Raw genomic sequence first — 60,963 nt, 5'->3', positions numbered from 1 at the left:
TGGCCTGTAAAAAAGGAATCCTCATTCTTTCCCCCGAAGCAAAGGACAGCGGAATCTCCTCAAGGGAGAGCGAATAGAATGCTAAAACCCAATTTCCCAAAGAAAGGGATGGGGAAGGAGAAAAAAAAAAGAAAAAAAGAAGAAGGAAGAAATGGAAAAAAAGAAAAAGATGAAAATCAAGAAAAGAACAGAAGAAAGGAAAGAAGGATTCCCGATCAAAGGTCGAAAAGAAGTGAAAAGGGAAAAGAAGCAATTCTCGATCAATGAAAGAAAGAAGACAAAAATTCTTCAAAGCCAGATTGCCACTCAGAATCATTCTTGACTGGCAATATCCCACCCCACATGAACAAAGAGGAAAAGACCGAAACACCCAGCTTTCTCTCCAAAAACGCTAACCTCGAGAAAATCCTATTGGTCCGTGATCGTACGTTTGATCTATGATTCGATAGGAAGTCGCGTGCAAAATAGAGTCATGGTGCAGTTATGGTTTGGGAATAGGATAAGACACTTGCCTTGTGAGTTTTATACACTATGAGTGATTTATTTTCAGCTTAGCCCCATGTTTCCCCTGCGTGTTCATTTGAAAGCTAGAAGTTGGCATCCTACCCTTCGTTCTCGGTTACAAGGAAGATTACCCTTGGCACAAGTATATTGTTTCTCTAAGATATGGTGCTCTCACGAATCATTTATTTTTCTTTGCAAAAAGCATGTTATCCTTTTAGGTGGAAAAACCCGGTGGACCGTTCAGTCTCACCAACACCCTTTTTCGGAGCCACATGAATGTTATTGCTTAGGGCTGTTCATGTGTCCTCCACTTTCGAGTTTGGAGCTGTGTTTCATGATTGCCTAAGTGAGGACCCTCAAGGCAATCCTCCATTCTCACCCTTTTTCAGAGCCACATGAATGTTATTGCTTAGGGCTGTTCATGTGTCCTCCACTTTCGAGTTTGGAGCTGTGTTTCATGATTGCCTAAGTGAGGACCCTCAAGGAAATCCTCCATTCTCACCCTTTTCCGGAGCCAAATGAATGTTATTGCTTAGGGCTGTTCATGTGTCCTCCACTTTCGAGTTTGGAGCTGTGTTTCATGATTGCCTAAGTGAGGACCCGCAAGGCAATCCTCCATTCTCACCCTTTTTCGGAGCCACATGAATGTTATTGCTTAGGGCTGTTCATGTGTCCTCCACTTTCGAGTTTGGAGTTGTGTTTCATGATTGCCTAAGTGAGGACCCTCAAGGCAATCCTCCATTCTCACCCTTTTTTCGGGGCCCCATGAATGTTATTGCTTAGGGCTGTTCATGTGTCCTCCACTTTCGAGTTTGGAGCTGTGTTTCATTATTGCCTAAGTGAGGACCCTCAAGGCAATCCTCCATTCTCACCCCTTTCCGGAGCCCCATGAATGTTATTGCCTAGCGCTGTTCATGTGTCCTCCACTTTCGAGTTTGGAGCTGTGTTTCATGATTGCCTAAGTGCGGACCCTCAAGGCAATCCTCCATTCTCACCCTTTTTCGGAGCCCCATGATGTCATTGCCTAGCGTTGTTCATGTGTCCTCCATTATCAAGCGCGAAGCCTCTGGTGACTGGGAAGCACGTTATTCTGTTGTTTTCCGGATCGGTTCCTTCGCCAAATATGTGTATATGTATATTATATTTGTTGTTCTTGTTGTTGTTTATATTTTGTTTTGTGCAGAAGAAAAAAGAAGGAGTAGAGACGAGAGTCGTCATCATGGAAAGGGTAGGGCGGACGAAATCAGTGTCCTATCTTTGCTTTCCTCTTATCTCCGATGAGAGGTAAGTAAAGAGGGGCAACTGTCATACCCTAATTTCCTCTTATCTTTTAGTAAAGTAAAGCGAAAAATCAATCGGACGTTTTCTCTTTGGGATTTCTCATTCTTAATTGAATTGACTAATAACTAAAGTAAAACTAAGGCTAAAATCAAACTCGCCTAGTCAAGCTCGTCCACAAAAATAGGTTTTTGGAAGTTTATCATTTCAGTTTCTTACTAAGTAAAAAGGATCATTTTTAAGGTCCAACGCCTTAAAATGATCACCTTTCAAGTAAAGAGAATCACTTTATCCATGCATAAGAAAGAACTACGTAGGTCTGATTTCCTCTCCAAAGGAGGGTACGTAGGAGCAAAAGCCCCGCTTTTGTCGACCTCAAAAAATAAAAAGAAATAAAAGTTAAGGTAACACAATTTCCACAATTCTAAAAAATAGGTTGTTGTCCTTTGAGACAAACGTGAGAGGTGCTAATACCTTCCTCAAGCGTAAATACAACTCCCGAACTTAGAATTTTCATCTTGACCGGTTTCCTTCGGTTTTTCCGACGTTTTCTACAAATAAACGTTGGTGGCGACTCCGCGCATCTTTCCTCCTTTGGAAAGCGCACCCGTGAGCCTCGCCCTCGCTCGCCCGCGAAGGGCATGTTGCGACACACTCCACCCAAATCTTACTTTCAAATTCACCAAAGCTAACACCCTTGATAACCGTGTGTATTTAGTGTATCCGGTATACAATGGTTTCTTTGAATCAGTATCTAACTTCTCATAATAAGGTGCTTGTGCTTGCCTAAAACCTTCTTGTCCAGGATCACGTAGCATGCTTTCTATACAATCACCAACTTGCTCATCAACTGGACCAGTTGGAGGGGTTGATGAAGTTTTTGGTAACTCACCATGCCATATCCATTTTGTATAAGTAGGACAGATACCATGACATATAAGATGTGTTATAATATCATCCAACGATTGTCGTCACCCATTCAAACATTTAACACATGGATAGAAGTATAGTCCACCAATGCCTGCTGCATTTTTTTTAGAAAATTGCAAAAAAGCTTCAACCCCATTCTTGTAGTCTTCAGTTATGCGTGGCCTATTCATCCAACTTCGATCCATTTTTGGTGTACTGTCATGAGAGGTACATTATACTATATGCATGTGAACCTTTTTCTTTTCATAGAAAGGTGTGACCCTACCTCATTCAGGAAGACAATTTTCCACTTCATTCAAACAAACAAGTTAAGACGGTTATGTTAAATTTGAGTAAATTTCAGCAGCATTTCGCTTTGGTCTCCAAGTACACGACATGAAAGCGGTGACATTAATTCACCACGATCATGTATGGCTCGCTCAATGAAGTTGAATAAATACTACACAATAGTTACATGTGAACCAACAATATATTAATTAACAACATAACGATGAGAATGACATACATACCTCAAAATATGCCACTGACGAACTGTTTGTTATCACTAACGATCAAAGAAGAAAAGATGATTGTATCTTAAGTCAACGAATAAGTACTTTTGGGGTAGCCTTCAAAGATGCCACACGTTTGAGCAGCACTACCTACAAATGGCACAAAATATTAAACAACATAGTACCAATAAAATTGTGTAACGAAAAATAATTTAAACTCTTATAGAACATGTGTATTTGTCATGCAGAAATAGACCTATGGCTATCTATAATAGTATTTGCTATCTCTAACATAATTTGTATGTATTAAAGTGCAATGTCTTAATGGGTTGACTTACTACAACTTGTTGTTAAATGATGACATGCTCAATTCCTAATGTATTCATACTAGAAGAAACAAATATCAGACTTGCAATCACCTAGTCATTCAAGGTATGAATCAAACTGCAATTCATCAATGTGTCTTCTAATATGCTGCAGCCAGTAGCCTATGTAATGACAGAGAAACTGTCTCAGCACCTCCATGAGAAACCACATAAGAATAAGCAACTCCAAGCATAATAGGCACTACATAATTCATCAAGATACAGTTATGATTGGAAGTGGTCCCAACAAAGACAACACTTTAGTGTTCCTCCACCACCATATTCAAATCCAGGGTAGCAGGGTCAACATTCGAACATGAAGTTCGTTGTTTCTGTTTTTCGCAAACAAAACATGCTCAGTTCACTTTGATTTGTATATGTCCTAAAGGAAGTGCCATTTTCTAGAATTTATGAACAAGCGGTTAGTCCTTGCTGACCAAAGTATGCATTTGTGTAGGTCAATGCCTGTGGCAGCACTATGTCACATATTCTAGAAATGATTCTGCAATGGCAGTACCAAATTGTAATAATGTAATTAAGATGCCAAAAATTCTACAAACATAGTAGCATTATTGTTTCATTTCTCCTTTGATCTACTCCCCACCACTGTCCCTGGTTACACCACTATCATTATTTTTAAGTACTTTGCGGCTTTTTCACAGGTTGACACATGAGGGTCACTTGGGTGCTCTTTGACAAATCCCGGTTCAGCAGCTAATCATGAAGTCAGACAAATAAGGGACACTTGGGTAAGGAAACATGTTTGTTATCTGTAGGATTACAAGATTTCTAAGATGGGTAAAAAAATGGTTGACAAAGCGATTAAGGTTCCTAGACCTAACCAAAACTCGTTTGTTGTGTCTAACAAAAAAACCGAAATTATGTGCAGGTCGTGGCCTGGAACAATGGTGGCCAACTGAATCAGAACTTGTGCAACTAATCCATAATAATCCAACTCTTCAATACCAGAGCCATTGAAAAGAAGAACATGCTTTACTACCAGAGCCATTCTGTCATCCACTAGAGAAGATGTCTTCAAGCATTTCAGCGAATGAAGAGCTCTCAAGGTAAGTGTAACTAAAGTAAAAATCCATTTACTACTTTGTCTTCCATTTTGTCATTTTGATGCTTTTCTTCACCTAGGTGTAGTTATTTTTTCCCTCCATGTGTTTGGTATCTTTGGGCTGGTTTGTTTAATGTTCATTAAGGTGTACTTATTATCTCAGGCCTGCAAAATTTCAATAAAGACAATGTTGCCTCGGTTGTCACTACTGCAGACAAGGTTTTGTTCACTTCTCTCTTGTTACTTTTTTTTGTTTGTAGGTCATGCACGATTCATCCACGGAAAAATAAAATCTAGAATCCATGCATTGGTTTTGTATGTAATAGTTAACATATGGATAGGATAACCCAAAATCTATTCATATGAATTATTCTCCTCGAGGTTGACACTTGAATTTTAGAATGATCTTGTGTTTGGAGTTAGAACAACTGGACCACAACTGCCTCTGCATAACTCTTCAATAAAAAACCAGTGACCATATTGTAGATAGTAACTTTTCATGATTTCCTCTGTAAAATATTTCACATTTCAATATAAACTACCATACTAATGTCAAGTATGTTTTGTAATCCTTTAATTTTTCGTTCCCCCCTCCCCCCTTTCTTATTTCTTTTCTGAAACCATTACTGTCATAGATATATATGTATCCAACATATATTGAGCAAATACAAATCCCAATCTGAGGTACCAAGAGTGGTGAAATACATTATGATAAGCCAGTTGAGTCACTATTATTGGCTAATCACTTGTTTTCCTATCTTTTGTTATGCAAAGTAAAAACAATTTTTACTCTTTCAATAAATAGGAGGGAAAGGGAAACAAGGGAAAGAAAGAAATTTTTTCCAAGAGAAGGGTGTTTCCAATATAGAAGATAAAACTTATGGCTCAGACAGAAGAGGGTAAGAGAGCCTAGAATGGGAATCATGACATGAAGTCTTTTGTCAGAGGGTCAAGAAGTGAAAAATCATGTATGACATGACCAAAGATTCTTTCAACCAAAATAGAAATCCTAGACTAGTCCTTTAAACCCTAACCAGATTCACCAAACCTCATTTTCTAGAAGGAGGGGAAAATCAACTAAGCAAATTTAAACTTTCAGACCATTTTATTATCTTGGGTGCTCACAGATTCTGAGCTTGTTTGGGACAGAAAGCAGAAACTTGATGCATGATAAACTTTTTTGTTTCTCATGCTACAGATAGTATAGATGCCTTTTTCCTTAACTGTTTTACCAGACATGAGTGTCAGAAACTGTTTTACCAGACATGACTCTCAAAAATACTAGAGAGAAGGCAGAGTTTGTTTGTGAAAGTGAAGACTACAATGACATAACTTCAGGTAGTGGTTTGAAGAGTTGGAAACTTTAGTTACCTGCCTTGAAGGATGTTGGTTTTGACGCGAGTAAATGGATTTCAGCAGTTAATGCTCACAAGAAAAATGGCACAACACAGAAGACATGGACAATATAGGTCCTTCTTCTGTGGAAAACAACGATGCCTAAGGGGTGGAAACATTGTTCAAAGGGAATAGCATTGAGTTCATATTATTGTTCATAATCTGGTACACTCAACTTCAAATTAAACATGCGCATAGACAGGGAGTACAAGGTTGTGATGACCTACTAGAATTTTATGTTCTATAATTGTACTTGTACATGCTTATCAAGCTAGGAATAAGTTGAATTGTGTTTTTTAAGTCATGGTTTTTAAATTTACAATGTTGATAAGCAAAAGCTGAAGTAATTTTTGTAAAAAGATATGCTCCTGTCTCCATGGTTTTTGTGCTTTGTTTCATATGTAAGGTTCGTATTATTATTCAGTTTATATGTATTGGTTACTGGTTTTACCATATTGTGTTTTGTGTAGGTTAACAAATTGTAGCGGGAGAAAAGACTAGAGACTAGTGTTGACTTCAACCTTAATGAATGATACAACATAGAGGTTGTAAGAATGTTAGAGGGAGAAGGGCTACCTAAAAGATGGGAGGAATGGCAGTATGTGGAGGTCAATACAAGCCAACATTATGCAGGACTACAAAGAAGAATGAAATTGGAAAGGAAGGGAGGGAAACAACTCACAAGTGATGAAAGCAAAGCTATATGGATGAATTTGGGGTACCCTACTCAACTGTCTGCCTGCTACCTTTGGTTACCTTTGTTTACAAAAGGTAAAATTCACAAGTTTCTTAAAAGTAAGGGAAACTCGATAACAAAATAGTTAATGAACAGGCCACGGGAGATGGTACTGCTCTCATATTATGTTCAAAGATGGAAAGGAGAGCCATAAAGTTGCTGAAACCGTGTGTCTGAACTACACAATGGAGTTTAGATAGACTGATTGCAATAAATACAAATAATTGTAGCAGATCTCATTTCTATGTACATGGTATGATATGCCTGTAAATTAGATCCTAATAAATACAAATAACTACTTTGTTCATATACTAAATTTATATGCTACCACCAAGCAAGGTATAACAACGACACAAAAACAAAAAAAAATCAAACATAGCCTGAAGTATTCTAAAAGGGTTAATTTAGTATGAAATTTACTCTTTATGCTAACCTTGTCTAATGCAAGACTGAGGCACTTCTTTGCTGCAGTTAGATCTTCTTTTTTCCAAATGCAGTTTCCTAAACGTAGCCAAGCATCTGCAAGATATGGGTTTAACAACACACATTCAATGGAGTCATCCCTCATATAGAAAAAAAAACATTCTAGTTGGAACTACTGATTAATATACTAAGCTGCTAGTTGACATCACAAACACGGACACTGAGACAATATACATTTATGTATAATGAATGTATTTTTTTTATAAAAAAATTGTTATAGGGTAATACAAACTCATAATTATTGATAAATTTTTAATTTTGTAGAAAGGGCCATCTTCCAACAACTTTGGTGTGTTTTTTTTTCCTTTTGGAATTTTTGGTCAATAGTGATTTAGGGGATAATTGGTTTATTTCTGGAGAAGTTCTAGTAGGCAGCCAAAATAATAAACAACAGAAGGTTAATTTCATAAGGAGACAAAAAAGGGGTAGCAAAACAATATATACCAATAATGGAAACTCACACTCAGAACTCAGAAACTTAGCTATATTATCTTCTGCAAAATCTACACAAATCCTAATGTGTGCATGCATGAAAACCAATTTCAATTTTCAAGTAGCAAAATCTCCAAAATGGAAATGATTATTCTCAACTTTAATATGTAATGATGGAAGTAGTGATATTACTTGATGTAAGCTCCATTGGAGCTTATAGGCCTAGGATCTTCTTCATCAATGGATTCCTTTGCTTCTTGGAAGATAAATGACAGCAAAATGGAAAAGGAAGAGATAGAGGAGACGCCACTTCAAGGAAAAGATGAGTCTAGAAGAAGCTCACCACCATAGGAGGCCATGGATAAGAGCTTGGAGGAAGAAGGAGATGAATGAAGGGAGAGGGAGAGAAGAGCACGAAATTTTGTGCTCTAAAAGAGCTCTAAAATCTGAAGTTAATATTCAAATGATCAAAGTTTTCCAAAAAATGCACACACATGACCTCTATTTATAGCCTAAGTGTCACACAAAATTGGAGGGAAATTCAAATTTCACTTGAATTTGAAATTGAATTTGTGGAGCCAAACTTTGGAGCCAAAATTTCACTAATTATGATTAGTGAATTTTAGTTATGGTTCAGCCCACTAATCCAAGATCAATTCCAAGATTCTCCACTAAGTGTGCTTAGGTGTCATGAGGCATGAAAAGCATGAAGGACATGCACAAATCGTGACTATATGATATGGCAATGGGGTGTAGTAAGCAAATGCTCACCTTCCCCTCTAAAATTTAATTGGATTGGGCTTCTACCAATTCAATTAAATTTATTTCCAACCACACACATCAAATATTCACTTAGTGCATGTGAAATTACAAAATTACCCCTAATACAAAAACTAGTCTAGGTGCCCTAAAATACAAAGGCTGAAAAATCCTATATTTCTAGGGTACCCTACCTACAATATGGAGCCCTAAATACAAGGATCAAATATAATGACATCCTAGTCTAATATGTACAAAGAGAATTGGACCCAAACTTGGCCCATGGGCTCAGAAATCTACCCTGAGGTTCATGAGAACCCTAGGGCCTTCTTCAGCAGCTCTAGCCCAATCCTCTTGGAGCCTCTTGCTCATGGCTCTAGTGACTGGTCCCTTCCTAGGGAGGATTGCATCATTACTACTAAGAAAGTTCAAACTGGAAGTAGTCATAAAATACCTAAGTACCTAACATACATTAGGAAGCTTTTGGCTACAAGGTATCACATTGCTAAGCAAACAAGACCAGGCTACTAAATAGTGATATCTTTTACTAACACAAAATGGTGAGTCAATTTGTAACCTTGAAGTTCAATTGAATTCAATGACAAATTTATTGGATATTTATTGTTCTGTTAGGCTAAAATACCTGATTCACTATTGTTGCAACTAGCTACTGTAATGATGGTCATCACTTTAGTATGTCATGTGTGTAGTTTCGCACAAGTTCAAAGATATGTGTTGTACCTTTATACATTTGAAGCTGATAATTTGTTGTTTCTTTCTTCAATTTCAGGGATGGATTTGTACAAATTATAGTTCCTAAAGTTTGACTATGACTGAGCAATATTAATTTGTCAAGAAATGGAGAAGACCTTTTCTGACTCACTCATATACATATTGTCAAGAGCAAAGCTAGCATCTAACCAGCACCAGTTAGTGAGGTTCCAGGAATCAAACTCAAAAAGCATATTGTTTTTGCAAGAACCTAACATCCAGGCATTGTAATACTTAAAAATTGGATGAGTGCAATCAGTGTTTAGTTCCAATCTCTAAATGGTTGCAAAAGTCGATCAAAATAAAATAGCAAATTATCAAACAATGCAATCACTTGCAACATGCAGCCAACAAAAACTAAAGAGAAAAAAAGTAAGCTGGCTTTATTCAAGTTTCATCTTTAGTCTAGCTGAAAAAAAGTAACCTAATCGAGTATAATCTTCAAACTCTGGCCTTATGAAGTTCGTCAAACTTCCCACTTCATTGCCAAGTAGCTAAAAATAAATCTTGGATATGCCTAAACATGACATTTTAGAATGAACATCACCAAATAAGCATCAACACTAATAACCCCAGACTAAGTTTGTAGTGCATTTAAAGAAATTATGCATATGCCTAAACCCCATGCCTAACATTGAAGGTATACACTAAAAATAGTTTGTGTGCGAACAGGGTTTACCAGAACAAGGGGTTACCTATGTGAATACGGAGTCAAGGGACGACTGCTGGTATAGCGTGCGAACTCAGGCCACCAAAAACCTAGGCCGCACCATGTCGACGGTGACACGCACGTCAGTAGCTATGGCAAGAGGGAGGTGAACACCACACACGCACAACAGACGGCAGGAGACACAGACCAAATATGCGAGAAGACCAACAAAGAAGATTGAAGCTTTTTTGGCACGCGCATTTCATTCAGTGGCTAGGGCTTTATAAATTCAGTCAACGAAGACGGTCTTCAACAAGACCATCGTTGTCTTCGTTCGATATTATTACAAAATTGTCACTATGTGGCATTCTAAGATGGTTATTTAGGACCGTCTTAGATTCTGCGACGTAAAAAACAATAATAATTGCGTTAATTACAAAAATGTCACCGCGTGACATTCTAAGGCGGTTCAAAAGAACCGTCTTAGAATGTTTCATAGAAACAAGCTTTTCTAGTAGTGCTCAGTAAATTCTGTTCCAAGCATTCCTATGAAGACCAATGACATTCCACGAGAATATCCAAAAAACCAATCTGGGAGGAATACTATTCTAGGTATATGTATTTTTTGAATGAAACAATCTTACACAATATAATAGATGTCAATCTAATGGTAAGTTGTGACTATATATTTTTTGAGCTTGTTCTTGATTGGAGCCATGCAAAATAGTGCTTAAATATATTCTTACCACTAAAGCAGAGTCAATCCTAAGAATTTGCATGCACCGGACGAATCAAGAAAATGATATCGTATTCTCATAATTATTTGAATATGTTCTTGATTTTTTTTTCTGCAAAATTATTAATAATCTGTTTATAATCAAGATTCTTTAAAAATTTATTTTTTAATAGAAACCAAAGCAATATTATTTAATTGACTTTGTGACAGAGAAGCTTGCAATGATTCATGTGTAGAGGTTTGCAGTTTGATTTCGAGATTCCAGCAAAGTTGAAGAGGTCATAATTCGTAGCACAATGATTTACGATAAAAGCACCCAATTGCTACTCTCCACCACTAGTTTGCATCTTAGTTCTTAGTTCTCATGAGCATGAAATGGCGAAGCTCACACCGTGACAACAACGAGACACAGAGATTAATAGCAAGATGACACAACTAGCAATGGCGCAACACGATTGTTAACGGCTCATTCTTCTGAGAGGTCAAAATCTCAACCCGTTAAATTAAAATAAAAGGCTAAGATATTCATTCATAAAATATCCTCATTCTCAAACTTTAATGAACTATGGTGGTGTGTGATGTATGATTTTACATTGAATTTGTTATGTAGTTGCTTTGCTTTTAATTTTTGAGAGCAAGAAATATACATTAAAAAATGAGTTTGTTATGAAACTGATTTGCATTGAGTTTTACGGTTGTTTTTCTCCTTTTTATTTTTTCAATATTCAATGCCGCGCCATACTTTCTTTTATTTTGTTACAAAGACAATTTGTACATTTTATTAGGAAACATTCTGAAGAATTAGAAAAGGTTACCCCATAATTTGCCACACTTAAAAAATTGAAGTTTTTTTCTTCTTGTAATTTAGTTTCAAAGATGCATATTCTAAAAACATTATAATAAATGTTAAAAAAATACACTATGCATATAATAATACCATATTTAAATGAAATAGAAGAACAAAAGTGTGTAAATATATGAAAGCAATATTCTAATGACATTATAACAAATAAACAAAGGTGTATGTGTAATGATCTATCTCGTTGTTATGATATCATTATTCTAAATCGCGTAAATTTTAATTTTTAAATGAAAACTTTGTTAATTTGCTTATGAAAAATGAGAGTAAATTTTTTGCGACATACATTCACCAAATAAAACACAATTACTTCAATGAATATATATATATATATATATATACACACACACACACACACACACACAACTTAGTACACATCATTCACATAACAAAAAGTAAATAAGTTCATACATATAATTAAATATGTGATTTACATCCTCAATTCAAAAAGAATTATAGAACCTGCTACGAAGGAGTTGATTAACAAAACACAACTCTCTCCCAAAATAATCCCAACTTCAACACATCAGCTTGACCATTTCATAAAAGAATCTCACTCCACATACACTATTGTTGTTCATCTGCTCCCACAAACGAAGGTTCGTGATTATTACATGTATCAACCACATGGTACAAAAATTGCAAAGGTGAGTTTATTATAAAAGAAATCAATACAAAAATCAAATGACTGTGCTTAGTAAGAAAACATTAACAAATACCATAATCATACACAAACATCCATTAGTCCAACATACACTCAACAAGTAGTCATCAGTATTCCATAATTCCAATCAATCATGCTCAGTATGATGCATGCACCTTATCTCAACTCTCAAATGCAATGTGGTACCATTCGTCAAGGAATTAGCCTGAGCATGTCAACGTGACACTCTCACTTAGGAAAACTAGGCAGCAAATGTCGAGGTCACCCTGTCGTGCACAGACAATTTCCCTCCCTTCCCCCATGGTGATCAACTTGAGTCTCAAGGGAGTTCCAAACCAAGTGACATGCCCTCAAGTACAAGTATTCCCCCTCACGAGAAACTACAAGTACTTATTGACAAAGTTTATACTATTTCCATGCAATATGAAGTATGAAACATGAGCACCATCAATGCGCTAACTATGGATAATCAAAGATTTTAAGTCTTCCCCTCCTGAGATGCTTAAAACTCTTTAACCACTCTATTTCCCCCACCAGGGATATCCATCATGGTCACTGCACCCCCAATGTACATACACAACATACATCATCACAATGACATTTTCAACATCAACAACATCTCATCTCAATGTCATTATCAACAACAACATCATCTCATCTCAATGATATTATCAATAACAACAACATCATCTCATATCAATATTGTCATCAATAATAGTATCATCTCATATCAATATTATCATAAATACCAACATTGTCTCATCAATTATTATCATCAATAACAACATCATCTCATATCAATATTATCATCAACACCAACGTCATCTCATATCAATTAATATCATAAAAAACAATGTCATTAGTAAATCAAACTCTGCACATACATATATATAGTCCATGCCTGAGATTCACACTCCCAAGGTATTCAAAAAATACAAGTCTAATAAAAACAATAATTTCATTTATCAATAACAAACGTATCATATCCCATTTGTTAAAAATATTATTTTTCTTGAAAACCAACATACACAGGGATAAACATACATTCCGATAATTGGGTTCCCCAACCCCAATTATGGTATCAAAGCCATAACATTATAATGAACTCCCATCACCTATCGTGAGCTCTCCATCAACTCAAAGACCTCTCTTGTTCATGTTCGTTAGTCCAAACGCAATGTTCTATATACCAAATCGAAGGAAATTTAGTATAGATTTCAAAAATAAGGTTAATAATAACATTCGGGGTCAATTACCCTTGTCAAAACAAAATGGGCTAAAGGATGTTTTGAATTTTATTACAAGGAGATGTCATTTTGAAATTCCAACCACGCCAATGTGATCGGGGTTCAACAAAGATCACGAAAACAACATCAATTTTCTAAAAAGATAGCTTCTACAACATCTAATTTTCAAGGGTTTTTCAAATGAAGTGTAAAAAAATCCTATTACGGTACCCAAAACACAAGAGAAGCTCAAACTAACTAGGAGAAGGACATAGAAGTCAAGATTACCTTAGAAACTACGAAAGAAAGGATTGAAAGCTCTTTCTCCATTGAATCCTTGAGGTTGATTATGAGGATTCTGCTCTGATTAAAACGTTCCTCTCCGTATGGTGGTTTGGCGGCAAACAAAGGTGACTCATGGTGGCCACCGGTGGTCGTGGGTGGTGGAGGAGCAATTTCAAGGGTGTTTTGGAGGAGGTTTAAGAGAGGGAGGCGTGAAAGTTGTGTTTTTCATACTGAAGAATGTGTTTATAATCTGCAGATCTTGCTTAGCAAGCTCGTCTCGTTGAACGGGAATCCACTTTTGGCATTAAGCGCAACTTTTCACGTTGAGTGCAAATCCCTCTCGGGTTGGGATTTGCACTAAATGCGAGAATTCGTGCTAAGCACAATTCCTATTGTACTGAGCTCAACATTTTGCACTAAGCATAATTCTCTCTCGGGTTGGAATTGTGCTAAGCGAGCTTCTCATGCTAAGAGATATGTCAAAAAAAAATATTTTTCAAATCCCAATGGTCAAAATGTGAAGACATGAGTTATGAAGCTACAGTCCGAATTGGAAGGTGATCCAATGGTTAACAAGTCTGGGATTGTGATTTTACCGGAACAGATTTAGGTAAATCTCGAAATCTCATAATTTAGACTTAAGTCAATAAAGCTCTACATAACTCAACATTCACATCATGTAAATCACACATGGTTAATTCACACAATACCTCAACTCATCCAAATCAATCGCATAATCAAATAACACGAGAAATACATTTAAACATTGATTTACAATCAACGAAATTTCAGGGTGTTACAGTATATATAATATTTAGGTTCAATATTTAAACAGAATATAATATTTATGGATATTATAGAAAATGGATTTGATGTGGTTAATATTTTAAGGTTAAGATTAACCAATAAAGATTTTACTGGTTCAAATACTACTCTAATCTACTACATAAGATTTGCACTCATTGTTTAAGCTTTAGAAGATAATGAAGAGAGTCTCGCCAGAAATCTTCATCTCTCTTTGTCTGCTTGATTCAACTCTCATCATCGGCATGGTATGGATTCCATGGAGGAGAACTTGGAGATGATTGTTGACGGGTTGGGATTTCGTGGAGGAAGGTTAGCCAAAAAAATGCAATGGATGAGCGATGGGGAAGGTTAAGGGATCAGATATGTTCTACTCCCTCGCCCCATTAAAATTGTTGTATAAGAAAAAAATTGTTTCAAAATAATTATCATTTTAACTTTTCAATGTAACATTAATTACTTTTTTCACTTATATCTTTTACAGTATTAATTGTGTACAGCAAAATCTTTTTTGAAAGATAATAGATGAATTAATGACAATATAAGATTATTTTGTAAATTTACTATTCTCTTTCATTTATTAATTATTTTTTCTTGGTCTATGTAAAACAACTCAAAATGACAATTATTTTAGAATGAAAGGAGTATATTTTAATGAAAAATGAGAAATTTTAAAAATACCATCTCTTTTAGTGAAATTCTAATCTCGTAATTTTAACAAAGGATTGAAATTCAAGAGAATTCTTTAAATTCTGGCTTTGAACATCCAAATGGGACATTTCATCAACTTCTAATTAAAATACCATAAAAACATACTTTACTCTCTTGAAATGTTGTATCCAAACATAGGATTAACGATTTGTCTTCCTCCCTTCTTGGTCATCCCAAAGCCAATCTTTGTTAGACCACGCATTTATAGGAGATATCAGTTATGACCCAGACAATCCATGTGTGATACCCTCTACCCCGACATACATATAAATAAATAAAACATATAAAAATATTGATCAACAAATTCACGTGAGTAAAAGGTTCACATTCACTTCACTATTACCAAATAAGACTTATTAAAAACATATTCGGCTCAAAACAAGACTGTCAAAGTTTGCAAAAAAATGTTTTGTTAAATCAGTGAAGTAAAATAAAATAAAATAACATTATGCAATTAAAATAAAAAACTCATCCCCAATGTCACATCCTATCAGAGCATTGTGTCCTAACATCCCCTAACACGAGGTTCTTTAAAGTCATCCACCTAGTCATCTGCTCCCACGAACACAAGGTTTGAGATCATCACAGGATCCAAACACAAATAGCACACAGAGAGTAAGTTATCACACAAAAAAAATTAACAAAACAAATAAACAAGATGTAATCAAAATAGATTATGAAAATATTTATAACATAATTCAACTTAATACAACCCATGTCACTTCATCACTTTATCTTTAAAATTCGTTTTTCAATCACTAATCACATTACACATGAATCACACACTTGGGTCAAGACACAATAACACTCATCAATTTCATAATAAACAACCAGCAAGCACTAAGACTCAAGCCTACGTGCAATATGGTACCATGTCAGTGAAAAACCACCCTAGGGCGCTTAGGAGTACATAACAAGACACATCACACAATGGGTTTGTCAAGTCACTCTCACTAAGTAAAATCATAAGGTGACCAGTCAGGGTCACTCCATTTTGTGAGAATGCTCCAACCATATGGGATTAACATAGGCTTAAAGGATCACTCAAACTGAGTGTCTTTACCCCCAAGGCCTAGACTTTGAAGAATCCGTTAGGGCCTCACCTTCTTGATTTAGGTCCAACCCCTAAAATAATTTTTGCAAGCAGACACTGCTCATGAATTATACAATACCCATGACCTCACACTAGTGTTTCAAACACGTTTAACACATTGCACTATAATTTAACACTGGTTCCTAACTAGGAAACCCGCATTTTCCCTTTAACACTGCGCATCAATGTTTTTCTCAAGATAAACACTGGTCAGGTTATTGTATAATTCATAGTTCACAACACAGGTAATGTGACATCAAGTGTTAATCACATACTTATTCACAACTAAAACTCATGTTCACAACTTCACATCTCATTATGTCACAATCAATCATCTCATGTTTACATGTATCTCGCAATTTAACACATTCAACTTTGCACTTATACTCAATCTCCATAACAATATTATAATCTCAAAGTAATATATTATTCTACAATTCATCATATATTCAATTTATTACTTATATACAATTTCAATCACAATTTCATAATCCCAATATAACTATTTATTACGCTAATCTTATTCAAAACACAAACAAATTATACAAAAAAATTTCTCAATCCACAAGGAGTAAAACCCCTCAAACAATTTAACATAATCATACAAGAAGAATTTCAATACAATAAACATCCCAAAATAAATCCCAATTTGATCCTTTAAGAACCCCTAAACATGTTCATTCTAACTCCAATTGCGATAAACTCATATCTTACCTCTAAGCGGGCTCACGTGTGTATTGTGACAGCAATAGCGGCATCTCTAGCGATTTCTTGATATTCTTCAAGTTTTTCCTCTGACTACTTTGATAAGGTTCCCAAACGTTAGAGAAAAGGAGAAGGGATTGAAGCCTTCATTCCATGGTCTACGTGTGATGAGTATTTCTCCATCCACAGATGTTATTTTTCAAATCCCAACGGTGAATATGTGCGTAAATGAATAGTGAACCACATATCAAAATTTTACAACAATCCAACGATTAACAATTCTTGGATCGTAGTTTTACTAAGATAGTTTTGGGTTTCTACAAGAAAAAGAAAATCTACAATGCGAAGGGTATTTCTCTCAGCTCCTACATGTTTTCCAAATTCCCAATGGTGAAAATGTTAGGAAATAAGTTCCGAACCTGGTTATCAAATTTCACGATGATCCAACGATAAATGAGTCTGAGACCATCATTTTTATGAGATAGGTTTGGTGGTATGCGAGAAAAAGAGAGGGTTTTGGAGGGAAAAAAAGAAAACGAAATTGAGAGAAAGATGAGACATAGAAACTATGGTCAATCTGAAAACTAACCTAACATGTCTCTATTTATAACTAAGTTACTCACAATCTATCATTTACTTTATTTATTTATTTTTATTATTTTATAAAAATAAACTTTATTTTATTCCCTATCAAATGAATAAATAAAATACCCTTTTTATTTTCTCTCAAACCATTATTTTAATTAATAAAAAATTTTCTCCTTATTTATTTAATTATAAAAATCTCATTATTTTTTTTCTAAAACTCTATTTATTTATAAATAACAATTCTTTTTTAATTAGTTTTAAAAAAAATGGAATGTTACACCATGATCTCCCGAATGGCTCCCTTTTGGTTCACTACCCACTATCAACATATAGAGACACCAAGAGATATAAAATTAATTTAGTGGTTAGAAAAAAAAAGTTATCAATTTGATTCCTCTTACTCATCAAAATTAACAAACTAACAATTAATATCTATGTATTAGAAAAAAAGAAGATATAGAAGCACCCTTCCTCGTGCATCCCAACTAATTTTTGCAGTGTATAAATTCTTTGCTTTAAAGAAAGCACATCCATCTCTCATAGTCACCACCCATGGTTGGGAAGTTAGAATGAGGAGCAAATGCAAGGCAGTGCTTTGAAACATCATCAAGTAGCTCAATTTCACACCAAGCCTTTTATTTTATTATATCTATCACCTATGATGCTTATTTCCAAATTATCAAATTCGTAAAATGTTTGGCTTTCAGTGATTTTATTAGTAGCTTTCAGATCACATGATTCGCAACCACCTGTAGCTTCGACGTATTGTGGAACACTTAATCCATAGTACATTTTTTATTTCCAGAAACCAATTCTAGAACAATCACTCCGGAACATAATAAAATCAATTCCAGAATCAGTATTCTGGAATATAATGCATATTCTATAATAACTACAAATTAAATGTATCAGAAAGGAGTGGTGCACTAATCAAGTGAAACATAACGTATGGATGGCATATAAAAAAAATATTGTGCAATTGAATGAAATTTAAACATCACATAATAAAGTTTGAATAACATCTACAGAATATACATTGTTGAGTATTACAATTACATACTTTTTTTTTTTTAATAGATGACATCAATAGCAAAACACTCTACAACACCATCTTCCTTTAAACCATTAGAAAAGGTAACATAACCACTCACAGTTTATTTAGGACTAAAAAAATTGACACAATTTTTTGACAACATATCAATTATGTACTCTAACAGGAACGTGGCTTCAAGAGAAGAGCAAACTCCAAACTGATATTCACATAAATAACCATAACCATACACAATCAAATCGTCAACTTGAAACTTTCAAGATAGATAAATAACCATCAAACTCTGAATTAGTGCCTTTAAGTTCAAGTCCCTTTTACTTAACTTTCTAATGGGCCTAGTATATAAAAGAACATATGCTAATAACTTGCTGCCATTTCTTCTTCACTCCTGCAAAAGAAAACATTAAAGGCTTACATTTGCATCACAAGCAAAAATCACCAGAGAAGAAATAGAGAACAAATTATTGACCAGTTTAGTTAGTTTTATTTTATTTTTTTAAAATAGTACATCAAACTACTCTAAACAAGTTAAAGGAAACTGTTTCAAAAGCAGACTATATTATTTTAAATTATTTTCAGGCAACAAATTCTTCACACCATATCTGTTCTTGGCTTTCCAATAAGCAGAAAAAATTATTTGACTAGTTTCTGACCAATTACTAAGTCTATTTTTAAAATCTACCAGACAAGAATTAATTGTATAACTGAATTCAAAACAGGTCCCCTAATGTAATGAATATTGTAATGTTCAAATCTCAATGAATTACAGGATAGCAAGTGGTGCTATCAAGTTCTTCACTTCATGATGATGAAGACCGAGATAGAATGAGGTATTATTGCCAACAGAGTAAAAACTATACTTTGAGGAAAAGAGTGCAAGATAATAGTAAGTGAATTAAAATGTGAAATGTTGATAACTGCTACAGTTATTATTGTCAGGATTGCACACGACATCCTAGACTGATTTGCATGCTGATGCCATCAAAGTTTGGTCATTTAAATCTATTTCAAAAGACAAATTTTCAATGGCAACAAACCACTTATATATATATATGTGCTGTTATGAGCTGAGATCAACTCAGTGAATTTCCCTAGTGTTCAAGGCCTAGGAACCTCCTAAGAGAAAGGTGAGGGAAGGAAATCTTGAATGATCTTCATTGTATTATCTTTCTCTTAAAAGAGAGAATTCTTCTTCTACCTTTTCTTATTCAAGAGAACTGATTAAGGGACCGAGGGACTCTTGTTGTAAGGTTATCTGAACACAAAGGAAGGGTTGTCCTTATGTGGTTCAGACATTGTAAAAGGGATTTTACAAGATAGTGAAACTCTCAAGCGGGTTGTTTGGGGATTACACGTAGGCACAAGAGTGTGACCGAACCAGTATAAAACTGAGTTTGCATTCTCTCTTCCCTTAAACTTCTTTTATTTATTGTCATTTATCTTTTGCGTTAAAGAAGTTTTATTTTGAATTGTGGTTTTAGTAATTCATATTTAGGGTGCATTAATAATTCAGAAAGAGAGTTAAAATTTTAATTGGGGAATAGTCTTTGATATCTTAATTCAACCCCCTTCTTAAGATATCTGAGACCACTTGTCTAACAGGAAAGACTTGTATTATTTTCTGCTTCCATTCTATTACATGATTCATTCATATATATAAGTGCCAAATACTAAAGGTTGTTATCCCATTCTAGCAAATTCTAACAAACAACACTAACAAAATTTGGCAAATAACAGAAAAGCATAAATGGCAAACAACATATGCTCCTTTGGCCAATTAAGTTCTGCCAGCTCAGCACTCCTTGTCGAATTAGTTATAGAAATCCCTCAAATGTTGAGGTTTGATGATTTTCCTTATGACCTCTGGTTTGTGTTTGTCTCCCTTGTATCTGCCTTTAGCATTTCTGTTTCAGCATTATTCCATTGCTGAGTCCATTGTTGTTGCTTTATTCCTTTCATAACATTCCCTGGCTCATCACAAACACCTTGTCCTCAAGGTGTTGGGACCTCAAATCCAGACCTCGAAACAACTTGATGGCACAGTTCAAAAACAAAATAGCTAAAACACGAGGTGGGTTTAGAAAAAAAGAAAAATAACACGTGAGTGAAATTTGGGCCATGGTGATTTGGGCTTGTTATGGGAAAGATGGAGGTGTAGAAAAAGAAAAGTGGGCAATAAAAAAAAAGCTGAAACAAGGGGGTGAGTATAGAAAGAAGAAAAGTACATGAGTGAAGTTGCTGGGCTGGTTAGGGCCATGAGAATGATAATCCTCGAGGGTTACCAACATCGTGAAGGTGAGTGGGCTGGGTGGTGACCTGCGCCGCAGAGCATTAATCCTATCCCTATGCCTTTTCTCTGTTTGGTTGTGGCTCGTAGAAACACCAGCAGCTCTAACTACTGCTCCAATGGGTGCAAGCCACGAAGGGAACTCACCAAATTGAAGAGATATTGTTGTTGCATGGTCTAAAGAAGAAGCCACAAGAGGGAGCGAGAGTTGTGAACAGCAGTTTGCACGGCGAAGACCTTGATGGCCAAACATCACTACCCATGAAGTGCAAACCCGCATTGACCGTGGTGGTGGTGGAGGCGATGGCTTCGGTGGTGGTGGTGGAGGTGACAGCGGCCGATACGGTGGTCATGGGAGGGATGCAGGGGAGGAGCCAAGGGGCACAAGGTGGTGTTGTGCGACAACATGCAGAACATTACGAAACTCGGGATTCGTTGTTTGGCTCGTAGAGTCTTTAAGAACTTTCTCAGGGATGGTCTGCGGTACTTTGTTACCTACACTGAGCATGTTAAATGGAAGACAGGTACCACGATGGATGTTGTTGCCGCTCTCAAAAGGCAAGGTAGGGTGAAGTGGTGCTACAAGCTTCCCCGTAGTGTCTCCTCTGCTGGTAAGCGGAGCCGGCAAGGATGCGGGATGTTGCTGCATGAGTTTGGGCCGTGGAATTGGAGTTGGCATGGGAGGCATGATCGGTATGGGGGCAGTTGGTGGCGGTGACTACAGAGGGGAGGAAGATGGAAAGTGAGGAGTGGGATGGCGAAGGCTCAGTCGCTGAAGAAGGTCGTCAATTGTGGAGGCCATGGTGTCGACGGCAGTGGCAAGTTTGAGTTGATTGGGGGTGAGTTTTGCGATGGTTGCTTCGATGCGTGTAGAAGCAAGCTTCATGATGATGAACCAAGCAATTTTGATGATGCCAAAAGCCCAAGTGATTGATTCAAGACTTCAAGATCAAGCATCAAAAATCCAATCCAAGATTCAAGATTCAAGAGAAGAAATCAAGAAGCAACAAGTCAAGACTTCATATAGGATAAGTATTAAAAGATTTTTCAAAAACCAAATAGCACAGTTTTGTTTTACAAAAGAATTTTCTCAAATTTTCTAAAGTTACCAGAGTAATTACTCTCTGATAATCAATTACCAGTTGGCAGTAATCGATTACCAGTGACCAGTTTGGTTTTCAAAATATTTTCAAATGGTTTGCAACGTTCCAAAATGATTTTCAAATAGTGTAATTGATTACACTATATTAGTAATCGATTACAAGTGAATTTGAACGTTGGAATTCAAATCCAATTGTGAAGAGTCACAACTTTTCATAAAATACATTGTGTAATTGATTACACCTTTGTGGTAATCGATTACCAGTGAATAGTTTTAAAGAAAAAGTTAAGAGTTATAACTCTTAACATGATTTTCTCAAAAGTCATAACTCTTCCAATGATTTCTTTGACTAGACATGAAGAGTCTATAAAAGCATGACTTTGACACACGTTCAAGATATATGATATTCTTCCAAACAATCCTTTTTCACAATCTTTCTCTAACCATTGCCCATTGCTTTTTCTTTGCCAAAAAGTTTTCTAAACTTTGTTTCAAAACTTTGTTTTTTCTGCAAGTGGAAATTCTGCAAAAAACAAAAGTGTGCTATCTTTTCTTCCTTCTCCCTCTTGCCAAAAGATTTAAAGGACTAACTACCTGAGAATTCTTTTGATTCTTCCTTTTCCCTTTAAACAAAAGATTTCAAAGGACTAACCGCCTGAGATATCTTTTGTTTCCCCTTACAAAGATTCAAGGGACTAACCGCCTAAAAATTCTTTGTCTTACCACATTGGAAGGTACATCCTTTGTGGTGCAAGTAGAGCATACATCTACTTGGGTTGTAATACTGAGAACAAGAGATGATATATCTCTTGTGGATCAGTTCAAGTGGAGCGTGCATCCATTTGGTTGTTCAAAGAGAACAAGGGACACTTGATAATTAATTCAACTCCCTCTATTTAATTATTCCGAGGTCACTTGATCCAACAATGCGATCCATAATGGAGTCCGCAACATCTACGTGGAAATTCCTTTCCATTTTCGGGTGTAAGATGGGAGATAATGGTGGAAGAGTTCGCTCGATACCAAACAAGCCTAGCAAATGTGTGCGGGTGCTCTCAAAATCAATCCCAAGGGATTGAGCTGAATGTACAAAAGTATAAGGGGTGTGCGGAAATGAAGGGGATAGGTCCTGCAGAAATAGGTGCTGGTGGGTGGCTATGTGGAACGGATGTCGTGGGAAGAGGTGGTTTGGGTTGGCATAGCAGCCATGGAAGGCAACCATTGAAGCTCAATGAAAGCACCAAATTGTTATGAGCTGAGATCAACTCAATGAATTTCCATAGTGTTCGAGGCCTAGGAACCTCCTAAGAGAAAGATGAGGGAAGGAAAGACTTGTATTATTTTCTACTTCCATTCTATTACATGATTCATTCATATATATAAGTGCCAAATACTAGAGGTTGTTATCCCATTCTAGCAAATTCTAACAAACAACACTAACAGAAGTTGGCAAATAACAGAAAAGTATAAATGGCAGACAACATATGCTCCTTTGGCCAATTAAGTTCTGCCAGCTCAGCACTCCTTGTCGAATTAGTTATAGAAATCCCTCAAATGTTGAGGTTTGATGATTTTCCTTATGACCTCTGGTTTGTGTTTGTCTCCCTTGTATCTGCCTTTAGCATTTCTGTTTCAATATTATTCCATTGCTGAGTCCATTGTTGCTGCTTTATTCCTTTCATAACATATGCTTACACAAAAACATTTAGTAGGTATTACTCATTGTTATTTATGATTGAAGGACATTATACATACAAATATATAATCCACTAAAATACATGCAATCTTGTGGAGAACATGCAAAAAGAAGTAGAGAAAACAAGAAACAGAGATAATGGAAGTTAACATACCTCGTCATCTCCACTGTCTTCATTCTTCTTGAGACGGGTAGTACCACCTTCTTTCGTGATGGGCAGTTTCATTGCTCCAAAGGGAGTGTCAACATCAATATGTCCTTTAAAAGTGTAGCCTGTCCCCCTTCCTCTAATCATGTCCCAAAGAGCAGAGCCAAAATCCTTAGGCCTGAAGGTAATTGGAACATCAATGTCACTAATCCCACTTTTCACGAGCTTTGCAGATTTGGCAAGTTCTGCTCCTCCAATGCTAACATCACCAAGCCAGACCTCATAATCAAGAGCATTGAGGCCAAGGTCAAAGTCATTCTTGTTGTCCAACTTCAAATGAAGAATAGCAACTGTCTCTTCAAAAGAAAACCTCTCAAACTGAATTTTATCGAGATCAATATCAGGCTTGTATGGAATGGGGATTTCTCCAGTTTTCTCCAAAGGTAGAGTGAGCCTTCCAAAGACAGGAACATCCACAATGAGATCAACCTTCACCCTATAAGGAATGATGCTTCCTGGTTTAATATCATCATAGGTATTCCTTATGTCATCAAAAATCAAAGTAAGAGGAATCTTGACTGTCTCCTCTCCATGTGCATGGATTGTGCCCGAATCTGGTATCAATCCCGAAACTAGTTTCCTCCCATCACTCTCGACCAAGTAGTTTATGTCAATTAGGGGAATTGGCACCGGATTCGGGTTCTTTATAAGAACATCAACAACTAGCTCTGCCTTCTCAAGATTAATTGATGGAATGTGTATCCCAGTGACATCTGCAGTTGGCTTCCCAAACCCAACTGCTCCCTCAATCTTCTCACCAATGTCTTGAATGAAATCCTTCACTGTATCAAGAAATCCACCCTTCTCATGTTCTTCCTTTGGCTTTTCATCATCCTTAGCACCCCTTTCCACCACTTCTGACTTATCAGATGTAGACATATCTAAATAATAATTGATAAAGCAAATTAGTTGGGCAAGATCCAACCACAACCACAACAAATCAAAGAAAAAAAATGTTACAAGTTAACTTTGTCAGCAACAATCAGGATCATTATTCATAGTACAAAATTAAAAACTTTTTACAAAAAACATTTTCTATTTTCATAGTTTCAAACATTTACTTTGTATCCTGTTTACAAATATATACAAAAATGATAAAAGAAACATCAAAATGCTTTTTTTTTTTGCTGGTATTTGAAAAATGGAACAAAGTAAAAGCAAGTAATGTTTTTGTAATTATTTATGACAATACAAATAGAAATAAAAGGCATGTTCTATTTCTTGATCACCAGTTTCCAAAAATGCATCAAAACCCATGTCGGGATTATACTAAAGTTAACAATTTTCCCCTGTTCTTTCTTATTCCTCAATGGATTCTCCACTGATCAAAATGAAGGGTAACCAGAATCAAAATACCACAACTTAATCAATGATCACATTCTAAGACACCAACCAACAAAAATCCAAAACATAAAGTGCAAAATTTTTCCAAAGCAACCATGGTAGAATTGGTCTAAAGGGAGATCCTAACACAGAAAAATAACAGTGAAACAAATGAAAATATCAGAGGGAATGAAGAAGTACCTTAGATCAGTGATGATTGAATGAAAACTTAGGAAAACGGAGAAAGAGAGAGAGAGGTGATTATGACAGTAAATAAAATGAGATCAAGCTTTTGAGAGCCATTAGTCTATCAACGGTCAAGATTTTGCCACACTATGTCTGACGAATAATAGCCGTTGATGAAAATTGTAGGTTTTTTTTATTTTAAATTAAGTTATATTAGTTAGTTATATTACCCGATACCGCAGGAGGCGTGATACGTGTATGGACCATAGTGTTGCTATCGCTCAAATCAATGATTGAGTTCGCTGAAAACGATGTCGTTAAGGGAGAGGAATTGTGCCTAGTATTATGCAACTGTTTTATTTTTTCATTCTTTTTTTCTTCTTTTATTATATGAAAAAAATAATGTTGTCATGATAAGACCATACAGACAAATGCTTTTCTTTTTCTTTCCAGAGATAAAAAATAAAGAACAACTAACATTAGAAAATGTTTTCTTATCGACAGGGAGAGTCTGGTCCAAGATTATTTTTAGTTTATCTGAATTTTAAATGTTAGTTTTAGATGTTTAATTTAAGTTAAATTATAATTTTAATCCTCTTAGTTTTTAAAATTATTATTTTGATATTCTGAATTTTAATTATAACATTTTGATTTTCCTAATTTTATAAATCGATAATTTTGAACTTCCCCTATTAACAAATAATTATGATTAATTGAGATATTAAGTATATTATAAATCAATCAAAACTATTAATTATTAAAAAAATTGAATAAAAAATTATTAATCATAATTTCGTACACCATTACGTTTGTCCTCTTTTCTATAAACATCTCTTCTATCTTCATGTATTTTATTAAAGTTTTTTAATGATTAATTATTTTTTATTTAATTTATAATTAATTTAATATTTTTAATAATCATAATTATTAGTTAATAATCTATATGAGACCAAAATCACAAATTTATAAAACTAGGGAATCAAAATTAATTTAGCCTTTAATTTGTTATTTAAGTCCAAGGTAAAGGAATGAAGCTCAAAGCATATAGGGAATTTGGAGGAAGTTATGTAACACCCACTTTTGTAAAATAAATAAAAATAATTTTATTTAAAAATTAATAAAGTTTTTAGAAATTAAATAAATGAGAAAAAATGGTTTTTGTTAATTAAAATAGGAGTTTCATAGTATTAGAAAATAAATAGAGTAAAATGATGTTTTAGAAAATAATTTTTTTAATTGATTATTTATTTAATGAAATAGAAAATTGGAGTTCATTTTTATAAAATAAAAATAGAGTAAATATTATGCTTAAAGACATATTAGGTCAATTTTACATGTACATGTTTATACGCTCTCTTTTCTTTCCAAATCCATTCTCTCTTCTTCCTCCCCCAAACCCTATTTTTCCCCGCATACACTTAAATTTATTCCAATAAAACTAGAATCTCAGTCTCATTAATCGTTAGATCGTCCTAAAATTTGGGCACCACCTTCAAAACTCATGTTTGCACATTCCCACCATTGGGATTTGTGAAATAATGCATGTAGAGAGAGAAATATTCCTCGCATGGAGACAATGAAATTTAGGCTTCAATCTCTTCCCCTTCTCTCTAACGCTTGAAAATTCTAGCAGAACAACTAAAAGAAAAGCTTGAGGAATCTTAAGGAACAACTAGAGATGTCACTATCTCTATCAGACTACACATGTGAGTCTGCTTAAAAGGTAAAGGATGAGTTTATTACAATTGAGATTAGAGTGAACATGTGTGATGATCCTTAGAAGATCAAATTGTGATTAATTTTGGGGTGTTTTATGTGTTTTAATTTTTCATGTACAATGATAACTATGAATTGCTCATGTTTGATGGGTCAATTGATGTCCTGATGCGAATTAGATGGTTTAATTGAGTGTTTGGCTTTGAATGTTAGAAACCTAGAAATTTAGGAATTCTTGATTCTTATATGTTTTCTTGAAATTGAATGAGGAGTTTTGTTCCTCATGATGTGATCACATGTTCTATGCTATTAACCAAATGAATAAGTGAATGATTATGTGTCTTAAATGTTGGAAGATTGTTATTGTATGATATATATATATATATATATATATATATATATATATATATATATATATATATATATATAATGTATGAGAAGTGATAATGTGTTAGTGAGAAGATGTGCTGCGATATCAGACATCGTGGGAGCCCGATGAGTTGAATCACTTTATGGTGCAACAAGTTAAAATCATTTTGAAAACAATTGAGTAGTTGCGTGTATTGCATAGTTCATAGGTAAAGTTTGTGTTTGTGTCATGTATATATTAATACTGTGTGATGTGTATATGATTCATGAGATGTGATAACATATTGCTTTGGGATTATACCATTGTGGTTAAGATTAGGTGTATGTGATGAGTCGAGTATGTGTTAAATTGTGAGATTACACAAGTATTGAGATATTGTGTGCATTGAGTTATGAGCTATGAACCGTACAATCACACGACTGTAAGACCCTTTAAGGGCAACGAGTATTGTGATGGGGTCCACTATGGGAACCTGATGAGTTGAATCACTTCGAGGTGCAACGAGTTAAAATTATTTTGAGAACAGTTGATGAGTCATGTGTTTTGTATAGTTCATAGATAGAGTTTATGTGTTAAAATATTTCCTGGGTTGGACTTGAACCAGGAGGGAGAGGCCCTGATGGACTCTTAGGAGTCTAGGCCTTGGGGGTAAATACACCCGGTTTAAGTGCTCTTTTAAGCGTGTGTTCCAATTCACGTGGTTAGAGCATTCTCGCAAAATAGTGTGACCTTGACTGGTCTCCTTATAATTTTACCTAGTGAGAGTGACCTGACTTACCAGTGTGTGGTTTGTCTTGTCATGTAGTCCTAAGCGCCTGACAAGGTTTTTCACTGACATGGTGCCACATTGCATATAGGATTGAGTTTTAGTGTATCTGTTACATAATGCCTATGTAATGATCATTGTGACTTGCTACGTAATGGTGGATAATGAAAGTGAGTGTGAGATGTTGTGTTGTACGTGAGATTTGTTATTCTGAACATGTGATTAATGTAAAGGTGTGAAATATGATTTTGTGATTAAATCCTTGGGACAAGTGATGTTACACAATGAGTGGTAAAACGATACAAATTATGCTAAGTTGAGCTTGTTATACATATACTATATATAGGTGTCTTCGTTTAACTCTACCTGTTTATGAATGTGATAACTCACTCCCCGTGTGATGTTTGTGTTTGGATCCTGTGATGATCTTGAACCTTGTGTTCATGGGAGCAGATGACTAAGTGGATTGCTTTAAGAAACCTCGTGCTAGAAGACATTAGGACACAATGCTCTGATAGGATGTCACATTGGGGCATGAGTTTCTATTTTAATTGCATGATGTTCTAAACATGTCATTTTACTTTATATTATTCTGCTACTTAACTTGAGTTCTTTTGTAAACTTGAACGACCTTTTTTTGAGCGGTGTTGCAACTTACCCTACGATGGGAGGGCAAGGCGAAAACGTCTTCCAAAAAAGGAAAATGCGCGAGAGTCATCACCAACTTTTATTCGAGGAAAACGTTAGAAAAACACAAAAGGGGTTTGCAAATTTTGAAAAGAAAGGTTCGGGAGTTGTTTACGCATAGGGAAGGTATTAGCACCCCACGCGCCCGTCATATGGGCGATAGCCTTTAATCGAGTGTGCAAAAAATGTGACTTCAATATTATTTAGTTTCCCTTTCTATATTTTTTTTTTTTGGGTTGACAAGGGTGTTGCCCTTGCTCCTACGTATTCTCAAGTGCGATGAGGAATTCAGACCTACGTAGTTCTTTAAAATGAGAAAGTTGTGTGTTGAATTGGTTTTAGGCTTTTGAAAGATTCATTTTTGTTACTGAAAACAAAAAGAGGTCGTTAAGGTGTTGGACCTTGAACGATCTCAAGTGACATTGATGGAGAGAAAATCAGTTATGCATTGGTTTTATCAACTTTCAATGACTTTAAAAGACAACTCGACGTCGCTAATAATCGGTTAAGATTAAACTTTACAAAAGAAAAGAGATTATCGATGATAGAAGGAGGAGATGAATATGCTCAAAACAGCAAAGAGGACCCCTAAGGGTGCATAGATCACATTCAAATCTTAAAGACAAAAACTAACCAAATGATGAATGAAGAACACTGAACCAAGAATGATGTAGAAATTGATTGCAGTCGCAATTTGGCAGCGCCTTGGCTTCGTTTTCTCTTCTTTCTTCTTTTTCTCCCTTATTTCTCTCAATTTCTCTCAATGCTGAATGCTGGAACCCTTTCCTCAGCCTCCCTTGACGCCTATTTATAGGGAAAAAATGGCATTTGGGACCATGGTAGCTGGCCTTCCTTCAGGCTGAAGTAACTTGGGGGCCCAGACGAGCCAAAGTCCCGGAAACTCAGTAAAAAAGACCCTTTTGCCCCTCTTTTTGGTATCTTTCGCATTCTTGATCAAAACATTGAACGATCTTTCGTCTTGTGAGGTAGCTGGTGTCGAACAACGTAGTTCGGCTAGCAAGAATCAAAACATCAGTGAATGATAGTCTCCAGACGAAATTAGGGTCTAACAACTGCCCCTATTTACTTATCTTTTATTGAAAATGAAAAGGTAAGTAAAGATAAGGACACTAATTTCATTCGAGTGATCATGCTATCCGACTGACAACTAGAGAAAGCCAAGGAAGTGAAACCTGTAAAAGAACAAACGAACATCGATATGGAAGTATCAAAAGTATTAAGCAAAGGACGTTGTAGTCTTGCATAACAAAAAATAAGAGACATTGAAGTCTTGAAATGTAAAGACAAAAGACATTGAAGTCTTTAAAATGCAAAGACAAAAGACATTGAAGTCTTTAAATGTAATGACAAAAGACATTGAAGTCTTTGAAATGTAAAAACAAAAGACATTAATGTCTTGTAAATATAAAGACATAAGACATTGAAGTCTTCAAATGTAAAGACAAAAGACATCGAAGTCTTTAAGTGTAAAGACAAAAGAGATTGAAGTCTTGAAATGTAAAGATTGAAGATATTAAAGTCTTGAAATGTAAAGACTAAAGACATTGAGGTATTGAAATGTAAAGGCTGAAGACATTGAAGTCTTTGAAATGTAAAGACAAAAGACATTGATGTCTTGTAAATGTAAAGACAAAAAACATCGAAGTCTTTAAATGTAAAGACAAAAGACATTGAAGTCTTTGAAATCTAAAGACAAAAGACATTGAAGTCTTGAAATCTAAAGACAAAAGGCAGTGAAGTCTTGAAATATAAAGACTGAAGACATTGAAGTCTTGAAAATGTAAAGACTAAAGACATTGAAGTCTTGAAATGTAAAGACTGAAGATATTAAAGTCTTGAAATGTAATGACTAGAGACATTGAGGTCTTGAAATGTAAAGACTGAAGACATTGAAGTCTTTGAAATGTAAAGACAAAAGACATTGATGTCTTGTAAATGTAAAGACTAAAGACATCAAAGTCTTTAAATGTAAAGACAAAAGACATTGAAGTCTTTGAAATCTAAAGACAAAAGACATTGAAGTCTTGAAATGTAAAGACAAAAGACATTGAAGTCTTGAAATGTAAAGACTGAAGACATTGAAGTCTTGAAATGTAAAGACAAAAGACATTGAAGTCTTGAAATGTGAAGACTGAAGACATTGAAGTCTTGAAATGTGAAGACTGAAGACATTGAAGTCTTGAAAATGTAAAGACTGAAGACATTGAATTCTTGAAATGTAAAGACTGAAGACATTGAAGTCTTGAAAAGTAAAGACTGCAGACATTTGAAGTCTTGAAAATGTAAATATTGAAGACATTTAAGTCTTGAAAATATAAAGACTCAAGACATTGAAGTCTTGAAAACTTTCACTAAAATGTGAACATGCTTGGTAAGGAAACAAACCCCCAAATCGATTAGAACAACACACATTTTTTGGTGTGAATAGGAGAACAGACATAAAGATTTGGTTAGTAACTTGAGTGGGCGATCACTTCCTATCCCTTCACATCTTGACCAAGTTACTATCGTTTCCCTTCCTTTTTACTTTTTACAAACTCTGCACACAATTCATACATTGTTTATTCCAAAGAACTTGTTTTTTTTTTCTATTTTCCTTTTTACTCTTCTCCATTTTGATTGATTTTTCCTTTCTTCTTTTTTTTTTCTCTTTTTTTTCCTTTCTTTTTCTTCCTTTGATGAACATTTAACTTCCTTAAAAAATCCATGACTAACCAAAAGATGATAGAAACCTCCCTTGGAAGATACCCCTGCTCTCTCATCCTAGGGTAAGGTAGGAAACTCTTATCCTAGGTCGGGGTTATGGTAAAAATCAAATGTCTGGCTCAAAAGGTTCGCAAATGGCAAAAAATAATGCATATTGGGGCAGCTATTTGGCCAATGGCTTAGAAAGAAGGAATGCCCATATCACTTCCATGAATCATATGTTATGACAATTATAAATTCATGAAAAATCAATCATAGAACATATCCATGCAGACACTCAATATAAAATTTGTGGTCATGCAATCACTAAGGCTTAGGGTTTGTTTCCACATTCAGATCAAACTAGTGTTTCAACAATTATTCTTTTATCGGATCCATGCAAAACATCTGAGCCCATTTGGTATTCGGGAAAGTCCTTCATTATTTTCACCCTTAAGATACACATTTTTTTTTTCAAAAAAACCTTTTTGTTGTGTTTTGATCCGCAAAATTTTTTGAAGAATGCTGGTGATTGTTTCTTTAAAAAAAACATGTTAGTTTTATTAGAAAACATTTGAAACTTAGACAAAGTTGTAATCCGAGACTACGCTATCAAGAGAACAAAAGGCACGTGAAAAAAATAGAAATGAAACCACGCGTAAGTTTTTTTTGTTTCAAATAATCATCACAATGAAATAACATAACAAAGTACTGAAAGTGATAAATAAGATAAAGACGAGTTCACAAATTTAGAAGGTCCTGGTCAAGAGGCTTAGTCTTCTCAAAGGAAGAAATCCATCACATCTATCATGTCTCTGTCTTCTTCAGCTCCATCTTCATCTCCTCGTGCCCCTGTGGGACCTGTACCTCCATGAAAATTAGGCCTATCTCCAGGCCATTCGACAGTGACTCTGAACAGCTTGGGAGTAGGCCACGGGTAAAGGTTAGGGTCCTGGCCCCTATAGTTGGCCGCCTGCTGGTCAGCCAAATGCTGCATGTAGAGCTCCATCCTCTACATGTGAGCTGAGATGGACTTTAGATATGGTGGCTGATGTGGAGGTGGCAGTTGTGCATCTGCGGTCGGCTGCTGCTGCTAGTCATGCCCCGGTTGTTGTGCCTGCCTTGGCATGTAGTACTTCTCAATGAAGGACCTATTAATGGGAGACTGAATGAGCTTTATGGGCGTAACTGGTACCCCATAGAACTGGCAGAGACCTATGATCAATGCTGGGAATCTCAGTGCCATGTTGGACTTTTCTGGGTCCACTGGGTGTCGCGAAGGTGTGATACCTACAAACTGGTAGATGGCATTCGAGATAAGCTGTGCTACATGAAACGACGCTGATGGTCTTCGCTTCGGAAACAGTGTCTGTCAAACTTAATCTTCGCTTGCGGGGCTGCACTGGATCCTTCCCCTATGGTGGCCTTCCTAGCCCTTTAGCAGGAAGCTTCTTCGGAGCCATTGCCTACAAAGACACATCCAACTAAAATTTAGCATGAAATACATAACCATACTATTTTAGTTATCCCAAGTATAGCAACCAAGAAGTCAACCAATTTTTGTGTGGTCTTTATTAATTGTTGGTGTTACCATACAACTAATAAAGATCACCACTCAGTGTGTATTATTTTGAAAGAAAGAATTTGATATTCTACAATAATTTATGTGCAATGTGACCACCCTAGTGCAACAAGTTTAACCAAACAACTAGGCCAATTCAAACCAAACAATTTTAAGCATTCATGTGACTCATGTATTTGCATCTAAAGCAACTAATGGATGCTCCCGTCATGCCTGCCAAGAGTTCTTCCCAGTTTGCTTTACCCTTTTAGGAGCGCATGCGATGACTTTGTAGGGGGCAAACAAATCTAACTTCATGATAAAAAATGTGGGATACCTACCATATATAAAGAACAAACGTACAATAGACGATTCTCTCATTTCTCTTCTTGCACCTCAAGTTGAATGTATCATATGCATCCGCCAAAATAGCGATGATGAGGCTTTCCTTGCTGTGGTGATAAGCAAGAAAGGCGTCGATCGCTGCTAGATCCACTAGCCCATCTATATTAAGAAATAGTATAGTCCCAAACACCAGCAATGCTAATATGTCAATGAATGAGGTCCACTCCCCTTGATTCGCCAAAGCTTCTACCTTCTCCTCTAAGTGCTTCCTCAGTATCCCTACCACCCCATTCCTATTTTGCTTCACTCGGTCTAGCTCTTGTTTCGAGATCTTGGCCACTTTTGCTATTCTTGCCATAGAAGGATAGAATCCGGAAAAGAGGTATGGCTTCCTTCCCCCTAATGGGCATCCTAAGATCCTTTGAAACTCTTCTATGGTTGGTGCCAACTGAAAGTCCCCAATAGTGAAACATCTGAGTGATTGGTGGTAGTATTGAGTGAAGGATGCGATGACTTCAACAAATACTTCTATCATTGCCAAATCCCAGATCTTCCTATATGCCTTACTGAAGGATTGACGTCGAACTTGATCTATCCGCTACCCTAGTTCTCGCAAGTTGGCTAGCTCTAGATTCTTGACTTTGACATGATAAAACCTCTTTTTAAAGGAAGGCACTTGGTCCGATCCCATGTTTGCGAGAATGAAAATTCTGATGACCAATACTTCAACATCCTATTGTAGAGGAGATCTGATGAATACATCAGGGCATGGTTAAGCTATGCATGACAAACGTATTTATCAATTGACACAAAATGCTTGAAAGACCATCTTTTCTTATCCACCATGCATTGGGAATCATGGTTTATTTGCAGTTATTACCATGGTATCCAATGCATGCAATTAAGAAAGCAGTGCAGACTTTTACGCTTCTTTGTGACTTTGACAACAAAAAGAGAATGCAAGGCATGGGTAATGAAACGGGGGAGTATGCATGAGTGAACATAAGGACTAATGACAACATAAGGTATGTAGTTGGTAGCACAAAGAAACATGCTAGACGAATGAGCATGATAACATAATGACTTAATGCGAAATGTCGCGCGTGAACATAATGAAAATGGTAAACACAAGAATGATGTATACTATTACGACATATAAAGATATGCATGACTAGATCAAGGAAACAAGACATAGTGAGTTTGTTCCATGTCCCTAGTTTAGGATCCTAATGGAAGGGATCAAAAGTTCTCTATCCGGTGATAACCACCAAGGGTAGTTGTATGTAACTTTCAAGGTTTCTAGAGATATCATCCTTTTTGATAACAACATTGTGGCGGTAGGGACTACTGTTAGTCGATAAATACGACTAACTTTTGTGTATAAAACCTGTGTAAATTGTATCAAACTCCTCCAATTTATGATTATTTTGTGGTGTTGTAATAACTTTTGGTTAAAAATAGGTAATAAATACTTAGTACTTCCATTTTGTGTGTTTAATAATCATTTCCTCTCAATTTCAAGTTAATTAGGCAAGTTTGTGAAGTGTTGATTTTCATTCTCTCGCTAAGCCAATCTGCTGGCTTAGCGAGCCATACACTGAGCGCACCATTGCTTCAGCTGAGCGCGAGGAAGAATCTGGAAGAAGGATGCACTGTGCATGTTCGCTAAGCGAAGAAAGCACATGCTAAGCTGAAATCCACTAATAAGCGTTGAGCGGTCCATAGTCGCGCTAAGCGCAAAAGCAACAACAAGACCACCTATTTAAACCTGAAATCAGATTTTGGAGGGGATTTTGGCCATTTTCTCAAGGAGCTTCTGCATTGAGAGATTCTAGAGAGAGAAGGGTCCGAATACAGTGAGTTTTGAGAGATTTTGCTATGTGAAGACCTATAGAGAATCGAGCTTGAAGAGGAAGTCGTCCTGAGAGCTTGAGATAAGTTTGTGAGTGATTGTGAGGTTCTAGAGGTGGAGGAGACATCCTCACCACTTGTATTTCTTTAATCCTTCATTTTTCTCTTCTCTTTGTTGTAAAGGAACCTTTCCAGTTATGGAGAGCTAAATCCTCTGTTGGTTCTTCCTTGTAGGTACTTGATGTAAATACATGTATATCTATTTAATGATGTTTTGTGTGTTCACTATGCTATCAGAATTTCATTCTAGCATGCCTTTGCCTTGATCATGTAGATGCATGTGTTGTTAGGATCATTCAACAGTGGAAACTGGTCTGATTCTTAGAACTTGATAGGACAGGGCTAGTTTATCGTATTATCACGAGGGATCGGGGTACAGTGACCTAGTTGTTTGTATGTTTGTCTTAATGCGGTTCTGGTCGAGTTTAGTCCAACAAGAGGGATCTAAGGATGATGCTTGATCGGGATTAGGCTAGACTATCATGAGGAATCGGGATTTAGTATTTCAAGAGACACCATAGAACACATGAGTATTGTTAAGTAGAGAATATCCTTTTAACACCAGGCACCTAATAGGAAGACCAACATTTTGTCTACTTGTCTTTACACATCATTACTCACGTGATTTTCCTTTTAATAGTTATTTTATATACTTGTTCATAGTCAACACATCTCTTTTCATACTAGACACCTATTCACTGAATATAGCTTTACCACGTAACACAAGTTCCCCGAGAGTTTGATACTCGGTTCTTACCGTTTTATACTACTTGCGCGATCCGGTGCACTTGCCGGGTTCCAACAAGTTTTTGGCGCCGTTGCCGGGGAGCTTCTTTCTATTTGGAAAGTTAGTTTAGTCCTAGGTGTCTATTCTTTATTCTTTGATAAACTATGAATATTTACTTTCAATTCATATTTGTTTTCCTCTTGAACTAGATAACCGTTGTTTCTGTTAGTGTTTTATATGCATAGATCTCCCACGGGCAATTTAGTTTCTCTGGACTTGGAGATTGAAGCTACATTGAGAAGGAATAGAGCCGAGAGGAGAAGAAAATTACTGCAAGACAGGATAGTAGCGTCCATTCTTAATGAAGAAACTCAATTTTCTGATTCTTCATCATCTGATTCACCATCATCAAGGGAATCTGCGACCTATTTTCCAGAAACCGTTTCCATGGCGAATGAACACCAGCAGAGAGTTACCCTTGAGGACTATTCAAGCAGTTCAGTGCTGCAATTCTTTACCTGCATTGCACATCCTGAAGTGCAAGCTCACAACATAAACTACCCTCATTCTTTGATTCATTTAATACAGGGGAACTTATTCCAAGGATTACCAAATGAGGACCCCTATGCACATTTGGCAACATTCATTGAAATTTGTAACACTATAAAAATTACAGGTGTGCTAGATGAAGCCATTAGACTCAGTATATTTTCATTTTCCTTGGCAGGAGAAGCCAAAAGGTGGCTCCACTCATTTAAGGGTAACACTCTGAGAACTTGGGAAGAAGTTGTTGAAAAGTTTCTGAAGAAATATTTCCCAGAGTCAAAGACTGCGGAAGGGAAAGCTACAATCTCTTCATTTCATTAGTTCCCTGACGAGTCCTTGAGTGAAGCGTTGGAGAGGTTTATTGAGAAAGACTCCCGCCCATGGGTTCTCTGAGCCAATTCAATTGAATATGTTTATAGATGGGCTGAGACTATAAACCAAACAACTATTAGATGCTTCAGCAGGGGGAAAAATAAAGTTGAAGACCCCTGAAGAGGCAACTGAGCTAATTGAGAATATGTCAGCCAGCGATCATGCCATTATGCGCAACAGAGTTCATCAACCCACAAAGAAAAGCTTGTTAGAACTATCATCACTTGATGCTTTATTGGCATAGAATAAGTTGCTTTCTAACCAACTTGAGATTTTAACAGAAACACTCGGTAAGTTGTCAACTAAACTGTCTTTTGGTCAACCTACATATTCTTCTGTTTTGTAGGTTACAAGTTGTGCCATCTATGGTGAGGCTCATGAAACAGGCCAGTGCATTCCCATTGAAGAAAACACTCAAGAAGTTTACTATATGGGAAATCAATAGAGACAAGGATATACTCAAGGAGGATTTTCGGGCTTCCAGCAGGGTCCTTATAATCAACAAGGACAGTGGAGGTCACACCCTGGCAATCAATTCAACAAAGACCAAGATGGACTTTTGAATAGGCCAATCCAACAAGGGCCTAACATCTTTTAGAGGACTACTAATCTAGAGGAGACTTTGACTCAGTTTATGCATGTAACAATGTCAAATCATAAAAGAACTAAGTCAACACTGAAAAACCTTGAGGTCCAGGTGGGACAACTGGCCAAGCAGATAGTTGACAAGTCATCCAATAGTTTTGTGGCGAATACAGAAAAGAATCCCAAGGAGGAATGCAAAGCTGTGATGACAAAGAGTAAGAGGTTTATGGAGGCGGAGGATGAGGATAGTGTAGTGTCCAAGAAGAAAGCTGTTTAAAAGAAAGATGTCATACCCTAATTTTGTTCGGGGACACTTGCGATCGGCTTTCGAACCTTGTTTGTTCCCTTCGGGACCCTCAATAAGAGCATTGATGCGTAATCCGTAAAGTTCTACAACATTCTGGAAGTCAAAAAGAGCATTGTTGCGTAATCAGTAAAGTTCCGCAACATTCTGGAAGTCAAGAAGAGCATCGTTGCATAATTCGTAAAGTTCCGCAAGATTTTGGAAGTCAAGCAAGCATCGTTGTGTAATCCATAAAGTTTCACAATATTTCAGAAGAAAAACATCCATCGCCGCAGAACTCGTAAAGTTTCAGGAGGTTTCGGAAATAAATCGGCAGAAAAACACAAAAGGGGGCTGTATTTAGTAAAATGGGGGTGCTCATCTTGAGGATTCTAGACCTTTTCTTTCTTCCTGGCTAAGCAACCAGCTCGCCTGGGCGAGCTGGGCGGCAAGCATCTCCCTCATTTTGTTGAAAAATGGCTTCCGGGGCTTCTGTAATGCTTCCATAAAATTTCCGTCACCATAAATAAGCATATTTCACATAATATGGTGAAAAGGAAGAGAAAAAAAGAAGAAAATTAAGTCTGATATGCTTCCGTAAGGCTTTCATAACTTTTTCGTAAATTACAATAAAGGGAGGGTGAACTTATCAAGCTGGGGGTGTAAATAGAAATTTTCAAATTTTCGAATCTAGACCCTTGCAGAACATTTTGGAAGATGGGTTGTTTAAGGAGGAAGCAACCTAGCTCGCCTGGGCGAGCTGGGCTTAATAAATGATAAAATGAATTTCAACCAATCATTTGCGTTGTAATCTTGTTTAATCACTGTTAAAGCAAAATCTAACCGATCATTCACACCGTAACCTTGGTTAAACAAAAAAAAAGCAAAATTATAATAAAATAATCAAAATATCTTGGAAAAAAAATAATCAAAAAAATCAATCGGACATTTTTCTTTGAAAGTTTCCTTGAATGAATTGACTAATAACCAAAGTGAAGCTAAGGCTAAAATCAACTCTTAAATCAAGCTCTTGTCCACAAAATCACTAAAAACCATTTTAAGGTCCAACGCCTTAAATGGTCTTTTTGCTTTTATTGGTTAACATGGACCGTTCAAAAGCATAAAATCAACATGTAGCTTTACTAGTTCTGCAAGAACTACGTAGGTCTGATTTCCTCATCGCAATTGAGGATACGTAGGAGCAAAAGCCCCGCTTTTGTCGACCACCCCAAGAGATCGTTAATGGTCCAATGCCTTAATGTTTCTCTCCTTTCAAAAAAATCAAAAGATTGTTTAATGGTCCAACGCCTTAAACAAATTTTTTTCGGTTTAAATCGATCTTGCGGAAAAAGATCAAAACAACTTAACCAACGTTTAGTTCTAAAAGAACTACGTAGGTCTGATTTCCTCATTGCAGTTGAGGAATACATAGGAGCGAGGGAAATACCCTTGTCGACCACAAAAAGATAAAAAATACAAAAAAGGCCCATAAAAAGCTAAAAAAACATAAAAAGGGAAAAATACATAATTTTGAAGTCGTATTTGCACACTTGATTGAAGGCTTTCGTCCCTTGTGACGGACGCGTGGGGTGCTAATACCTTCCCCGTGCGTAAAAACAACTCCCGAACCTTTCACGATTAAAGTTCGTAGACCACACATTTCAGTTTTTCCGACGTTTTCCTCGAATAAATGTTGGTGGCGACTCCGCGCGCCTTCCTCCCTTGGAAGACGCACCCGTGAGCCCCGCGTCGCCCTCCCGCCAAAGGGTAGGTTGCGACAAAAGGTACTAATGAAAAGAAAGATAATGTGATAAGTGAAGATAAGTGAAAGCAATCAGGAAAAATAAAAACAAATAATGGTCAAGAAAGAAGAATTTAATGACCAAGAAACAGAAAAAGAAGGAGAAAAAGAAAAAGAAAATGAAAAAATTGAAAAAGATGAAAAGAATAAGAATGAAGAAAGGAGTAGAAGTGAACAGGCTAGAGATAAGAAAATGTAGAAGCAAAGCTTCATGGTGAATCAAGAATGATTCAAAGATGTTTTGATGATAACAAAAGATGATGAAAAAGGTGATGACAAAAAGCTCAAAGGTCAATCAAAGGATGAGTTCAAGATGTTCAAGAAGGAATCAAGAACAATTCAAGACTCAAGAGGAAAAGTTGAAGAACACTTCAAGATTCAAGAAGAAGGATGAATTCAAGAATCAAGATTCAAGGATCAAGCTTCAAGAATCAAGATCAAGATTCAAGATTCAAGACTCAAGAATCAAGAGAAGACTTAATCAAGATAAGTATGAAAATGATTTTTCAAAAACTGAGTAGCACATGAATTTTTCACAAAACATGTTTACCAAAGGGTTTTTACTCTCTGGTAATCGATTAGCAAATTGCTGTAATCGATTACCAGTAGCAAAATTGTTTTGAAAAAGTTTTCAAATTGAATTTACAACATTGCAATTAATTTCAAAAAGTTGTAATCGATTACAATGTTTTGGTAATCGATTACCAGTGCCTTTGAACATTGAAATTCAAATTCAAAATGTGAAGAGTCACATCCTTTCACATAAAAGCCTTGTGTAATCGATTACACTGATTTGGTAATCGATTACCAGTGATTGTTTATGAATAAATCAAAAGATGTAACTCTTCAAAAGGTTTTTGACTTTTTCAAATTGGTTTTAAGTTTTTCTAAAAGTTATAACTCTTCTAAATGGTCCTCTTGGCCAGATATGAAGAGTCTATAAAAGCAAGGCTTTGATTTGCTTTTCAATATACTTTTCCAATCAATCTATTACAATTCTTTACAAGCCTTGAATCTCTTTGAACTTCTTCTTCTTCTTCTTCTTCTTCTTTGTGCTAAAAGCTTTCCAAAGTTTTTCTGGTTTTCTAAACCTTGAAAACTTGTGCTATTCATCTTTTCATTCCCTTCTCCCTTTGCCAAAAAGAATTCTCCCTTTGCTGGCATAATATATGGCGTGAAAAATGTGGCGTCCCCAAAATAATGACTGGTTTGATGGTAATAATCTAAATAACAAAAACCATGGTAATTTTCTTTTTTCTTTTTCTTTTTCATTTCTTTCTCTTTTCACCATAACTAGGTTTAGAAGGAAAATCCTCACTATAGAGTCCTGAATGGCCAGCTCACAACTCTATTCGGAGTCATTTCTTTCTTACCGCTCATAATCTCTAAACTATTTTGCTGTCTCAAAAGGAAGAATGTACCAGTCATTACTTTAGGTCGTCACGTGAAAATAAAAGAATAAAATACGGTCGATAAACTCTTTTACAAATAAATTTGCTAATGCTTTCTTTTCTAATAACAAGATTGATCATAAATGCATTCATCATTTAAAGCTGTCCAAAATATGGGAGTTTTACAAAATACATAGTGTCATCCAGAGAAAAGGTGTCCACAGTGATGGCTTCAGCCACCTGTATACAATCATCAAATTCCTATACAACAGGTCTACCCATACAAAAACAAAAGAGTAAACCTAACAGTCAGTCCTAGATACACCCACCCTCAAAAAGTATATAAACTAATCCATGGAACTGTCCACTATGATGAAGAGCCTCCACTGGTCGCCATCTCTCTCGGGCCACTATCCTCCGTAGAGTCTGCCTCAGATGCCGACATGACTTCCTCGGGAGAATCCACCTCAGGAAGTGGGTCCTCGTCGCCCTCTAGAAAGTCAAGAGCATCCATAGCAGGCTCAGGAGGTAGCTCCTCGGGATCCTCCTCAGGGTCTTCCTCGGACGACGTTACCTCAATCAATTGGATTGGCTCCACTAGACGATATGGTGTAGGCGTGGGTAGTATCCACTCCACAGTGCGCTGAAGCGTACGCGCCGGTTCATCTGGATGCACCAATGAAGTAGCCGTAAATCGAATAGTGCCCCGAAATCGGCACCTCGTGTTGCCTTCGAGGGTCTCCCAAGCTCCTTCTAGGCACTCCATCTCCACTCGATCATGGATTAGCTGTGCCGCCATTACGATCTACAAGGAAAAGAAAGGGGTAGACTCTTTCACAAGAATCTAACTATGCCGCAACACAATGTGTCTCATAACCACTACATACAATTAAAAGGGGTATCTTAAGGCTTTTCATCTCTGGTAATCGATTACACAGACTTGGTAATCGATTACCAGAGGCTAAACTCGAATTACACAGCCTCAGAACATGAAATCTGCAAAAATGCACTGTGTAATCGATTACACATTCCTGGTAATCGATTACCAGTGACCCATTCCTCTGTGTAATCGATTACACAGACTGGTAATCGATTACCAGAGCCCTCCACCATCTCCCAGTTCCCTTTTTAAGCCTGGTAATCGATTACATCCCCTGGTAATCGATTACCAGAAGCTATCTTAGCTTCCTGACCTCGTTTTCAAGCCTGGTAATCGATTACACCCCGTGGTAATCGATTACCAGAGACCATCTTAGCCTCCTGTCTTCATTTTTAAGCCTTGTAATCGATTACCCACCCTTGGTAATCGAGTACCAGAGGCCACAACCCATATATCACACAAAATTCACAGCTGGCCAGCCACCACAAGCCTCCTTGCTTTGTGGTCTTTGTTCCTTTTATCTGTTGACTGCCAGGAGCTCGCCTGTTTAGGTACATCACAGGTTCTCACTGACTGACTATGCCCGGGTTGGGTCAGGATTGGTCAAGCTTGGTTTTGGGCAATAGCACCCCACCTGACGTCCCCAAGGTCTCCTGACCCCCGCGACATATCTCCAGGTACCACTCTGTGGTCAACGAATAAAAGCAGGAAGTTTCACCCTTCTACACTTCCTCATCTCTAGCTTGTAGGATTATGGGGTACCCATCACATGTGGTACTAGGTGGCGGTTGGCGATGGTGCACAACAAGTTTTCCACATCCACAAAGCGCGCATAAAACCACCATCCCCTGTTGCCCACCTCCAACTGAGCTCACGTACTCCCATGTAGCCCATATCCTCGTTTCTCTCAACACCGGGTCCCCATCAATCCTCTCAAGCTTCCCCAACATCCAAGTAATACAACATTCAAACAGTACAAATTATCACAGCCAAGCAAAACAGGGCAAAGGCAGAAAACTCTGCCCAAAACACCAACCAAAATCACAACTTTTCTCACTTAAAGACCCCAGTAACAATTCCTTCGTTCCAATTCGTTAACCGTTGGATTAACTCAAAATTTTTACTGGAAGTCTCTAGTACTTAAGCCTACATTGTGACCGTTGGGATCTACTAGCCAACATCCAGAACTCATTCTGTACTACTCTTTCCACAGCCCACCACACACAAGCATTTTTCTGCACAAAGCCAAAATTCTGCTGCACCTATTTGACAGCAAAATTCTGCATAAGTGCAGATTTCGAAAATCACACTTCCTCTCATCCAATCTTACCCAAATCAAATCCTACAAGTCCCAAATCATGTATCAATCATGTCTAAACCAAAGTCAAGCTTTAAAGCACAGCAACACAGAATCTAGGTGTCCAACACCCCTCAATTCAATGGGTTTTCTAGGTTTGAGAAGTGAAATTGAGAATGAGGTAAATTTGAAGCAAACTCTCACCTCACACAAGTCCATAACATCAATCTACACTTTCTCAAACTGGATTTACACCTAAAATTCCACCGAATCAAAATTTGACTCCTCAACACCCAATTTTTGCCCTAGAAATGGCTCTTGGTTCACTTTGGTCATTTGTTTTTCTCCCTAGCACAGTCCAAGCTTTCTCATAAGTCCTAAATGACATTACAAGCTAGAATTAACTCACTTTAACCTCCATTTACCACAGAATCCAGATTTAACCTTCCAACTCTCAAAGCCTCACTCTTTTTTTCGACTCATAACACCACATTCTCACTTTCTAACCCTAGGTTAACTCTACCCTTCATCTCTAACAGTTTCCATAAGCAATTTCAGCACATAAACATCACAAGCATCATCATAAAAACCCTAAAACTGAATGGGTATGTTTAACTCATCCAAACATGGCAAGTTCAACATGCTTTCAACAAGTTTCTTCACAAATAATCATCATAAAGCAGAAACCTAGCAAGACTACCCATCATATCTCCCAAAACCCCATACCCACGAAAATCAAAGGAGAAAGAAGTCCACCCAAACCTGAAATTTCGAAGTCCCACACATAGAGACGCGCTTCACGACTCCGAAAATGCCCTCCTTTCACGATTTGGAGCAGAAATGGGCACCAAAGGTTGAAGCTTTGTTGGGCAACAATGATGGATGAAGAAGAAGGAGAAAAGCAACGTGAGGGAGAGGGAGAGAGAGCTGTCTGAAATTTTTGGGCTGAGTGAGGAGAGAGAATACAGCTTTTTGGTTTTAAATAAAGGGTTTTCTCTTTTTCTATTATTTTATTTAAGCTATGCCACATGTCTCCATTTGAGTGGAGCAAAAAGGGCCCACTTTCTCTTTTGATTGTGACCCATACTCAGCCACAAAAAGTGAGAAAAATCTGACCTTTGAAACGCAAAAATCTTGCCTCGGTTTGCATGCCATTTCTCTGGTTCCAATTTCTCGTGTTTCTCTGCGTCCGTCGGGGCCAGTTTTCGAAAGTAGGCAATATATATATCAAAATGCTCAGAATAAAACCCCGAGCGTGGTTCAGAGGTTGGTTTCGTTAAATTTTAAGTCGCATGCAAAACGATGATTTTTAGACTAATTACTTAAGAATTAACCCATAACCTCCCAGTTATGGATTTCTCTTCCTTAATTAGCCTAACCCGCGTATCTTGCCCCCACTACTCCTATTTCTACCAAGAACATATATGCATATACACTGAATAATACTTATATATATATAATCATTCAAAATACATCGTTTCCAAAAATTCCGGGTAGAAATTTCCAGGATGTTACAAAAAACCTTGTCATGCCTTTGTCCCAGAACTGCACCTACTGCATAGTCGCTAGCATCACACATCAATTCAAAATCCTTTCTCCAATCTGGGGCAATCATTACTGGTGCCGTGGTGAGCCTATGCTTCAGTATCTGGAACGCTGCTGAACAATCTTTATCAATCTTAAAGGATACATCTTTGTTCAGCAGATTACTTAGGGGCTTGGCGATTTTTGAGAAGTCCTTAATGAACCTCCTATAAAAGCCAACATGCCCCAGGAAACTTCTGACGCCTTTGACATTCAGTGGTGGCGGCAACCTCTCGATGACGTCTATCTTTGCTGGGTCAACTTCTATTCCTTTATTCTTCTTGGTCGGCACCTTAGGATACGGAAGATCCTGCAGCAAGACTGGCGATTCTTCCTTCTTAGCTTCTCTTGCCTTTTGACTCTTGGTTTTGGGTGGTGACACCACCTTCTCTTCTTCCTCTAGCTTCTCTTCCTCTTTTGTTTCTTCTTTCTTATCCTCAGTTCCCTCGTCTTCTGTCATCGTTCTTTCTTCTTGAGCATTCTTTTGTGCTCGAGTCATTACCGCTCTACACTCTTCTCTTGGGTTCTTTTCAGTATTAGCCCCAAAAGTTCTTATGGGCCTTTCAGCCCTTTCATGGGCTAGTTGACCCAGTTGTGTCTCCAGGTTTCTGTTAGCTGCATCTGTGCTCTTTTGATGTGATCTCGTCTCCTGGATGAATGCTCTTGTCTCCTGAGTGCTTACCCTTGTTTCTTGAACGAATGCCTTTGTCTCCTGAGCGTTTGTCCTTGTTTCTTGGATAAAGGCCTTTGTCTCCTGAGCGTTTGCCCTTGTTTCTTGGATGAATGCCTTTGTCTCCTGAGTGGTTGCCCTGGTCTCTTGGATGAAACTTAAGAGCATTTCCTCTTTACTGAGAGACGACTTCTCTTGTTGACTCAGACCGTGACTAGGGTGCTGGTATGATGGTTGAGGCCTAGGCTCCTTGTACTGATTTCCTTGATTTCTCTAGCCGGAGCCTTGGTTAAAGTTTCTTCCCTGGTTAAATCCTGGTGGTCCGTTATTGTATCCAGACGGGTTTCCTTGGTTGTAGCCTTGGAAACCGTGGCGATTAGGATTGCCCATGTAATTTATTTCTTGAGAGGGCTCATGTTGGATTGTGCATTGTCCAGGTTGATACCAGATGATGTGAACCTTACGGGGCGGATCGCTTGATACAGGTTACAGAGATTTGGATGACAAATTTTGATTTTTTTGGATAACAGATCAGATTTGGATAACAAATTAGATAACAGATATGACAAGTAAACTTCAAATGCTCATAACTTTTGCTACGATTGTCTGTTTGAGGCCTACTATATATCAAAATGCTCAGAATTCAAAGGAGAATCCAAATAAGGGAATTTGGTACACGATTTTCTGCCAAAAAAGCCTCTAACTGCCTCAATTTCATGCTCAAAGATCAAACACCCACTTTTTTTTCTTTTTTTTTAAATTTATGCAACTTTTTTTTTTTTACTTGAAACAAAACTCAAACAGATTTTTTTTGACACAAAGTCTGAAAGACACAAGAACAAGAACAAAAAACGTGACAAGAAAAAGAACAAGAACGAAACAAAGACACAAACAAGAATACAACAAGACGCAAACAAGAAAACAAATAACAGAACAAGGACAAAACATGAACCTGGACAATTACAAAGAAAAATAATAGGATAGGATAGAACTTGTATTAAGAGCCGAAGCTCTGATACCAGATGATGTGATCCTGACTAAGAGCGGATCGTTTGATACAGGTTACAGAGATTTAGATGACGCCACTTCCGGTGAAGGAAGATAAGTCAGGGTAGACGCCACTTCCAGTGAAGGAAGATAAGTCAGGGTAGAAGCCTCAAGGATTACCTTGATAAGTCTGAGATTGGTTCAACAAGGAACCCAGAGAGAAACTCTCACCAAATTTTATGAAAAATGCCAAAAGTTCCTTTATTCAAAACAAAAATTAATACTTATAGTGTATCTGAACAAAAAGATAAAAATAGACATGGGCCTTCTAAACAGTTTGGGCCAAAATTACAATAAATAAAAATTATAACTAAAAAACATATTTAAATTAATCTTGGCCTTCAGCAATAATTAATAGTCTTGATAGTGTCTCTGCCTCTAGGCCTTCATCCTTCTCCACTTGGGCCTTCATCCTTCACCACTTGGGCCTTCGCCCTTCTTCACTTGGGCCTTTAGCCTGTATTTGGCTAGTTTCAGGATTCTCATTAGTGACCTTGCTGGGGGTGACGGGCACTCCGTAGAACTGACAGAGGCTCGTAATCAGAGTTGAAAACCCTAGGACCCTATTGGACTTCTTCGGGTCCACTGAGTGTCTTGCGGACGGATATCTGCAAATAGTAGATGACATCAGAAATCAGTTGAGTGATGTGCATACTTACCTATGTCACGATGGCATGACCTTGCTGGGGGGACGGGCACCCTGTAGGACTGACAGAGGCCCGTAACTAGAGCTGGAAACCCCAGGGTCCTATTGGACTCCTCCGGGTCCACTGGGTGTCTTGTGGGCGTGATCCTTGCAAATAGTGGATGGCATTAGAAATCAGTTGAGCCACGTGTATACTTACCTATGTCATGACGGCACAGACCAACTGACACTTCGGCAGGGGGAGATCGGAGTTGTGGTGGTGCACATGATCTGCACTCGTCTCCCTGTCGCAGTTTGGGTGAAATCTTGTCCCGGTATGCATACTAGCTGCATGATAGCCTCCCTCTCTGGTTGTGCTCGCACAGTTGGTCGCCCTCCAATATTGGGGGGTGGCCTAGGAACTGATAAAAGCAAAATACTAGCCCCTCACTCAGGAGCACAAGCCTCGATTAAGCATTAAGGGCGGAGGACCTTGAGTTCTCTGAAGGTGCAGATGTGGAGCCCTCTGAAAGCGAGGACGTTTTGCCCTTTGAATGTGAAGACGTTTAGTCCTTTGAAGGTGAGGATGTGTAGTCCTTTGAAGGTGAGGACGTGTAGTCCTCTAAAGGCGAGGGCGTGTAGCCCTATAAAGGCGAGGACGTGTTGTCCTCTGGAGGTGAGGGCATGCGGCCCTCTGCAGGAGAGGACTTGTAGTCCTCTAAAGGTGAGGGCGTGCAACCCTCTGACGGAGAGGACGTGTAGTCCTCTGAAGGTGAGGGCATGTAGCCCTCTAAAAGTGAGCACGTGTAGTCCTCTGAAGGTGAGGGCTATTGGATCAAGTGGCCTCAGAATAATTAAGAAGGGGGGGTTGAATTAATTATTCCTAAACCTTTACTAATTAAAATTTTACTCTTCTAAGGCTTTAACTATGTTGTTAAGTAAATGAAAGAAAAGAAACTTAACCAAAAGTAAAAGCGAAAATGAAAGTGCATAGCGGAAATTAAAAGAATAGGGATTGGTCAATGACCATTTTAATTCCATAAACTTGAGACATTAGGGTGCCTTCTTGGATTTCTAAGTTTGAATAGAAAGTTTTGACTAAATCAGAATAAACAGGAAATTTTAAAGACATGAATGGAATAAGATTGGAGTTTTCAAATGCTTGAAAGCATTCAAAACTCTCATTTGAAAAGAAATCCATATCAATGAATTTTGGGTCAATAATGGAATGAGACGAAAAGAGGTTTGTGTACCGTATCCGTTGTTCCTCAGATGAAAACAATGATCTAGAGGGAATGGAGGAAGGAATCGGCGGTTCCTGTGACCCAGAATGCCGTTGACTCCGACTCGAAGTGTCCTTTCGCTTCTGTGATGGTTCCGCCATTTGAAGAGATTATTCGAAATTTCAATCGGTTCAAATGAAAGAGAATGAAAAAGATGAAGTTTGGGCTTTGTGGGGAGTGATTTGGACAAGAAATGAGTGAGATATGGCTGGAGAAAGATTTGGGGGCGAGGGTTTTCGAGAGAGAGGAGAGTTGCAGATTTCAGAAATTGAAATTTGAATATATAGGTGCAGGGACGCATCGTAATCGATTACACAAATATGGTAATTGATTACCAGAGAGCAACATAGCCAGAAATAACTACTTGTAATCGATTACACTATTATGTTAATCGATTACCAGAGGTTATTTTAGCCAGAAAACATAAGCTGATAGACTTTTTAGGAGAGAAGGAATTTTGAAAGTTTATCAAAATACTTTTTTTAAAAAAAAATATATTAAAAATAATTTATGAATAATTCTCAATCATGTAATTCACATATCATATCAGGCAAAACCATTAAAAGCAATCAATCATAAGTATTGAAGAATAATAATTATAGATATTATTAAAATATTTTAATGAAAATTTCATGCAAAGAGGATAAACTCAATCAAGAACACATATTCATAATTTCAAACAATCAAAACAAATAAATGAAAAATTGTTAGTCATTATAATCAAATTGATTGAAGAAAAATTTCAACTTAAGAGAAATTTTAATAAGAGAATGATTTTGATATTACCTTTTTCATGATTAAGGTGTCTAGATCTTCAAAGATGAGGATCATACTTTTTCTCCTTGTTTTTCATTCTTGAGAAATGTTCTCATCACTTTCATAATCCTAGGTTAGAAGATTAATCTCCTTTTCTGAACCATCGGATGAATCATTGTCATCTCATGCAATGTAGGCTTTCTTAGTTCTTCTTTCATTATACCTTTTCTTTTCACTTTTCTCAGACCATTCTTCATTTGAAGGAAAATTGGCCTTGATGTGGCCAATTTGATTGCATTTGTAACACGTAAGAACTTGAGAATCTTCTTGTGATTTTCTTCCATTGTTGAAGTTCTGACGCCTGTCAATTCTTCTTTTCTTGATAAATTTCTGAAATTTCTTTACAAAGAAAGAAAAATCTTCGTCATCATCTGAATCTTCTTCTTCGTTTTCTTCTTGCATTGATGGTGAGGCTTTAAGGGCTATACTTCTCTTCTTTTTGTCATTTTCTTCATTTTGATTAAGACGTTGGAGTTCCATCTCATGTTCCTGCAATTTTCCAAATAAAGTAGCAAGAGACATGGAAGAGAGATCTCTAGTTTCAGAAATAGCAGTTACCTTGGGCTGTCATTCCCTACTTAAACAACTTAAAATTTTATTAATCAAATCTTCATTAGGAAATATTTTTCCTAAAGAGGCAAGGTGGTTTACTATATGTGTAAATCTTTTTTGCATGCTATGGATATTTTCATTAGGGTTCATCCTAAATAATTCATATTCATGGGTAAGGGTATTGACTCTAGACCTTTTTACATCAGTGGTTCCTTCATGTGTTAATTGGAGAGTATCCCACATCTCCTTGGCATTTGTACAATTTGACACTCTAAAATACTCATCTATTCCTAGGGCTGAAGTAATAATGTTTTTGGCTTTGAGATCATACTGGATTCTTCTTCTATCTTCTTTTGTCCACTTATCTCTAGGTTTTTGTGTTGTAGTGCTTGTGCTTACATCTACTACAGTGGGTATATATGGTCCTATTTCTATTGCTTCCCAAATGTTTAGATCTATGGCTTCAATAAAAATCTGCATACAGGTTTTCCAATAATGGTAACCCTCACCACTGAAAATGGGTGGTCTATGAATGGAATTTCCTTCAGGAAACAAAGGATTTGAAGAGGCCATGAATCTTGAAGTGGTTAGACTTTCCACAAGATACCTGCTCTGATACCACTTGTTGGATCTTGTGGCCTCAGAATAATTAAGTAGGGGGGGTTGAATTAATTATTCCTAAACCTTTACTAATTAAATTTTTACACTTCTAAGGCTTTTACTATGTTGTTAAGTAAATGAAGAATAGAAAAGAAACTTAACCAAAAGTAAAAGTGGAAATTAAAGTGCACAACAGAAATTAAAAGAGTAGGGAAGAAGGAGACAAACACACAAGAGTTTTTATACTGGTTCGGCAACAACCCGTGCCTACATCCAGTCCCCAAGCGACCTGCAGTCCTTGAGATTTCTTTTCAACCTTGTAAAATGCCTTTAAAAGCAAAGATCCACAAGGGATGTACCCTCCCTTGTTCTCTTGGAACAACCTAGTGGATGTACCCTCCACTAGAACTAATCCACAAGAGATGCACCCTCTCTTGTTCTCAGTCAAACCCAAGTAGATGTACCCTTTACTTGTACCACAAAGGATGTACCCTCCAATGTGTTAAGACAAAGTTCTCAGGCGGTTAAACCCTTGAAACTTTGTGAATGGGGATACAAAAGAATTCTCAGGTGGTTAGTCCTTTGAAATCTTTTGTATATGGGAAAGGGAAGAATCAAAAGAATTCTCAGACTGTGTCATTCTGAATTCTTTGACAAGGGAGAAGGGAGACACAAAAGAATTCAGGCGGTTAATCCTTTGTTCTTTTGGAAAAGGGAGAAGAGAGACACAAAAAGAATTCAGGCGGTTAGTCCTTAGCGAATTCTTTTTGGCAAAGGGAGAAGAGAATGAAAAGAATGAATAGCACAAGTTTTCAAGGTTTAGAAAACTAGAAAACTTTAGAAAGCTTTTGACAAAGGAAGAAGAAGAAGAAGTTCAAAGAGACTCAGAAATCAATGTGGAAAAATTGCTTGTGTAAAGAATGAATTGGAAAAGATAGATGATTAAATGCAAAACAAAGCGTTGCTTTTATAGACTCTTCATGTCTGTTCAAGAGAACCATTAGAAGAGTTATGACCTTTAGAAAAAACTTAAAACCAATTTGAAAAAGTCAAAAACTATTTGAAGAGTTACATCTTTTTATTTGTTCAGAAACTATCACTGGTAATCGATTACCAAATCAGTGTAATCGATTACACAAAGCTTTTTTGTGAAAGGATGTGACTCTTCACATTTGAATTTGAATTTCAACGTTCAAACACACTGGTAATCGATTACCAAAACACTGTAATCGATTACAACATTTTGAAATCAATTAGAACGTTGTAAATTCAGTTGAAAGCTTTTTGAAAACCATTTTGACTTTTTCAAATTGGTTTTAAGTTTTTTCTAAAGGTCATAACTCTTCTAATGGTTCTCTTGACCAGACATGAAGAGTCTATAAAAGCAACGCTTTGTTTTGCATTTAATCAACTATCTTTTCCAATTCATTATTTACACAAGCAATTTTTCCACATTGATTTCTGAGTCTCTTTGAACTTCTTCTTCTTCTTCCTTTGTCAAAAGCTTTCTAAAGTTTTCTGGTTTTCTAAACCTTGAAAACTTGTGCTATTTATTCTTTTTATTCTCTTCTCCCTTTGCCAAAAAGAATTCGCCAAGGACTAACCGCCTTAATTCTTTTTGTGTCTCTCTTCTCCCTTTTCAAAAAGAACAATGAACTAACCGCCTGAATTCTTTTGTGTCTTCCTTCTCCCTTGTCAAAGAATTCAAAACGACACAGTCTGAGAATTGTGACATCCTGGAAATTTCTACCCAAAATTTTGTAAACGATGCATTTTGAATGATTATATATATAAGTATTATTCAGTGTGTGTATATATATATATATATATATATATATATATACTCCTGGTAGAAGTAGGTATATTGGGGGAAAGATACACGGGTTAGGCTAATTAACGAAGAGAAATCCATAACTGGATAGTTATAGGTTAATTCTCAATTAATTAGTCTAAAAATTATTGTTTTTTGTGCAACTTAAAAATTTAACAAAACCAACCTCTGAACCACGCTCGGGGTTTCATTCTGAGCGTTTTGATATATATATTGCTTACTTTCGAAAACGGGCCCCAACGGGTGCAGAGAAACGCGAGGGACTGGAACCAGAGAAACGACACGCAAACCGAGGCAGATTTTAGCATTTCAAAAGGTCAGATTTTTCTCTTCTTGTGGCTGAGTATGAGTCACATCAAGAGAAAAAGTGGACCCCTTTTTGCTCCACTCAAAAGGAGACATGTGGCATACCTTTTTAAAAAAAAAGAAAAAAAGAAAAGAGGAAGCTTTTTTTTTAAACTAAAAAGTCACGTTCTCTCTCCTCACTCAGCCAAAAAGTTCAGAAGCTTTTCTCCCTCTCTCTTTCACGTTGCTATTCCCTTCTTCTTCCTCACCATTGAAGCCTCCATCAAAGCTCCAAACTTTGCTCACCATTTCTGCTCCAAATCGCAAAAGGAAGCCATTTTCGGAGTCGTGAAGCGCACCTCTACATTGTGGGACTTCAAATTTCAGGTTTGGGTAGACTTCTTTCTCACATGATTTTCGTGGGTACTGGGTTTTGGGAGATATAACGGGTAGTTCTACTAGGTTTATGCCTTCTGGTAGTTATTTGTGAAGGAATTTGTTGAAAGCATGCTAAACTTGTCATGTTTGATGTGAGCTAAATATACCCATTCTGTTTTAGGGTTTATAATGATGCTCTGAGAGTTTGCTCCAAAATTACCCCATTCTCATTTTCACTTCTCAAACCTTGAAAATCCACTAAATTGAGGGGTTTTAGACACCTAGATTTTGAATTGCTTTGGTCTGAAGCTTGTCTTTGGTTTAGATATGATTTATACATGATTAAGGACTTGTAGGATCCAATTTGAGCAAAATTGGATGAGGGCAAGAGGGATTTCGAAATCTGCCCAATTTGTGCAGCAAAAAGCTGTCAAATTTTGTGCAGCAGAATTTGGCTCTTGTGCAAAAAATGTTTGTGTATTGCTGGTTGTGAAAAGGGTAGTACATATTGGGTTCTGGACATTTTCTAGCAGATCAAACGGTCAAAATGTAGACTTATATACTAGGGACCTCCAGTAAAATTTTCAAGTCGATCCAACGGTTAACGAATCGGAACAAAGAGAATGTTACTGGGGTATTTGAGTAAGGAAAGCTGTGGTATTGGAATGTGTTTTTGGGCAGAGTTTTCTGCCTCTACCCTGTTTTCTTGGTTTAGGGTAGTTCATGATGTTTGGATATTGAATTGCTTGGATATTGAGGAAGCTTGGAGGGGTTGATGGGGACCCGGTGCTGAGAGGAATGAGGATAAGGGCTACGTGGGAGTACGTGAGCTCAGTTGAAGGTGGGCAACTGGGGATGGTGGATTTATGTGTGATTTGTGGATGTGGAGAGTCAACTTGCACCATCGCCCGATCGCCACCTAGTACCACATGTGACGGGCACCCCATAATCCTACAAGCTTGAAGTGAGAAAGTGTGGAAGAGTCAGTCTTCCTACTTTTATTCGTTGACCACAGAGTGGTACCTGGAAATATGTCGCGGGGGTCAGGAGACCTTGGGGACGTCAGGTGGGGTGCTATTGCCCAAAACCAAGCTTGATCAATCTCGACCCAACCCGGGCATAGTCAGTCAGTGAGAACCTGTGACGTATCTAAACAGGCGAGCTCCTGGCAGTCAACCGATAAAAGAACAAAGACCATAAAGCAAAGAGGCTTGTGTGGTGGCTGGCCAGCTATGGATCTTGAGTGATATCTGGAATATGGCCTCTGGTAATCGATTACAAGGCTTAAAAATGAAGACAGGAAGTTGAGAGGGCTTCTGGTAATCGATTACCAAGGGGTGTAATCGATTACCAGGCTTAGAAATGGAGACAGTATGTTGAGTTGGGCCTCTGGTAATCGATTACCAATACTGTGTAATCAATTACCAGAGAAGAAAACCCTTGAGGCATACCTTTTAACTACATGTAGTGGTTATGGGACGCATTGTGTTGTTACCCGTAGTTAGATTTCTCGTGAAAGAGTCTACCCCTTTTCATTTATTTCTTGTAGATCGCGATGGTAGTGCAATTAATCCATGACCGAGTGGAGATGGAGTGCCTAGAGGGAGTTTGGGAGACCCTCGAAGGAAACGCGAGGTGCCAATTCTGTGGCACGATTCGACTCACGGCTACTTCATTAGTACATCCAGAGGAACCCGCATGCACGCTTCAGCACACTGTGGAGTGGATATTACCTACACCTACTCCATATCGACTAGTGGAGCCCTTCCAAGTGATAGAGGTGTCGTCATCTGAAGAAGACCCTGAAGAGGACCCAAAGGAGTTACCTCCTGAGCCTACTGTGGATGCCATTGACTTTCCAGAGGGTGATGAGGACCCACTTCCTGATGTGGATTCTCCAGAGGACGTCATGTTAGCATCTGAGGCAGACTCTACGGAGGAGAGCGGCCCTGGAGGGATAGTGACTAGTGGAGACTCTTCATCATAGCAGATGACTCCTTAGACTAGGTTTACATACTTTTTGGGGGTGGGTGTATCTAGTACAGACTGTTAGGTTTACTCTTTTGATTTTTGGATGGGTAGACCTATTGTATAGGAATTTGATGATTGTATATATGTGGCTAAAGCCACCACAGTTGATACCTTTGCTCTGGATGTCACTATGTATTTTGCAAACTCCCATATTTTGGACAGTTTTAGACGATGAATGTAATTATGTTTAATCTTGTTATTTGAAAAGAAAGTGTTAACAAACTTTATTTGAAAAAGAGTTCACCGACCGCATTTTATTTTATTATTTTCACGTGACGACCTAAAGTAATGGCTGGCATACTTTTCTTTTTGAAAGAGCAAAATAGTTTAAAGGTTATGAGTGATCAGAAAATGAACTGGCCATTCAGGACTCTATAGTGATAATTTTCCTTCTGAACTTAATTACTGTGAAAAAGAGAGAGAAATGAAAAAGAAAAAGAAAAAAAATTCCCATGGTTTTTTCCATTTAAATCATTACTATTAAACCAGTCATTATTTAGGGACGCCACAAGAATTCTTTTGATTCTTCCCTTTCCCATATACAAAAGATTTCAAAGGACTAACCGCCTGAGAATTCTTTTGTATCCCATTCACAAAGTTTCAAAGGTTTAACCGCCTGAGAACTTTGTCTTAACACATTGGAGGGTACATCCTTTGTGATACAAGTAGAGGGTACATTTACATGGGTTGTTGACTGAGAACAAAAGAGGGTACATCTCTTGTGGATCAGTTCTAGTGGAGGGTACATCCACTAGGTTGTTCAAAGAGAATAAGGGAGGGTACATCCCTTGTGGATCTTTGCTAGTAAAAGGATTTTTACAAGGTTGGAAAAGAAATCTCAAGGACCGCAGGTCACTTGGGGACTTGATGTAGGCACGGGTTGTTGCCGAACCAGTATAAAAACTCTTGTGTGTTTGTCTCCTTCTTCCCTACTCTTTTAATTTCCGCTGTGCATTTTAATTTCCGCTTTTACTTTTGATTAAGTTTCTTTTCTACTATTTATTTACTTAACAACATAGTAAAAGCCTTAGAAGAGTAAATTTTTAATTAGTAAAGGTTTAGGAATAATTAATTTAACCCCCTTCTTAATTATTCTGAGGCCACTTGATCCAACAAGTGGTATCAGAGCAAGTTTCTTGTAGAAAGTTTAACCACTTCAAGATTAATGGCCTCTTTAGATTCTTTGTTTTTCAAAAGTATTTTCAGGAATAGGTTATTTCAAGATCATGATGAAGACCAAGTCAACTTATGTCTCATGACAAAATCTAATGAGAACAACAAAGAAGATTCTATAAGAAAGAAGTGGTATATCGACAGTGGATGTTCCAAGCATATGACGGAAGATGTATCCAAATTCACAACCATTTCCCCCAAGAAAAGTGGACACCTTAAGTATGGTGACAATAACAAAGGCAAAATTATTGAAGTCGGTAAAATAGGTACGAGTTCTTCTACTCCTATTGAAAATGTGTTGCTTGTAGAAGGATTGAAGCATAGCTTATTAAGTGTTAGTCAATTATGTGATAGAGGATATAAAGTATCTTTTGATTCTGAAAAATGTGTTATTAAGCATGAGCATGACAAAGATATTGAACATATAGGTTTTAGAGAAAATAATGTTTACATGATTGATTTAAAACAAAAATCTGAAAATGATAGATGCTTTTTAAGTAAAGATTGTGATCCATGGTTATGGCATAAGAGAATTGCTCATATTAACATGGATCATCTAAATAGATTAATTTCAAAATATCTAGTTATTGGTTTGCCTAAATTAAAATTTGAAAAAGATAAGTTATGTGATGCATGCCAAAAAGGTAAACAAACAAAAGTATCTTTTAAATCTAAAAATATTGTTTCCACCACTCAACCATTGCAATTATTACACATCGATTTGTTTGGACCATCTAGGGTCATGAGTTTTGGTGGAAGTTACTATGCATTAGTAATTGTTGATGACTATTCTAGGTATACTTGGACTTTATTTCTTACTAATAAAAATGATGCATTTCGTGCATTTAGAAGACTTGCCAAAGTCATTCAAAACAAAAAGAATCTCAAAATTATCTCCATCAGAAGTCATCATGGAGGTGAATTTGAAAACAATGAGTTTGAAATGTTTTGTGATGAATATGGCATAGAACACAACTTTTCTGCACCTAGGACACCTCAACAAAATGGAGTAGTAAAAAGGAAAAATAGAGCCATAGAAGAAATTGCTAGAACTCTTTTAAATGACACATGTCTTCCAAAATACTTTTGGGCATAAGCGGTTAACACCACATGTTATATTATGAATAGAGCCTTAATCAGACCTATTCTTAAGAAAACCCCATATGAACTTTTCAACAATATGAACTTTTGGATGTAAATGTTTTGTTCTAAACAATGGTAAAGAAAGCCTAGGAAAGTTTGATGCTAAGGCAGATGAGGGTATCTTCCTTGGGTATTCCTTACATAGTAAAGTGTTTAGAATATACAACAAAAGAACCATGACAATTGAGGAATCAATACATGTTACTTTTGATGAAACTAATATTACCTCCCCGAGAAAGGAGTTCTTAATGATATTGCAGATACTTTGGAAGATACTCAAAATGAAGAAAGAAATCTGAAAAGAAAGAGAGATGATGAAGACAAGGATGATCAAGATAACACAGCACAAGAAAATGATAATCTTCCCAAAGAATGGAAAACTTTAAGAAATCATCCTCTTGACAACATCATCGGTGATATCTCAAAAAGGGTAACAACTAGACACTCTCTTAAAGATTTATGCAATAATATGGCATTTGTTATATTAATAGAACCTAAAAACTTTAAGGAAGCTATTATAGATGACCATTGGATAGTAGCTATGCAAGAAGAATTAAATCAATTTGAAAGAAATGATGTATGGGAATTAGTAGAAAAACCTTCAGATTATCCAATCATAGTAACTAAGTGGGTATTTAGAAATAAATTGGATGAAAATGGTATAGTAATTAGGAATAAAGCTAGACTTGTAGCAAAAGGATATAACCAAGAAGAAGGTATAGACTATGAAGAAACTTTTGCACCTGTAGCTAGATTAGAAGCCATTAGGATTCTATTAGCATATGCATCTATTATGAATTTTAAACTATATCAAATGGATGTCAAGAGTGCTTTCTTAAATGGTCTAATTCAGGAGGAGGTATATGTGGAACAACCTCCTGGGTTTGAAGACTCACAAAAACTAGACCATGTCTATAGATTAAAGAAGGCACTTTATGGCTTAAAACAAGCACCTAGGGCTTGGTATGAAAGATTAAGTAAATTCCTATTAGAAAAGAATTTTTCTAGAGGGAAAGTAGATACCACCTTATTCATAAAAAAGAAGGATAATGATATCTTGTTGGTACAAATTTATGTTGATGATATAATTTTTGGATCTACTAATGAATCTTTGTGCAAGGAGTTTTCTATTGATGCAAAGTGAGTTTGAAATGCCCATGATGGGTGAGTTAAATTACTTTCTTGGACCACAAATCAAACAAACAAATGATGGGATCTTTGTCAATCAAGCAAAGTATTGCAAATAACTCATTAATAGATTTGGAATGGAAAACTCAAAACACTTGGCTACTCCTATGAATACAAGTTGTTATCTTGACAAAGATGAATCCGATTAACTTGTTGATCCAAAGCAATACAGAGGTGTCGCAACTTACCCTTCGGCGGGAGGGCGAAGCGAGACTCATGGGTGCGTCTTCCAAGAAAGGAAAATGCGTGGAGTCGCCACCAACGTTTATTCGAGGAAAACGTCTGAAAAAACGGAAAAAGGCATGCTCCACGAACTTTAAGGTTCGGGAGTTGTATTTACGCACGGGGAAGGTATTAGCACCCCACGCGTCTGTCACAAGGGACGACAACCTTTAATCAAGTGTGCAAACATGATTTCAATTTGTTTTATTTTCCCTTTTTTATGTTCCTATGTCTTTTTATGCCTTTTTGTATTTTTTTATCTTTTTGTGGTCGACAAGGGTGTTTCCCTTGCTCCTACGTATTCCTCAATTATGATAAGGAAATCAGACCTACGCAATTCTTTGAGAACTAAACGTTGGTTAAATTGTTTTTATCCTTTTTTGCAAGATATATTTTTATTGAATGAAAGGTCATTTAAGGCGTTGGACCATTAAATGATCTTTCGATTCTTTTAAAAGGAGAGAAAACATTAAGGCATTGGACCATTAATGATCTCTTGGTTTTTTGAAAGAGGTGACACAACTATGTGTTGTTTTTAGGCTTTAAAATTCACGTCTAACCAAATAAAAGCGAAAAGACCATTTCAAGGTGTTGGATCTTTAAAAATGGTTTTTAGGTGATGACAAAAGCTTGGTTTATGAATTGATTTTAGCCTTAGTTTCACTTTGGTTATTAGTCAATTCGATTAAGAAAGAAAATCTCAAAGAAAAAACGTCCGATTGATTTTTTTGATTATTTTATTAAGATATTTTTTTATTATTATATTATTATTTTGCCTCTTTTTGGTTTTAAACGTGGTTACGGCATGAAAGATCGACCAGATTTTATTCTAACAGAAATTAAAAGATATTACAACTCAAATGATCGGTGGAAATTTATTTTATTTTTTGATTAGGCGAGAAAGTGACTTAAATAAATGACTAAAGCACGTCAAAAGGGGGTACGAAAAGTAAATGAAATAAAAATAAAAGCACACGAAACAAGTGGGGACCACTAAGGGCACATAGAATGAATTGAAAGGTTTGATTTCGGGAACTTACCGGTTGAAGACCGAAGAACGAACGAAGAACGATGAAGAACGATGAAGAACGGTGGAAAACCTTCGCAAAATCGCCCACCTAAACATCTCGGAAGCGTTACGGAAGCGCCTCGGCTTGGATTTTCTTCACGGAAACAATTTTTCTCACTAATTTTAAGTGATTCTTAGATACCAGGAGGGTTGAACGAATTTGTTCTGCTCTCCTTCCCCTATTTATAGGGGAAAAGAGGGAGGTGGTTGCCGCCCAGGTCGCCCAGGCGAGCTAGGTTTCTTCCACCAGAAGGCACCACCTTCTATTGGAAGATCCTGGAAGGCCCAAGTGGGCCTGATTGCTATTTGTACACCCCTGTTTACTAAATACACCCCCTCTACCTTTTTTTGCTGATTCTTTTTTCGTAACGTTACGGAACTTTACGAATTACGTAACGATACTTGTTTTCTTTCCGTAATGTCACGAAACCTTACAGATTACGCAATCGTCCCTTCTTTGGCTTCTGGAATGTTACAGAACTTTACGTATTATGCATTAACGCTTCCTTTCGACTCCCGACATGTCGCGAAACTTCATGGATTGCCTAACAATGGGTGTCAAGTACCTCAAAGTGGTCAAGCAAAGGTCGCGTCCCAACAAATAGATGGTCCCCGGATGAAATTAGGGTATGACAGTTGCCCCTCTTTACTTGTCTTTTATTGGAGATAAAAGGAAAGTAAAGATAAGACACTAATTTCGTTCGAGCGGAACATCATTTGGCCGGTCAATCTCCCCGCCAGCGGAACCTGCAAAAATTTCGAAAATGATCAGCACCGAGTGACCAACATCATCCTGATACTGCCGAATTCATTCCTCTTGATTAACAAAATGCGCGGATGACCATAAGGTATCTTCGCATGTCATCGGGCTCGCCGCCTCTAGATGACGAAAGGCACAGAATGACCATTGACCATAATTTGTCTCTGCGTGCCATCGGACACGATCGTATCTGGATGGCAAAAGGTGCGGAATGACCATAATTTGTCTCCGCATGTCATCGGGCTCACCGCCTCTGGATGACGAAAGGCGCAGAATGACCATAATTTGTCTCTGTGTGCCATCGGACACGATCTTATCTGGATGGCGAAAAGGTGTGCGGAATGACCATAATTTGTCTCCGCATGTCACATGACCTCAGGGT

General features: G+C 37.0%; 1 protein-coding gene across 3 annotated transcripts; it reads right to left on the bottom strand.

The window, feature by feature from the left end:
- Positions 1 to 18,709: 18,709 nt before the first annotated feature.
- LEA-2 (desiccation-related protein At2g46140-like) lies at positions 18,710 to 25,524 on the bottom strand. 3 transcript variants are annotated; one of them, NM_001254150.2, is made up of 3 exons: positions 25,396 to 25,440; positions 23,818 to 24,752; positions 18,710 to 18,966 (listed from the first exon to the last, which is right to left on the bottom strand). In NM_001254150.2, exons 2-3 carry the CDS (start codon positions 24,748 to 24,750, stop codon positions 18,961 to 18,963), a joined length of 939 nt encoding a protein of 312 aa, NP_001241079.1. In that variant the 5' UTR covers positions 24,751 to 24,752; positions 25,396 to 25,440; the 3' UTR covers positions 18,710 to 18,960. The 3 variants fall into 3 exon arrangements, with proteins under 3 accessions (NP_001241079.1, XP_006605373.1, XP_006605374.1); XM_006605310.4 differs by lacking the exon at positions 18,710 to 18,966 and adding an exon at positions 23,284 to 23,657 and having other exon boundaries at positions 25,396 to 25,524; XM_006605311.4 differs by lacking the exon at positions 18,710 to 18,966 and adding an exon at positions 23,284 to 23,642 and having other exon boundaries at positions 25,396 to 25,524.
- Between the last annotated feature and the right edge of the window lie 35,439 nt (positions 25,525 to 60,963).

This window comes from Glycine max, chromosome 20 (genome assembly GCF_000004515.6).
Source record: "Glycine max cultivar Williams 82 chromosome 20, Glycine_max_v4.0, whole genome shotgun sequence".
In the NCBI taxonomy this organism is placed as follows: domain Eukaryota; kingdom Viridiplantae; phylum Streptophyta; class Magnoliopsida; order Fabales; family Fabaceae; genus Glycine; species Glycine max.
Note: the sequence above shows the minus strand (reverse complement) of the source record. Positions and strands in the feature narration are given on the sequence as shown.

Bases quoted from the DNA above. Each gene is read 5' to 3' on its own strand.
- LEA-2 (XM_006605310.4), bottom strand. From the start codon at position 24,750: ATGTCTACATCTGATAAGTCAGAAGTGGTGGAAAGGGGTGCTAAGGAT.